Source organism: Petromyzon marinus, unplaced genomic scaffold, assembly GCF_048934315.1.
Source record: "Petromyzon marinus isolate PM22_M1 ecotype Great Lakes invasive population unplaced genomic scaffold, UKy_Petmar_22M1.pri1.0 PM_Scaffold_108, whole genome shotgun sequence".
Lineage (NCBI taxonomy): Eukaryota > Metazoa > Chordata > Hyperoartia > Petromyzontiformes > Petromyzontidae > Petromyzon > Petromyzon marinus.
Genome location: NW_027423067.1, coordinates 15,263 through 76,210, shown reverse-complemented (window position 1 = coordinate 76,210; position 60,948 = coordinate 15,263). Strand labels below are relative to the sequence as shown.

The 60,948-nt window shown below is 45.1% G+C and overlaps 2 protein-coding genes and 2 long non-coding RNA genes across 6 annotated transcripts; 1 reads left to right on the top strand and 3 right to left on the bottom strand.

Annotated features, from left to right (window-relative positions):
• Positions 1-228: 228 nt before the first annotated feature.
• Positions 229-6,515, bottom strand: LOC116953378 (nuclear RNA export factor 1-like). 2 transcript variants are annotated; one of them, XM_076063383.1, is made up of 9 exons: positions 4,747-6,515; positions 3,784-3,873; positions 3,389-3,438; positions 3,067-3,170; positions 2,542-2,584; positions 2,253-2,322; positions 1,258-1,440; positions 583-643; positions 229-377 (listed from the first exon to the last, which is right to left on the bottom strand). In XM_076063383.1, exons 1-9 carry the CDS (start codon positions 5,448-5,450, stop codon positions 342-344), a joined length of 1,341 nt encoding a protein of 446 aa, XP_075919498.1. In that variant the 5' UTR covers positions 5,451-6,515; the 3' UTR covers positions 229-341. The 2 variants fall into 2 exon arrangements, with proteins under 2 accessions (XP_075919498.1, XP_075919499.1); XM_076063384.1 differs by lacking the exon at positions 4,747-6,515 and having other exon boundaries at positions 3,784-4,023.
• A 74-nt stretch (positions 6,516-6,589) lies between these two features.
• On the bottom strand, positions 6,590-15,237 carry LOC142922578 (uncharacterized). Of its 2 annotated transcripts, XM_076063386.1 has the most exons (5): positions 15,082-15,237; positions 10,422-10,550; positions 9,367-9,604; positions 8,376-8,553; positions 6,590-7,453 (listed from the first exon to the last, which is right to left on the bottom strand). In XM_076063386.1, exons 1-5 carry the CDS (start codon positions 15,134-15,136, stop codon positions 7,364-7,366), a joined length of 690 nt encoding a protein of 229 aa, XP_075919501.1. In that variant the 5' UTR covers positions 15,137-15,237; the 3' UTR covers positions 6,590-7,363. The 2 variants fall into 2 exon arrangements, with proteins under 2 accessions (XP_075919501.1, XP_075919500.1); XM_076063385.1 differs by lacking the exon at positions 6,590-7,453 and having other exon boundaries at positions 8,159-8,553.
• A 2,001-nt stretch (positions 15,238-17,238) lies between these two features.
• LOC116937002 (uncharacterized) lies at positions 17,239-21,482 on the bottom strand. The gene is made up of 3 exons (XR_012940170.1): positions 21,223-21,482; positions 19,072-20,327; positions 17,239-18,647 (listed from the first exon to the last, which is right to left on the bottom strand). It is a non-coding gene; the product is annotated as an uncharacterized LOC116937002 (long non-coding RNA).
• A 23,327-nt stretch (positions 21,483-44,809) lies between these two features.
• LOC142922577 (uncharacterized) lies at positions 44,810-57,574 on the top strand. The gene is made up of 4 exons (XR_012940169.1): positions 44,810-45,501; positions 47,902-47,985; positions 48,743-50,207; positions 51,266-57,574. It is a non-coding gene; the product is annotated as an uncharacterized LOC142922577 (long non-coding RNA).
• Positions 57,575-60,948: the final 3,374 nt, after the last annotated feature.

The window sequence follows — 60,948 nt, the reverse complement described above, 5'->3', positions numbered from 1 at the left end:
TACTGATGTAATAAATTCTTATAAAATGGTTACAATCTGTATTATCACTTTTACCAATACCCCAATGAAGCCCTCATACTTAAGAAAAAAGGGTGTTGGAAACTGATTCTTTAAGTGAGCGCTAAGCGAGCGGTCTGTACTGAGTACACCGCTATCCGGAGAGATACACAATTTAATTCAGTCACCAAACAAGAACGCTTTAAAAAAATGTCACAACTACAGCCAAAATGTATAATATAATGAATATGTATTTACAATCCAGAAAATCACGGTTTTGATACAAAAATAAATGTTGTGCTCAGGGTCCATTTGGTGGGGCGCTGGTTCTGGATGACGCCTGATCACCGAAACGCCTCCCCCGGAATCTTCCCTGCTTCCTGACGACGGGAACGACGATTGGCGACTGTGCAGGAGCCGCAGCCAAAACCGGAGCAGCGATTGCGATGAGGGAATGAGGAGAGGCGGGAACAGAGTGGAGAGGGAGACAAGCGGCATCATTAGCGACGGTCGCCAAAACGTGAACACGCCGGTGCAGTTGCGATTACGTGTGTCGATCAGGATTGTGGGCGGCACGGTACTCACGTAGAGGTGGATGAAGTCGTCAGCCGCTTTGGAGAAATTCCAATTGTTCCGCTCCAGGCATCTGTGGAGGCGAGCGCGGACAGGAGGCAAAGAGAACGTCATTGCCTTTTTTCCACAGTCCAGCTTGCAAGTCTAGTGCCTGGGCTGTGGACCAGATTCCTATGGCCACCTGAAACGGGTGCATGCCAGCTCCCGGTGAGAATCGATTGTGCAGCCCCATTACACAGTGCCGTTTGGCTCGCTTCTCAATGGGAGCCGCATGCTTGGAATAGCGCCGTCACGGGGTCAACGCAGCAGAGACGCACCGTCAAGTCGCTCCTCACTCGAGTCGACTTTATGGCCATGTGTTTGTACAAAATTTGTCGAAACGTACCAAAAATTATCGTTTAAACTCGGGACCGGAGTAAGCCACCTCAAGCATACATTGTCTCCTTAATAATCTTTACAAAATGACTGACGCTTTCCTCTGTCTGTGGACAAAAGGGGTAGGGGGGAATGAAGGGGCATGAAGGACGTAACAGTCCGAGTCCAAAGACCCTGGTGCCCCTATAAGGGTTTGGCAGAATAAATGGCTCCTGCTGGGCTGTGTCTGATTACTCTTGCAATGAAGCATGACATCATACGTGTGTGCACGTGTGTGTGGCTGTAAGACAGTTCCCACGTGCTCTCGCCCACCTTTGCGACCACTCCGGTGTCATGTGGGATTTTTCTGCGAACGAATTGACTGTCTCCTGCTGGGACGAGGTGAGTGCAGTAAGCGGGCAGCTGCTGGACGTCGCTGATGTTGAGGCGAATGCAGGGGGCATCTCACTTGCAAGAGCTTCGCGGATGAACATCCGCTCACTCGCGACAGATGGCCTGCCGGGTGTCAACACAAGCAGGTCAATAAAAATAATAAGACATTACTTAGTTAAACAGCAAGCTAATGGAGCACCTGAAGGAAACACACATGGGCAAGGGGTCAACACTCTATCCCATACAGAAGACAAGATGGAGATTAGTCCACACTTGCTGTACTGCCTTCTGGAAAATCAAGAGTATGCAACTTCGTTAAGGAAGAAGCAAAGGAATGGGAGAGGGAGCAGAGGAAAGGAAAGCGCGTATTGTCTGTGTGCGAAAACATGGTGTGTGTTTGTGGCTGTGTGTATATGATGTGTCATGTAGCCCGTATGCCCAGCCACCGCATGCCTAAACAGCTTTTGTTCGGCTGGATAAAGGGGGCTAAACGGGCGCGGAATGGGCTAGAGAAGAGATGGAGTGATGTGGTACAAGAGGATGTGGTCCTGAGTGGACTTGCCGATGACTGGTACCCGCCGTGTTAAAATCGGCCTCTGTGGAGGAGGCTCGTTAAGAATGCTACTGGGTAGTTGGAGGCAGTCGCCCTCCAACAACAATGGGGCAGAGGAGTGACGCTCAAAACAACGAGCGGAGCGCTGGGTGGCCAAAGCACAGCAAGTTGTCATAGTAGGGGGCACAGGTGGTGCATTGACCAGCCATCTCAGTCGACCCGTAGCACCTGGGTCTGCCCCGTGACCTGCCAGCGGGCGTTCCACACTTCAAGTGGCCTCAATGTGCACATAGGCTGGCACAAGCGCCGTGGTGACATCACTGCCACTTAGTGGCGAACGGCAGTTGTTATGATGTGTTGGGTCATGGTGCAAGTGACTCACCTGCCGTCCATGGTTGGCACCAATTGCACCACCCGCCAAAACATCTTCACAGACTCTTGGCAATTCTTGACTGAGGATCGACACACACGACAAAGGTGCACGGGCGTCAAGAGAGAGCCACGCCATTAACATAAACCGCATGGCAGGATCAATTAGAATGGTGAGGTGGTGCTTATGGCATGCAGTGCAGAATGCACCTGGTGTAGTTAAATGCAATGTCAGTGATGCTGTTGATGATGCTACTGCTGATGACGAAGCTGATGGTGAATGTGACTATGCAAATACTCACTCTCTTTGAAGAAGCCATGGACGGTGAAGTTGACCTGGGTATCCTGTAAAGTGAGAGTCACAAGTAAACATGACCGCCCATCATTTTTAAGCAACCCAAGAGGTGGAGACTGCAGGGTTGGAGTCTCGGCCAGGGTTAGTGCTGTGGCTAGAGTAAGTGTGAGTCTTGACTTGTGTTAGTGTCAAGGTTTGAGAGAGAGAGATGTTGCTAGTGATTATAATGGGATCGAGTGTCAAGTCTAGGGATAATGTATATTTAAGGCCAAGAAGATGGCTTTAATCTCTCTTAAGAGTTACGTTTCACGTGATAATTCATGTTTAATCTTGGAAAGGTGGACATATTTACGTAGACATAAGGGTATCAAAGAATAAGTCAAAATAATTATAGTAAAAATTCTAAGCATAAATTGAGGGCTTGTGCACAGGAAAGGTTTGTAACTCAGGCCGCATAAGCTCAGCAATTTGTGTTTAAGCAGAGCCAGCGGCTATGTCAATGAGGGCGTTTTGGTGCAAGGCCACGGCTCACCGTGCCACGGCTGACAGTGGTGGTGAAGGAGGACATATCGTGATGCTTGTGCGTCAGCTCTTTGATGAAGTCCTCCGCCGTCAGCCGCTCGCACTTGAGCTGTGCTGTGGGATGAGGGGGCAGGAGGGCAACAAAACTGTGGTGATACGAGTGGCGACAGATATGCGCATGTTAAACTTATTTTGCACTCTACGTAGTCAACTGTTGCATTGGAGGAGCGGAGCAAGGAGAAAAAAACTGCATGGCGCACGGTGACAGAATGACATGAGCGGTGACACAGTGACGCGCGGATCTGCAAACATCACTCGTGACCAACACTCACGTGAATCTTCTGGGGTCGGCTTGTCTGAACCCTCCTCTCCCAGGCTGCTCCTGGAGGTAGAAACGAGATCCGGATTGTTAGGAAACGGAGTGGCTACACTCACATCCACAAGTGTGCTTTAATTTCTGTGTTTTCGCAAAGCATTTCTTTCTTCTCGTATCGTTGCGGATACTGATGATTTAATTCTATTGTTTTATATTTTTATTATTTTATTGTTTCCCTTCTACGTGATTTTACCGAAAGAACCAAGAATATGAATCCCTGCAGTCACGAAAGCTTTAAATCAAAATTCACTGTAACATGGTCTCTCGAGAGTGGTCTGTGGCAAATACCAATTCATCCTTTCATGTGACAGCCTTGCTGGCCAGTTTGTGAGTGTGTGTTTGTCAGCTCACTCTGAGGGGGTGTAGATGGTGATGAGGGCATCCTTTTCATACTTCTTGAGCAGACCCTCGCGGTCTGCGGTATCATAAAGACCGTAGTACCTGCCAATGCACACGCAACGCACTTTAATCACCGACTGCGTAGCCAACCATCGATTCATAATGTCAACTCAATTATTTTGTTCACGATGCAAGTATACAGTCGTGCTTGTGATGATAAAAGAGTCGCAATGAATTGTTGCATAAATAATTGGATGATGCAGTGGTGTAACAGTTATTACGCTGGACTTGCAAATCAGAGGTTGCCAGTGTAATGTTCTGTAAGCGAACGTTGAAGCAAAGGTGCAAAGTGATTGAATCCCCCCACCTCTGTCCAGCCAGCTGTCCACCACAGTTAGTTCAATTGGCAGTGTTGGGGTCAAGTGTGGGTACTCCCCACCCTTCCAAGATGTCCGGCCATTGTGGAAGACTAGGCCAAATACACGATAGAGTGTTCTCTACAGCTCTCCCTTTAGTGGAGTAGAATGCGCAAGGAATTACAGGGCTGCACTTTGATATACAATGATAAATTCATGATAGAATTAAGATAATGGGACTTATCTGTAGAAGGAAGGCAATACATCCGGAAAACGGTAATAACGAGAGACACGTGGCTTAAACAAAATATGCAGCGTAAAGAAACCATTCTAACTGATAAGAAAAGTAAGTGGGTTTGAGCAGAACACACTGGCAGAAGGAATAATGGCCATTAGTCTAGACTAAGTACTGGGTGATCCAGGAGTTGGAGCGTATAAATGAGCTTGTCTATCGATTGTAGGTAGGTTATTCCATTGCAGGGCAGTTGTATAGTGATGGCTTGGGGAAGCATTTACCTAGCAGTGCATTGAGCATTCCTGATGATGAAATATTACATAAAAGCAAAGGCTGGGATACCCTCGTGTCTGAGTGAGTGCAGGGAATTGGAAGGCTCCTTACTCCTTGAGGAAGTTCGCGATGAGGCCTTGAATGTCGGCTGAGGTGGGCGGCAGAGCGATGGGAGGCTGAGCTGTGGGTGGCAGAGGTGTGGGTGGCAGAGATGTGGGTGGCAGAGGTGTGGGTGGCAGAGGTGTGGGTGGCAGAGCGGTGGGAGGCTGAGGTGTGGTTGGCAGAGGTGTGGTTGGCAGAGGTGTGGGTGGCAGAGGTGTGGGTGGCAGAGGTGTGGGTGGCAGAGGTGTGGGTGGCAGAGGTGTGGGTGGCAGAGGTGTGGGTGGCAGAGGTGTGGGTGGCAGAGCGGTGGGAGGTTGAGGTGTGGTTGGCAGAGGTGTGGTTGGCAGAGGTGTGGGTGGCAGAGGTGTGGGTGGCAGAGGTGTGGGTGGCAGAGGTGTGGGTGGCAGAGGTGTGGGTGGCAGAGGTGTGGGTGGCAGAGCGGTGGGAGGTTGAGGTGTGGTTGGCAGAGGTGTGGGTGGCAGAGGTGTGGGTGGCAGAGGTGTGGGTGGCAGAGGTGTGGGTGGCTGAGGTGTGGTTGGCAGAGGTGTGGGTGGCAGAGCTGTGCGTGGCAGAGCCATGGGAGCCCGATCTTCGCGAGGCTGAGCCTTGCGAGGTCGAGCCGTGGCTGGGAGAGCTGTGGGTCGCTCAGCTGCGGGAAGCACAGTCGGAGGCTGAGCAGAGGGTGCCATGACTTTGGGCACCATCATGGACATGGATGCGGGTGGCTGTGGCAGATCAGCTTCTTCCTGTTGGTAACAAACAATGATGGTAATGAAGGTAATTACGATGATGTGAGTGGTGGTGATGAAGTTGATGTCAATGGTGAGTATGATGGTGTTGAGAGTAATGATAGATGTGATAACTTCTGATGTGCTAACACGTACAATCTGGTGTACCAACACATTCTGATGTATCAACACAGACACATTCTAATGTACCAACACGTAAAGAATCTGATATACCAACATACAATCTGATGTACCAACACGTACACACAGAACGAAGGTGAGAGCAGAGCAGCCGCGTGCCGGCTGTACGCATGGCCTCCTCACCTCGATCAGCCGCTGGTCGTCCTTCGTTAGGTCCGCAGCGAGCGGAGACGGTGGGCCTAGGACTGGGCGCATCAAGACGATGGCCTGCAACACGGACAAAGCGGCGACACCGATCAGCTGGCCGCGGGCACGTTGGCACCCCTCCCTTACCTCGTTAGCCCGACAGGGATGCGACGATGCTCCCATTCGCTCGCGAAAGTTGCATCAATTTATGCGTGGGCATGTCTGTGTGTATGTGTCACAATTCTAATGCATGTTGTGCAACCAGGTGTGAGAGAACTCAAGAAACCAGGATATGCTTAATTTTCCACAGTGAGCCCTGGTCACCAATCACGTGTAAAGTATTCGATTTGCATTCAGTTCTTTGCTGTTCATTTTTGTACATAGGGGGAAAGATGGCAGCAAGATGGCAGCAATTTGGCAAATGGATCAAAGAAAATGGTAAAAATGAGATGGGAATAATGGGAAGCAGTAAAAACGAAATGATTAAAATGACATGAAAAAGTAAATTGATTCTTGAAATGAATCCCGGCTTCCACCAACAATTCAATGAGTTTGATGATTTGACTATTTTTTTATGATTTCGATTGCTGTAATCTTTATAGCTGTGGGTGGTCACACATAGTATATGAGCTATTCAACCCAAAATCAAATGATTCTTACACGTGTGACTAAACGCATGCATTATGTGTGCTGAAATGCATTTAACCCATGCATAATTGCACACCTATTGGCCTAGCCCTCCAGTCCACTTCGGCTGTCTTTTCCAGCCATCCCAGGGGATTTCAATGGAACAACCAAGTAACCTCTTGGGGCCACTATGAAAGGCTACATGAGGATAATAATGATGCCCTCTCATTATCCAGGAGAGTCTTGCTCAGACTCAAGACTTGTTCACGAGGATCCTGTATTAGGATTGTTCGGCAAATTCCCTGAATGAGCATTGAGGTTGGAGGCAGAAGCTGCACTGTCCGGGGGAAAAACACGTACGCATTCAAGTCAAGTACGCTCAAAGCTCTGGACAGATGTATTAAACAATCTATTGATATGCTGTGATCTCCAGCTATAAACAGCTGATGTAACATTTACATCTCATAGCGGTCGGCCTATCACCTCCTGCCTCCCCGACGCACTCACCCTATAGTTGTCGGGAAAGACAATTTTCCGTGACAGCGCCTTGAGGTTCAAGGCCACCATGTAGTTCACCACATAGAATGTTGCCATGTCTCCCTCAAAGTGGAACTGAGAAGAACACACATACAGACACAATATTGGAGAGAGGCACAGTGTTGTCATCAATGGTGTAGCGTGGTGGGCATGGTCCCATTGATGGATGAGATTTCTCATGCACAGCCCCTACCGTTTGGAATACCCTCCCACTCCACATCTAACAAATCGACACCATCACTTTGTTATTCAAATACAAGATCAAAGCCTTTTCATTAATCTGGGCATACAGTGATGAATAGAAAATCACCGTTTGGACATTTGACCAATAGTTTAAACACAGAATAGTTAAACCCAGGATGGATTGTAGGCAGTCCAGCTTGAACACATCGCTTAATCTCTCGCGCTCATACCTGCAACGGAGTGAAGGGCGTGCAGCAGCCCTGCTGCAGGAACTGCAGAAGCCCCTCCTTGCCGTACTTCCTCCCAAAAGGAATCTGGGGACACAAGAAGCAGTGGCCAGGAGTGAACAATAAGGTATATTTCCTTTTATATAGCATCATTCATGCTAAAAGCATCCCACAATGGACATTAATAATTTTTCGGACCAAATCCCACATACAGCCACTGCCAAAGCAAATGAAAACCCTACGAGCAAGCAAAATCAAGAATCAACAAACAAGTTAAGAAATGGCACCAAAACAAAAGGCACAAACAAGAAAAACGTTATCCCAACAAAGGAATTAGTCCATGAGGTCATATCCCAGACCCACAATCCCAAATTTCCAACCAAGCCAGCAAGACCCCAAGCAATTTGTAAGCCTGCACGTGTACGTGTGTCTGCGGGGAGTGCTGGCTCAGTGGTTTGCACACTGCCCTACAAACCCTGGCCACCCAAGTTCAATTCCCGCTCATGGCCAAATAAAGTGGTTGTTGGCCTCACTTAGGTCGACTCAGCTTTAAATGAGTACCTGGTGTCGTGTGTAAACATGAGCACTGAGGTAACAACCACACTATACCCTGAGGTGCTATGCTGGCCTTAAAAGGTGCCCACGAACAGCACCTGCTCCAACAGTTTGCGAAAGGCTTTCCGAAGGATTGTCCTTGTTACCCCCCTTTGGATCTGCCCCTGTATTATTACAATGCGTTTTTATTCAGGAGAGCTTCACTGAGTCTAAATACTCTTTTTGTGGAGGGTCCTTCCATGTTTTTTGCAGTGGGGGAGAGGGCAACATTGCTGTGTCATCCCAATTGTGTAATTTGAATTCATTTTTTTTTTATTCCGACCATCACGCCAGCATATGACATCACTGGATAATTAAGGTCCACTGTAAAGCAGATAGCACATAGTATGTTTACCAATAATACCACGGAGATAACCACCGACTGTGTCCACGTGTGTGCGGCCACTGCATTTACCGTGATCTGGTACAAAGTGGATGGTTCCTGGCTGACGTTGCGCGCCGGAGCACGGTACTCCGCCGGCTCGGCCCGCGTCGTCACAGGTGGGACAACGCTCAGCCGCTGCCACCGATGGCCCTCGGGACCGGAGGTGGTGTGCGACGGCACACCAATTGGACCCAGCCTGCTCCACACTCTGATTGGAACACAACGAGAGGGCGCGGCGGTGAACGAGGAGCCGAAGGCAGCCACGCGAGCTAAGCATGCGGTTCACTTAAACGGAGACCGTGTCAAGTTTGATTCATGTTAATGTTGGTAGTGAAGAGTCCTAAGCCACCGGCGAGGAGATTCATTGAACAGAATGTAACCCATACATCGGCGAGTGTAAACAATATCTTGTAAATTTGACGACCTCGTTGGGTGGTAGAGGGTTAACGTCAAGCATTGGCACCACGTGGCCGAACACCAAAAACAAACGCGGATTCATTGTCCTGGCTATGCCAAGCTACGCTTTAAGTTAGGCTGTGTCAAGGCTACACCCAGGGCTTTAACTTCTTTCTTACAAGTCGCTGGTAGACTACATCCCACCGACGTGTGGGATAGAGAAGAAACTCGTCAGTCAATAACACTGTGGCCTTAAAATAAGAAATGTATAATAGGCGACGTTTTGGGCAATGGCCCTACGAAGAAGGCTGTTGGGGCAAAGTATTGTCAGCGAGATATTAAAATATAAACATTGCACAATGACAAGCACTACATCTGGCTGTCTTTGGCTGCTAATGCTTACATACATTACCAGGTGATATCTTTTTTAAGCTGAGTCGACCTAGGAGAGACTCGGGACCGGTTCAATTATTGCTGGTCACTGATGTTAGCCATGGCTGGTAATAAACTCGGGTCAACCTGGTGTTGTTGTAGAGCAATGGGTCCCACTGCTCCACCACCCTGCACCCTGCTCGGCATGTACACATGCACACACACGCTCGTGTGCACTCGCAGCTCTACTCACGATGGCCGCTTGGAACTCGGCCCATCGTGGTTCTCATCCACCGGATGGGAGCGGCAGAGTGGGGAACGTGGGGAACGTTGTCGGCGTGGTCCACCTCTTCCTTGCTCCCCACCACCAATGCTGACAGTGCACATGCGGGACCCAATCGACTCCCCATCCACGGAGCATCGCACTCTCAGGGGGCTCCGGGATCTGTGTCGTGGGGCCGCAGGCTTGGTCGCTGTCCGCTTGTCACGGTCTGCACACACAAGGGGGGGATGTGGGGGTGCGGGGCACAAGAGTCTCAGTTTGGAGGTAAGAATGCGTGAATCAGAGGCACCCCGGTGGCTCGATGTTAACTACCTCGCCAGTGATAGAGGATATCGTGGGTTTGATCCCAACCCTGATGCCTGCATATTTGAAGTTTGCACGTTCTCCCCGTGGCCACGTGAATTGTTCTCCGGGTCCTCCGATTTTTCCCTCCACATGTAGAATCAATTTGCGTTTCGATTATTTGGCTGCTATACATTACCACACGCCGATAAGCCAATTCTTTGAGCTATAATTTGTGGCCAGGTCAACAAAGAGCTTTATTGCTCAGTGGGCTTCAGTTTAGAATTTACACGAAGGAATTCATGGTGGCGCAGAGATGCAATTAACTGTGTGTGGGGGGGGGGGGGGGCGAGAGAAGGGCTCGTGAAGATGGAAGGCGGCAGGATTGCAGCTGGGCAGGAGGAGGCGGGGAATTGGCTGAGGACTGGAGGGGAGAGATTTTGCAGGAAAGGAGGAACCGTTTGGAAGGTTTGAGAAAGATAATATATCAAGGGGGTGGTGCAGATGCGACCTCAGGTACGGGTACAGACCGCCTCGCCTCATATCTCTACTCCACATACTCTCCGAACTTTCCCGTCTCATCTCACTCTACTCCACAATCTCCTACCTCACCAAATTTCTATTCCATTCCACTCTCCTAACTCTCCCGTCTCTACTCCACACACTCTCCAAACTCTCCCATCTCATCTATCTCCTCCACACACTCTCTGAACTTTCCTGTTTCACCTCTCTACTCCACTCACCTCCAAAAACCACCGTCCGCATGCACAGACTGTGCTTGTGGTCCATCTCCATGGACCGCTGTCGCTTGGCAGCGCTCTCCTCCTCCTCCTCCTCCGGGTCACGACCTCCTCGCTTGCGGTGCCGACCCCCTGCGCAGCAGCACCCAGAGATGTACCACCACTGCGTCTCACTCTACCTATCACTTAGAGGTACCATCGCATCTCCCTCTCTATCCATCACTTAGAGGTTCCACCACCGCCTCTTCCTATACCCATCAGTGAGAGGTACCACCACGTCTTCCTCTCCCCATCACTGAGAGGAGCCACCACCGCGTCTCCCTCTACCAATCACTGAGAGGTACCACCAAGTCTTCCTCTACCCATCACTGTGCCCCCCACACAGCTACCCCCCCCCCCCCCGTTCTCTCGCTTGTGCTATGGGGCCGTCCATAAATGACGTCAAGCGATTTTGGACGATTTTAGACCCCCCCCCCCCTCGTCACAAAAAGTCAGACCTCCCCTCAAATATGATGTAACAAAACTCTGCCCCGTCCCCCACAAATTATATTTCCATTTTGAAAATAAAACATGCTTTAATCGCTTTAAACTATTGTCATTGTAGTGCATATTTAATGTGGCGCTGCACTCAGATGTTATAGGAGAAAACACGTATATAAAACTGAGGCTTTGAAAAGCTTAAATTTAGCATAAAATTCACTTGAAAATATTCAACGTCTAACTAAAACTGCAGATGTTCAGAATATATTGAAATTATCTTATAATCATAAAATATAAAAAGTAATTATAACTATTAAAAAAATTACTTTAAACTTTGTGATATAACAAAGCAAAATGTAGAGTACAATTATAACAATCACATATTCATTCCACAGAATGAAAAACCCTGGTATAATCATTAGAATCAAAATGTTTCATAACAATCATTAAAACAAATTTAAAATGTAAGCTTCTCCATTCTCCCATGGAAAAGCAAAATGCTCCTTCATGGAATAAATAAAAGGAGACCTTAGTAAATTTAAATAATCAAATAGTTAATAATAAAAATTCGTGTTATAACAATTCGATATTTATTTAAAGTGGCGCATTTTTATGTGACGTCACATTTCTCAAACCCACCCCACCCCCCCGTCACACATCATCATAGTTTCATAGTTTATTTATTTGGTATAGCCCTGTGAGCCATTCGGCTCTTGAATCGGGTGCAACCTCAACAAACAAAAAACATGAACAAGAAAACATCTTAAAGTGATTATGTGACTGTGCAAACAGAAAATCCAGGAAAAAAACTATAAAAATATTCCTGAAATAGCACCGTACACCAACGCTGTGTGCAAAAATCCCAGTGGGATGCAAGTCAAATAACAACAATAACAACAATGGATGTTGGTGGGAATTCGGTTTCAGATAAGCATCCGTATGGGTAGCTTTCCTGTAGACAGAGTGGCTCATTGAACCATCAGGTCTCTTTTTAATTAGGACATCCAAAAAAGGTATCTTGCCATCTATTTCGACTTCCATGGTAAATCTGATGGCTGGGTGTATGGAATTGATGTGGTCGAAGAATTGGTCTAGAGCAGGCCGGCCATGTGGCCAGATGACAAAAGTGTCATCCACGTACCTCTTCCATAAGGTTGGGCGCAGAGTGGCAGTCTGGATGGCGTCAGTCTCAAATTTCTCCATGAAAATGTTAGCTATAACTGGTTCAATGAGCCACTCTGTCTACAGGAAAGCTACCCATACGGATGCTTATCTGAAACCGGATTCCCACCACCATCCATCACAGAAGAATTCTCTCATCAAGACTCTGTATCATAGAGCCCAATGCATATCCGACCAGGAACACATAAGCAGTGAAATCAAGCACGTACACCAAGCTCTTAGGGCTAATGGTTACTCCGACTATACAATCCGCAAAGCTATCACTCAAACCATGAAGAAGAACCCTCTTGAGGAGCCTTTCAAAACCATCACTTTACCCTACATTGCTGGGATCACAAAAAAGATCTCCAAAATCTTGAATAAACACAAGATCCAGGTCCGTTTCAACACATTACATAAAATCCGTGATCTGGTTCCGTCTGTAAAAGATGTGATTCCGGACATACAATACCCTGGTGTCTACAAACTAAGTTGCCTCTGTGGTAGTAGTTACATTGGAGAAACCAAACGCCATGTCTCGGACCGCATTCGTGAACATAAAGCAGACCTTAAACACGGTAGGACCAACACCTCGGCCGTAGCAGATCATTGTTCTAATTCAGTAGGCTCACATGCCATTGACTTTTCCAAGACGGAGGTTCTTTGTAAGCCATCTGGCTTCCATGAGAGATTCGTTCATGAGGCTATCCACATATACAAGCACAGAGACAATTTCAACCGAGAAGATGGATTCTATCTTAGCAATCATTGGAAAGATTTGATAAACCATTTCAGTTCTTAATTGATTGTTCACGCTTACAGTGGCTTTCAGACAGCATACATTATAAAAATTTCGTCTCCCCCCTCCTCTTTTCAAAAAAAATAGATGGACTAGTCCTGGGCAAACTGCCAAATCGCTGCGCGTGACGCCAAAGTTTTTTTATAATTAAATAAATGCGCCGTTTTAAAGTAAATTTATGCAAACCAACACACCTGAAGATGACCGTTTGAGTTATGGTCGAAACGTCGTGAGAATTTTTTTATTGTTTTATATATTTTTATTATTTTGTTGTTTCTCTTCAACGTGACTTTACCGAAAAAACTAAGAATATGAATTACTGCAGTCACGAAAGCTTTAAATCAAAATTCTATATTTATTTAAAGTGGCGCATTTTGATGTGACGTCACATTTCTCAAACCCACCCCACCCCCCCGTCACACATCATCATAGTTTCATAGTTTATTTATTTGGTATAGCCCTGTGAGCCATTCGGATCTTGAATCGGGTGCAACCTCAACAAACAAAAAACATGAACAAGAAAACATCTTAAAGTGATTATGTGACTGTGCAAACAGAAAATCCAGGAAAAAAACTATAAAAATATTCCTGAAATAGCACCGTACACCAACGCTGTGTGCAAAAATCCCAGTGGGATGCAAGTCAAATAACAACAACAACCACAAGACAACTAAGATTAAGGCCATCAGTCTAACTCCGTACTACAATAAACAAAAACATGGCCAAAAACAAAAAAAACGTTTTCGAAATCACCAAAATAAAAGCCATAAATGCAATGTAACAGTGATCATAGGGACTGTGACCGAATTTTAACAATAAACTACATAAATAAATTATAACACCAAAATCTAGAGCCATATTTTAGGCCACTGAATAGCAGTGGCAGCTAGGGGTGTACAACTCCTCTAGAGCAGTTTTGAGTGAAGATCTCATAGGTAGTGATTCAAGTTGAAGTTTATTGGCAATAGCATTCCAGACCCACATGCACATGTACAGTGCTGTCAATCCACTGCTCAATGAGGGGTGCCTCATGCCAGTTGGGTCCTGGGGCTTATCTGACCATACATCACCACTGTCTTCATTTCGGGTTGGTGAAGCTAGTGCGCAGAACTGATTCAGATACCACTCCCCACTGAGGTTAGCCACGGCTGGGAATAAAACTCAGGTCGACAGCTTGTTAGCAGTGTGCACCGGCTAAGCAGTGAACACCAGTCAACTGGACAAAGTTCACCTCGTGAGTATCATGCGTTATTCCGATCAGACACTTGCTACATAGTTTCATAATATTAGACAAGCAACTCCCATGACTGACAAGAGTGTAGTGGATTGACAACGAGCTAAATGAAAAACAGCTACTACTTAGGTTTTAGCAGTTCTGTACAGCTCTCTGACATGTTTTGTGTTATACTGCATATTGTTTGGCATGTCTTGACGTTTCGCTCCACGTGCTTGGGATGTTCACATGGTAAAACCTGAAAACGCAGTGTAAAGCTATGAAATAGCCAACCTAGAGTTGATGCACGAATTAATATGCACGTGTGTAAGGGTGTCTCTGTGTCTGCACATGTGTACCTCCCTCCACAATTCTCCAGATAGTTCAGCAATTGGTGGGCCCAGCGTCGGGCCAAGCTAAGGCCTGAGGCTGTCTACACGCGCTGGGAGCAAGACATGGATCGTCACAAATGTCTGACCCCCCCCCCCCCCCACTAGGTGCTAGACGTCATTTATGGACGGCCCGTGTTTATTTTACACGAGTGATGAGTTAGCCGTGTGTGGTGTGTAATAAAGTTTATCGTGTACATATTTTACTGAACATGTTAAACAAGAGCTTCATAAAATAATAAATTGATAAAATAAAATAACACAATAATATTCTCACGACGTTTCGGCCACAACACAAGCGGCCTTCATCAGGTGAAGGGACGAGACTGTCTGGAGGACAGCACTCCAGACAGTCTCGTCCCTTCACCTGATGAAGGCCGCTTGTGTTGTGGCCGAAACGTCGTGAGAATATTATTGTGTTATTTTATTTTATCAATTTATTATTTTGTTCTCATTCTACGTGAGTTTACCGAAAGAACCAAAGAAGATGAATCCTTGCAGTCACGAAAGCTTTAAATCGAAATTTAAGAGCTTCATAGCTCATCGGATTTTTCCAGGCTAAAAAAACTGATTCTGATTTATTGGTGAGCGCTACGGCAGGTTGACCACACACACACAAACCTTGTGAGTTGGTCTTCATCGTAGCGCTGTTGATGTCCTTCATGAAGATGTACATCTTTATAAAGAAATAAATCCCTACAAGACGCGATGTAGAAGCAGATTGAGCTCCGCCTCTTCGGAACCAGCGGCTTCTGTGGGGACGGTGGACTGCTGAGATTGACGTCACGTCCAACGTCTTCGCGTGACGTCACTACCGGTCACGTGGGAGGCGCGCGTCTGTCACATGACCACGAGCTGCCTGGCCGGGATATCCAGGCTGGTGGTCTCTAAACACGAACGCGTTCGTCAATCACTCTGCGGACTTAAATGGAAAATACATTACACATATAAGAGGCGAAGTTATCTTGCAGTAGGCCCTTATTTGATGAGTTATTTATTATTTATGTGGCATCACCAGGTAATATGTAGCGATATTTCTGGTGAACTCAGCCTCAAATGGGTGCCTAGTGCGGTGTCTAAACATCGCCATTGGGGAGACAAAGGCGGTCGGGCGTGGTGCTGGCCCCTTTGTACGTGCAGCCTTTTAATAGGTGCTCGCAAACAGCACTTGCCCCAAATGTAAAGGCTTTGTGTGTGTGGGGATCGGTAGTGTAGAAGGACAGGGAGAGATACAGAGTGTGTGAAAGTGCGAGAGATGGACAGGGAGAGATGCAGAGAGAGTTAGTTTTAGAGAGACAGTAAGTGATGTAGCAGAGAGTGTGGTTGACAGAATGCGTGTGTGGGAAAAAGAGAGGGACAGAGAGTGTGCAATGTGATGGAGAGTGTCTGTTCTTGAGACAGAGCGTGAGACGGAGTGAATCATTGAGAGAGAATGAGAGAGGGACAGAGAGTGTGTGTTTGCGTGAGAGGGAGTGACACAGACACAGAGAAAAAGCGTGTGTGAGAGTTTGTGAGAGAAACAAATATGGGGAGCGGTAGTGTAGCGGTTAACGCGCTGCGCTACCTGGCGACCCAAGTTCTGATTCCCGCTCACGGACAACACCAGTGACGATAATCTGAACCGGTCCAGGACTTGCCCTAGGGCGACTCAGCCTAAAACGAGTACCTGGTGCGGTGTAAACATCGCCACTAGGGAGACAAAGGCGGCCGGGCGTAGTGCTGGCCACCCACTCCTTCGTGTGGCGTGTCGGCCTTCATGGGTGCTCACTAACAGCACTTCTCCCATTAATCTGTTAAGGGTATGCGGGGGATCTATGTTTGTTGTTGAGAGAAACATGAATAGTGGGGAGCGATGGGGTGCAATGGTTAGTCCGCAGCGCTATAAACCCAGCAACACGAGTTCGATTCCCGCTAACACCAGTGACGATTATCTGAACCGATCTTGGGCCTCCCCAAGGTCGACTCAGCCTCAAATGAGTACCTGGTGTGGTAAGGATCGCAACTGCGGAGACAAAGGCGGTTTGCCATGGTGCTGGCCATCCAACACCTTGTGAACTCTTCCGGCCTTCATAGGTGCTTGCTACGAATAGATGATGCCTTACCATCAGCCCCACAACACAAAGCACCTGCCTGGGTATTTTATGTAATAAAATGCTCCATACCTGGGTAGTGTGATTATGACTAGCTCCTGTTTTGGGAGCCCATGCCTCAATACGAATCACTCGAGCAGCAGTATATTTTCATTATCTGCGTAACGCTGTGTGGAAGGAACTTGGTCTATCACTTCAAAGCTCTGGGTTTTCTCCACCACAGTTGTCACTTCTCTAAGCTTGCGAAATGTGGAGCCCTCGAATGGAACATCTGTGCCGGTTTTAAACATTCAGGCTAGCCTGCCTACAATCTATCCTGGGTTTAACCAGACGATTGTGTGAGCTCACAGATCCTTCAAAGATCTGGATGCATTCCCATCATCAGAGCCCCTCTGTCAAACGAGGGCTGAGTTGTCTGGGTCATATATCCTGCATGTACATCTACGGCATGCCGAATCAGCTTCTGTTTGACTAGTTGGGTCTACACAGGTGTGGCACAGGCTCGAAAAGAGATGGACTGATGTGGCACAAGACGATTTGGAACTGATTTGACTTGTTGATGACTTGTGCCAGCAGTGTCAAGATCGGCCCCTGCGGCGGAGGTTTTGATAGAAAGTCGCGGAACTTTTTATAAGATCCCTAATCTAAAGATTTGACCAAAAGTCACCCAGGCACACACATGTTATACTTTACACATTTAAAATCTTTATTCACCAGATTACTATTAAGCATACATCGATTTCCAAATGCTTTAGATATATTACGGATTGTTGTGGCAAATAGCATGTCGCTTCGTGTGAATCAGTTTTTAAAAAGAAGTTTAAATTTCATAAGAGCAGCTTTCAGTCTTTCACATTATGAAGGATCATTGCCATTTGCTACCCCAACTAGTAAACCATCTTACCCAATCAAATATGCCATGATTTTTGGAATACCACAAAAACAGTTAAAATGTTATATTTTTTAAATATATTTCCATAAAGTATTTTCTTCATTACATTTTCCCATAGTTTTCTTACGCACACTATGACAATGGTTTTTATATCAGGCCATTTACACAGAGGCGTCTTAAGTAACTTTAATGTGACAAGCGAATTGCATCACAAACTTGTTTTTTTTTGCAGCCTCCTTGTGCAAAACCAGTCTCTTTTTTATGTAGTTATTAAACCAAAACACACAAACTCATGGGCTGTGTTGACCAGGGAAGGTGAAGGTAAATCACCGATAACCTTGCCACGGACACACTCTTAGACAACCTCCATGAAGGACGTTTTCCCTGTGGAACGCATCATCTCGTCTGGATGCGCCGATCATTGCAGTGGTCCCCTAGAAGATCTATAGATCGCCTCTGAGTACCCCTACTGCTCCACAGCCATTGCAATTAATGTATGAGAGACGCGAGTTGATGGCACAGGTCAAAATATAACAAATAAATGTATCGTATATAGTTTAGACAGCAATTAATTTTGCTGTCATGTATAATCAGGTTGGGTCAAATATATTAGACAGTCTATCAATTGTCCATTGTGTCAATGTTGAAAGAATTAAGCAACATTGAAAAATAGAAAGTTCTGTATTCATCTCCTGCCAATGTCATCAATCACCCTTCCACCTTGGTCCAGTGGTTTTTACATCATAGGCATTTTTGCTCTGCCAGGCCCCATTACAGGTGTTGCAAAACCAAAATACCGTGTAAAAAACAATCAGAGTTGTCTGATTTGACCCAAAACCTTTGTTCATCAATTGACTTGCAAACCTTATTACATTCTGGTGCCGTTAAAATATAGTATTCAGCGATATAAATGAACATTTTAACAAAAAATTACAATGCGTTTATTTTTACATATTGATTGCCTGCATTAATTATTTTCATTTACAGTTCCCATCATTAATATCCATGATCTATAGTGTTATGTCGGTGCAGGATGGTATAATAGACTACTGCATGTTCTGGTGAATCCAGTCCAAGAATTTGGTGACTCTGCTGTAAACACCTGGCTGGTAAGCCCGTGCACAGCCATAGCCCCAGCTGGTGATTCCAGAGAGGTACCAGCGGCCGTTTGAGTCCTGGCAAACCAAGGGACCCCCAGAGTCTCCCTGCAACAGACACACACGACACCAATGTTAGAAGATGACTGACGAACAAGGAGGCCTGATGGAGCGATGATTACAGTGATCCAGTATAAGCAATGACATGTCATGATACCAAAGAGGGGATGTCAGAAGGCCCGATAATTAGGTTTAAATGTTCAGTGCAAAGAGCAGTACAACTGAGGCCAGCTTGAAATGTTCAATGGGACTGGGATCTTGAATGAGGACATTTTTGTTGAAGGTCCAGTTGATGTTGGCCCACCCATGCTCCTTCCAGTCAATTGGCACCAAAATGTGTTCATGAATTGACTGGAGAAGTTTGCTTTCCAAGATCCCCCTGGTGGAACATAATTGGGCCCAGAGTCGTTATGTGCTCCAGATGGTTTTAAGGCAAGAGAGTTGCATCTTGTTGGTTGTTATCGCAGCTCACCTGTCAGGTGTCCACCCCTCCTTCGAGGTACCCTGCACACAGCATCCTGTTGGTGATTAGAGATGGGCTATAGGCCTACGGCCCTGGGGTGACGCACGTCTTCAAGATCTCTACTGAAGCCTCCTGAAGCTGGTCGGGTGTGTAGCCTGTTCAGTACAACAATTCGTGTTGGAAACCGTGTTTCAGTTTCAGTTATTTATTTATTTTGGTATAGCCCTGTGAGCCATTCGACTCTTGAATCGGGTGCAACCACAACAAAAAAAAACACGAACAAGAAAACATCTTAAAGTGAAGTACTATATTTCATCAAGACTTAGATCGTGGTACATTTAAATGTTAACAACATATCACCTGCATATCAGCTTAATGCCTGTTACATATATTCCTCGAGCACCAGAGAGCTCTGCTACCCGACTGCCATCATTATTCCAATGGATTTTTACAAAAAAAGTTTCTTAACAAAGATTTGGGCCTCCATTAAATCAAAGGATTTGTTCAGTAGAAGATATGTGTATATTATATTTATTTTCATTATACAAACATTCACCCGAAATAACATGAATGTTCAACTATCAATTATGTTTAACTTGTGCTGTCGGAAAATAACATTGCACCGATTTATACATTAAAATCACGATACATGCCTTGAATCGTGGGTATATCAATGGATTTTTTGAATATTTGTATATGTTGTACATTAGAGGTGCTACATTTAACCCAACGTAAACAACTCAAGGGCTGTAATCCTGAGTTTAAACAGAAGGGAACTGATTTCTATGAGAAGATCGATTTTATTAGAATATTAATCGGGTCGTGTGGAGGCTCAAAACATGACAATACTGTGGTTGCTTTTTTCTTACACCATAGACACTGAGATATGGATACTAAATAATCTCTCAAACTATGCTCTATTTAGTGGTCAAAGTATCTTCTGAAATCACGTGTTTTCCCAAGTTTGGAATATTTCACCTATGGAATTACCACCTTCAAAAAGTTTTCCCCAACCAGAAATGAAGCATGATTTCCCTGGGTAGGGAAACTTCTGAAAGCGAGGTGGGAGGCAAACTGGCTGTATGTAATCGATGAAGGAAACAAGTTCTGACAGCTCCATAAGAGCAATGTCATAGTCATGGCTGCTTCCGTTGTAGCGCTCGTGGATGAGGATTCTGTTGACGCTTCTGGCCACGACAGTTGAAGCGCTGAGATTGTTCTGAGAGTGCAGGCCCAGGTATACCGTCCAGGTGTTTGGGTTGTTACTAGGGGGGTAAATACACAGCCACCACAGTCAGCATAAAATAATACAGGGCATTATGTTTTTTTTTTTTACCAAGGTAAGCCTCATTGAGTCTCAGGACTTTTTCAGGAGGGTCCTGCCAAGTTATTTCGGTAGGGGTGATGACTGCTGCTCTGTATAATCTCAACTGAGTAATTCGTGTGGGTCAGTTTTACAAGTAAGCAAATTTGGACTGTGGCGCCGGCACGCATCACGGTGGTTCATTGGTTAGCACACTGCACTTACGAAACTGTTGGCCCACGTTTTAATTCCCCAAGCTTGATTCCCAACCACAGATACAGTTATTCCTGACCAGTGTGGTGAGGTATGGTCGAACAACACCCCATGACCAACACGGTGTGCGAAGGCCTTCATCCCAAAAGCGGTCTGACAAAGGGCTGCAAGTTGTGATTATCAAACTTGTCTGCTGTGTGTGTAACATTTAACACAATGCATCCTTTTAAAGTATGACAAATACAAATAGGGTTTACCCTTTCTGGCAATAAAACAGGTGTTAAGATATTCTTGGTGCTTTCTACGTGACTTTACCGAAAGAACCAAGAATATGAATCCTTGCAGTCACGAAAGCTTTAAATTAAAATTTAAGGTGTTAAGATGTTCAAACACGTTTAGCAAGGAATCAAGTTTGTATTAACCACACGTACTTGTGGTGAACATGCAAATAAACTTGCTCTGATAATATATGCATTGTCTTTGGCCTACACCAGAGACAGCCTTCTTTAGCACTTAGTTTCACCAGTGACAGACCAGAGAACGTCAAAAGGCGAACAAGTACCAGGACAATGCACGTATCAGAGCATGTATAGCTCGGAGTAAAGTGTTCACAAGACATGTGAAGCAACAGAAACGCTCACCACCTCTGGAAGCAATGAGCAGCACTCACAACCCAGCGGTCACTGAGGAGGGAGCCCCCACAGGTCAGTCTGTTCAAGTTGTGCAGGCTCTCTTGCCAGGGCCATTCTCAGAGCCTTGCTTCGTAGCCTCCCACGATCCGGCTGTTCACTCTGCGTTCTGCTACGGGGATCCAGCCACATTCTGAAAAACGACAAAACACAATTACTTCTATAATACAGTTTTTTTTGGGTTAGATCGCGTAAATATAGAAATGTCTAGTCAAACCCGCCATCATTAGTAAGAGTTGTCACGTAAACAGAACATGCCGATTCATCACTAGTACAGCACACCGGTGTGTTGGAGAGACAAGCCACAACATTTACAATCTGAGTACGACGTTTTGCAAGTAAATCTTGACTTAAAGCTTTCGTGACTGCAGGAATTCATATTCTTTGGGTCTTTAGGTAAAGTCACGTAGATGGTTATTTTCTTTGAACCATCTACGTGACTTTACCGATAGACCAAAGAATAAGTTTTGCTAGTAATCACATCTAGCTTCATCAGGCGACAGCCAGATTTGTGGAGAAGTCCACCTGTTTCGTTCCTTATATAGAGGCGTAGATGTGATGACAACACTTGTGCACTCTTCTTGTCCAAGGTGGGGGGGGGGGGATTAATGAATCAACGTACATTATGCGTGTGCATTATGCGAGCCCATTGATCTTGTACTTCCTGTCCATTGCTTGTACTAAAATAGCCGTACCAGAGACAGCCTTCTTTAGGGCCTAGTCTCACCAGTGTCAGACCAGAGAACGTCATCATAATTGTTTTCCATCTTCATAGATTCATCTATCATTGTAATATTTATCAACCATGGTCTATTAATTGCTAGATGAAGATGTCTCTAATACACAAGGATTTACGCTAGGCACTATATTTGGCAAAACAATTGTAGTTCATGAAATCACGTTTTGAACTTACAACTACTGTCATAAAATAATAATTTACCCATTTTTGTATTACTCACGGAATTTGTACAAGAAGCGCATGAACCAAAGGATGGTCAGTTCATAAACTGGCTTTCAGACAGCATACATTATAAAAAAATTCGTCTCCCCCCTCCTCTTTTCAGAATATAGATGGACAGTCCTGGGCAAAATGCCAAATCGTTGCGCGTGGCGCTAACGGTTTTTTTTAATAAATAAATAAATGCGCCGTTTAAAAATACATTTATGCGAACCAACACACCTGAAGACGACCGTTTGAGTTATGGTCGAAACGTCGTGAGAATTTTTTATTGTTTTATATATATTTTATTATTTTGTTGTTTCTCTTCAACGTGACTTTACCGAAAAAACTAAGAATATGAATTACTGCAGTCACGAAAGCTTTAAATCAAAAGTACAAAAACAGTTATAACCGAGTTTAACACGGAGGCTTTTGCGACCAATATCCATAAGAGGTTTTTTGGGTTAGATCGCGTAACTAAATAAATGTGTCGTTAAAACCCGCCACCACCCAACACAGCCAACTAGTAAGGGTTGTCACGTAAACAGAACATGCCAAAGGGAGGTTAGCAACTATCTGAAAAATCTCCAGATTGCCAAAGGACAATTCACAAACAAACCTATTTGATGTAACACAACCGCCCGGGGTCACCAAAAGGGAAGGGGGAATTCCAGGCTTCAGGGACCCCCCCCCCCCCCTCCGTCAGCCCGCTAAGTTGTGATGCCACGCACACAAGCAAGTTTAAACAATTGTCCTCTTCATTGCTATTAAAACAACGGTTAAAGTTCTGAACTCAACTACAAGGATAAGCTAACATTATCAATCCTCACACTCACTCCAATTAAAAACCAGGCCACAATCTACATCAGTGAATCATTACCCATTTATTAATTCGATACTAAATGACCGAAGCCTCAAGAATAGTTCTGGCAGTCAGAGTTATTTCTAAGTCAAAACGAATTCTCTAACCTCAGGACATCAGGAATAAAATAAAATAGATAACTCATACATAATAGCCCAGACCCTCGGATACAGGCAAGGAGCAAAAGTTAATACAATGTTAAATCACAAATCTTGGGGACAGAAACAGATAATAACGATGCAATGTTACATCAAGGGTTATCGAGATGGAATGAGGCGGAATGGGACGGGCTTACACAGCCAAGATAGACTGTGTTCCATTAGGAAGGAGCCTCCCGGCCGCCTTTGTCTTCCCAGAGCGCGAGAGAGCAGGAATTTAACACCAGAGCGAGGGAAATTTATTATCGCGGGGGCCATCTGTACACACTGCGCTGGACTTAATGATACACAACGCAGAGTGGGCATCTGTTTTTTTTTCTCTCTTGCAAGAGACGCGGAGAGAGGAGAGAGAATTTCACATTTAAGCTCGGCAAGGGACAGCGAGACGGCAGATCGGAAGAGGACATCAAGCCAGCTCCGAGGCATGGCCTCGAGACATTAGCAGTGGGTGCTGTGTCCCGCAGAGAAGAGGGGCGAGGTGATGTTAGGTGCTGAGTTCGGCATGGACCGATAGAGTATCGCTGAAAGTTATTCTACATTCATCCTGATGTTGTGAGTCGCTTGCAGAATCAAGGATTGCGATAAGCTGTATCGTACTAAGCTATCAGAGGTGTGTAAGAGGTATGCAAATACCATTTTCAAGTTTTGAGAGTGAGCGACAATAGCTCTCGACAGTTCAACAAGGCACAGCTCGGCGAGCGCCAGAAGAGGCCGGCGAGCGGCCGGCTCCAAGGGGCCCCGCGATCAACTGAGGATGGCGAGGCTCGCCGAGTAGCGATGTATCAACGAGCCTGTGTTCAGAGCTGAAAGACGAAGTATCGCTCGAAGACTTTTATTTCTACATCGAATGCCAGCTCCCAGCTGCAGCGCAACCAGCCGCCCGTGAGCAAGAGTGCCAGCGAACCAGCGGCGAGCGTGATCGTGCGCATCTCCACGGAGAGAGCGCGTGCGGCGCAGCTCATCATCCAGCGGCGGAAAGAGCCCGACCAGCCGCCCGTGAGCAAAAGAGTCAGCGACCAGCGGATCAGCTCAGCATCGGCCAGCGGAAGAAGACGGCGACCAACCTGAAGACCAGCCAACCAACGACGCAGAAGAAGACTCTACAACTCGCCCAGAATGGCGAGACTCGCTGTTAGCGACATGCTACGCCGTGCGAATGCAGCACCATCAGAAGAAGTATCGCTCGAAAAGCATTCCACTCTGAACCTCGACCCTCAAGGGTCACTGCAGTGATAGCTAAGCTGACGAGAATCCCAGCATCAGCCACCAGAGGGTGATCATCGCCAGAGATAGCGCCACCAAGCGACGCCAACGGCGAGCACCTTCGCCAACAGCAACAGACGAGCTGCGGGCGCCATCTGCCGACGGATCATCGCGCCTACAGCGCACCGTGTCAGCTCGTCCACCTGCTGCGGGGCCGAACTCTGGCCGACCGCGTGAAAGAAGAAAACCCCGCTGTTCGTATGATATGCACTCTGCCCCACACTGCCACGACACCACCTGGCGTCTTCTTGACGCAAAGAATTGATTCCGAACACTGGTCCACTCAACCCAATTCATATCACTCAACACACACACGAACCATTAAGAAGCCTAATCGTCAAGTACGTGAACCATCAGTGGCCGCGAAGGCGTCGCGGCTCACCGAGTGATGAGAATACGTCGTTTTAAGTACATTAATTTTTTTGTAATTTGTACTTCCAATCGCATAAATTACCAATAGATTCATCAATATAAATTAAGCGTTTGAAACCTTCGCCACGAAACTCTACGCTCACGGGGAAATGAGCGTGTAAACCGGTTTCCTTATCAGACAATCTTGTCCACAAATTAATTAAAGTTCGGCCCAAGGTAATGATCTCGTGGGAGAGCACGCACACCTCGCACGCCCTTACTCCAAGCCATTTCTATAATTATATAATCTTGCCGATGAATCTATTGACGTATATTTGTGCCTTAGAGAATAATTGTTTTGACTGCATTTTCGCATGAATATGGTCGGATGAACTTTTAAGGACTTTTTATTCGTATTTTCCGTATGCTCGTGGTACTCGTGGTAATCGATTGTTCTGTTACCCAATTAACGTGATTATTGAGGGTTGAAAAGATGGATCAATGAATGAACATCGCCTGTAGTACTGTGCTGACAATTTCAAGTACAAGAATTTGCATATTAGAGTGTTAAGGTTTTTGTTTAGAATAGAGCACATGCATGTTTTAACGACTCTCTCTATCACTAATTAAGCTCGCGTTACGCGGTGGAATTAATCATATGTGCAGTTGCCAAAGTGAAACAACGCAATCGTTGATGATTACTGTGTTGATGCTGTGTTGAAAATTCCAAGCTCGAGAGTTCGCATGTAAAGTTAAGGTTTCGTTTAGAATAAAATTGATTAACACAGAAGTGGTTGCGTGTTTCTTTCCTGATTTCATGCGTAACAATCTTATTAATAAGAACTGTATTCTGCGTTGCGATCTGAATTTGGAGACCTGAGTTAAACACACTAATACATACTCAGTAAATGTTAAAGCGAGAATAATTGTATTACGAACCTACAGTGAGGGAAAAAAGCATTTGATCCCCTGCTGATTTGTACGTTTGCCAACTGACAAAGAAATGATCAGTCTATCATTTTAATGGTAGGTTTATTTGAACAGCGAGAGACAGAAAACAACAACAAAATCCAGAAAAACGCATGTCAAAAATGTTATAAATTGATTTGCATTTAAAGGAGGGAAATAAGTATTTGACCCCTCTGCAAAACATGACTTAGTACTTAGTAGCAAAACCCTTGTTGGCAATCACAGAGGTCAGACGTTTCTTGTAGGTGGCCACCAGGAGGGATTTTGTCCCACTCCTCCTTGCAGATCTCCAAGTCATTAAGGTTTCGAGGCTGACGTTTGGCAACTCGAACCTTCAGCTCCCTCCACAGATTTTCTATGGGATTAAGGTCTGGAGACTGGCTAGGCCACTCCAGGACCTTAATGTGCTTCTTCTTGAGCCACTCCTTTGTTGCCTTGGCTGTGTGTTTTGGATCATTGTCATGCTGGAATACCCATCCACAACCCATTTTCAATGCCCTGGCTGAGGGAAGGAGGTTCTTACCCAAGATTTGACGGTGCATGGCCCCGTCCATCATCCCTTTGATGCGGTGAAGTTGTCCTGTCCCCTTAGCAGAAAAATGCCCCCAAAGCATGTTTCCACCTCCATGTTTGACGGTGGGGATGGTGTTCTTGAGGTCATAGGCAGCATTCCTCCTCCTCCAAACACGACGAGTTAAGTTGATGCCAAAGAGCTCCATTTTGGTCTCATCTGACCACAACACTTTCACCCAGTTGTCCTCTGAATCATTTAGATGTTCAATGGCAAACTTCAGACGGGCATGTATGTGCTTTCTTGAGCAGGGGGACCTTGCAGGTGCTGCAGGATTTCAGTCCTTCACGGTGTAGTGTGTTACCAATTGTTTTCTTGGTGACTATGGTCCCAGCTGCCTTGAGATCATTGACAAGATCCTCCCGTGTAGTTCTGGGCTGATTCCTCATCGTTCTCATGATCATTACAACTTCACGAGGTAAGATCTTGCATGGAGCCCCAGGCCGAGGGAGATTGACAGATCTTTCGTGTTTCTTCCATTTGCAAATAATCGCACCAACTGTTGTCACCTTCTCATCAAACCAAACTGCTTGGCAATGGTCTTGTAGCCCATTCCAGCCTTGTGTACAATCTTGTCCCTGACATCCTTGGAGAGCTCTTTGGTCTTGGCCATGGTGGAGAGTTTGGAATCTGATTGATTGATTGCTTCTGTGGACAGGAGTCTTTTATACAGGTAACAAGATGAGATTAGGAGCACTCCCTTTAAAAGTGTGCTCCTATTCTCAGCTCGTTACCTGTATAAAAGACACCTGGGAGCCAGAAATCTTTCTGATTGAGAGGGGGTCAAATACTTATTTGTCATTAAAATGCAAATCAATTTATAACATTTTTGACATGCGTTTTTCTGGATTTTCTTGTTGTTATTCTGTCTCTCACTGTTCAAATAAACCTACCATTAAAATTATAGACAGATCATTTCTTTGTCAGTGGGCAAACATACAAAATCAGCAGGGGATCAAATACTTTTTTCCCTCACTATAGACAACGAGCGAGTTACTCTGGCATGCTTGCATCACACTGGCATAACCTCATACGACTAATTGTATGATCCCGATTGATAATCCGACCCTCGTCAGCGAGGCGGGGCCTGATTATCATAACGGCTCACATTAGCATAATCACACCCACTCGCAGAAAAGCAATACATTTATATCGCGAATTAGCATAATTTATGCACATAATTACAATTAACATGAAATCAGATAATTCAAATTTCATTTAATTTTTATTATTTTCATCAAAATGTTCATACCCGACATATACAACACAGTGCAAAATGAGATCAGGCAGGTTAGGGTTAGGATAAGCTCGTGTGAGAAGAAGCTCAAAAACATAATGAGAACGCAATGACATTTTCCAGTTTATGAAGGTAATACGCAATAATTATTCAATATGATTGCTCCAGTATGGGTTAAAAGAGATGCCCCCTTACCAATGTGAGCGTCTGCCATCAACACGCAGCAAACGTTTCTGCAAACTCTCCTTTGACCCGGCGCCTCCCATCAGCAATGGCCGGCTGCGAAAGAAGTGCAGCGTGCGTACGTATGCACGTACACAAACGCGTACAAAACAAGGGTACCTTGCATGAAGTTGTCCGAGACTTGAAACACGAGCGTCACGTTGTTGGAGAGGGAGCGCACGCCCGGCGGCAGAGCTTGGCCGCAGAATCTGCCCAGCGAATGTCCCCGCTGCTGGGCGCCGCCGTCGTACACGGCCAGGGAGCTGTTGCCACACAGCTCGCTCCCCGGTAGCCTTCATTGGGGTGAGAGGTAAGAGACAAACCGTGTACACAACGTCTTTTGTCGTCACCAACGGTTCATCATAAAATACATACAATGGCGAGTGCCGTAACTTTGGGCCTGTACAAAAGTTTTGACGCAACGTGGGAGTGCTCCCCATCCGTGTGTATGGGGAACGGAAGCGTAGTGGTTAGTGTGCTGAACCCGTCCTGGGGCTCCCCTAGGTCGACTCAGCCTCAAATGAGCACCTCGTGCCATTTGTAAACATGACCACTGGGGAGACAAAGGGGGCCGGAGGTGTGGTGTTGACCACCCACCACCTCGTGTGCTGTGCTGGCCTTCATAGGTGCTCACTAACAGCACTTGTCCCAACAGTCTGTTCAGGCTATTAGGGGGGATGTTTGTAATTTTCTTTGGGGTGATTTCGGGGGGTGTGTGTAAAGTGACGTGGTGTTTCCTTGCTCAAACAAGCGGTTGGAGGGGAATGTTCAACGCTGTGGGTGGAATTTAGGCCGGGGTTGAAATTAACTTGTGTCTACTGCGAGCGCCAATCTATGGCAGACAATGTAAATCATGATCGAACGTGAACATAATTTTGACGGTGGTGATGGAAAATTGTCATAATAATGATGATGATGCCGAATTAATTGGATTATGATAAATGGGTACTGATGATGATTAAAGAGTGCTACTGTTGCATATTATGATGATGACCATATTGCTGATCCTGATGCTAATTTTGGTTCCGCTGCTTATGAAGACGATGAGGAAGATGAGGAAATGCAGAACGGGAAGTGTTCCTGAGAAAGCCACACTTACTCCTAAGACTTATTTTGAAGCGTGTTTCATATATGGGAAGACACTTTTTTGTTAAATATTTTTGTTTTACCACATAAGGCCCACTGAGATATATAGCGCTTTCTCAGAAGCAATGTGGCCATAAATGATAGCCCAATGAAGTGGCTTATGTGGAAATTTATAGCGGCCAAATCCTCTTAAACGCATGTCTCTCAATGTGCAGGGAAAAACTGGATGTGGAGAAAAATCCACGCGGCCACAGGGAGAATGTGCAAACTCCAAATATACAGCAGGCATCAGGGTTGAGATGGAACCCATGTGCTTCTGTATACCAGGTGAGGTAGTTCACATCTCGCCACTGTGGTGCCCCAGTGCCCACAGGCAACACTTTGAGCAAATTACACTCAAATGTCCACACAGATTCAAGAACCCATTTCTCTACCGTCTTCTCCTGGCCATCTCAGCACACTCACCTGTGCTGTTGCCAGGAATCATGAATACGTAGCAGGGTTCAGAGTGCGATGCACGAAGCACTGTGCCATCACTCCCCACATTAAACTTAAATAAAATTATTTTACCAAGTAAGGCCCACTAAGCTATATCACTCTTTTTAAGAAACGACCTGGCCACACGTTAAAGCTCAAAGAAGTGGCTTGTGATGTGGAAATGTATACCAGCCAAATACTGGGGCATTACGGTGGCGAAATGTTAACTTCCTTTAACTCCCTCGCCTGGTATTCAGGAGGACGTGGGTTCGATCCCAACTCTCACACTTGTATATCTCGAGTTTGCATGTTCTTGCCGTGGTCGTGTGGATTTTTCTCCGGGTCCTCCAGTTTTTCCCTCCACATTTTACAATCAATGTGTTCAGAGAATTTAGCTGCTCTCAATTTCCACGTGAAAAGCCATTTCGTTGAGCTATAATTTGTGGCCCGGTCGCTTCTGAAAGAGACCAATATAGATCTGTGGGTGTTATTTAGTAAACTAAAAAAAAATGTTCGTAGTTTTATACTCTAAACCCATGTTTCTAAATGTGGAGGGAAAAACCGGGGGACCCGGAGAAAATTCCCACGCGAGCACGGGGAGAACACGCATACTCCAAATATGTGTAACACTAGACCCAGCAGACCCATGTGATGGAGCTCGATTGGTCAGTGTGTCCACCGAGGGAACGAGCGTGCTGCTGATAACGCACGCACCTCCATTCTGCTTCAAAAGCCCCTGGATGTTAATGGAGTGTGCAGTGTTTTTTGCTGTTGTTCGTAGGATAGGGCTTCACCCATTCTGAATGGTGGGAATCGAGCCAAAATAAAACTGTCACGGTGAATCGGGCAGAATTTATTTTGTGCAACTTGTTGCGCGCAACAATTTCTCGAACGTGCGGAATGTAACTCTACAGGAATCAGGCCTTTCAAAAAAATCAAATTTTCATAGTAAAATGGTGTGGTACTCACTTTAAGTAGTTGAATTGCAGCTTGACAAAAGAACCAATGGGAACTGTAATGTCCACAATGCAGAACATATTTGTTGCGTAGCCCAGGTCATAAAAGCTGTTCATTCTGCCAGTCACCCTGCAAACTCAATGCCTGTCAAAATGATTACAGTACACAGAGATGACTTTGAGACATCAGTCCTTGAATGCAAACATCGATGTACAATACATCTTTGTTAAATGTTCAGTATATACTGAACTTGACTGCCTATATAATGACAGTATGGAATACGGTACGCACATGAATACAATATATTTTCATTATATTATTTTTCCCCCAATTATATCCTGATTGTGCGATCAGCGTTACCTTCTAGAGATGAAGAATCCATTCTTAAAGTCCTCAATATTCAAAAACAGTCTGCAAAAGCAACTATCAAAGAACTACATCTGTGACACACATTAATTTTCCAAACTATAGGGGTGGGGGGGAAGTATTTTCCCACCTGCCCTGCTAATTTAAAATTCTCAAAGCCAAACCCGAGTGCGAAGTCAAATTTAATGTGATGGTTTTTGTTTGGTCATAGGCGACTGGGCTGAGACCACCAACTCACTACACCTGGGAACGCGGCTCCATCATGGCCGGCCGCCTGGATTCCCACCAAGGATCTCATCAGTGTCAGCTCAGCGCTCTAACTTCTAAGCCATGTGGTGGGCACTTTTAATGACCAGGCGTTTTTTTATATACCCGGGCAGTTCGCAATGGCAGTTATTTTACCAACTTAAATTTTTGAGCGATATGCATTCATAATGATTATACGGACTGTTCTAAAATGATGTAGTAGTTGCGTTCCTGAAGAACAGCGCATTATGGAGTTAAGCACAGTCCGCAATACCACGTGAGATGTGTATGCAGGCTGAACAAAGACTAAGGCGCGTGGGTAGCATCTAAAAGCATCCAGCAGTATCCCACCTTGTGTGATGCTACATCGAGGCAGCCGTACGACCGCTTATTCCTACTCGCACGACGCATTTATGTTCACTCAATCGCGTTATACCCAATTCGCGTTAAGAAAACACGTGCGTTTTAGAAGAACTGACTACTCTACGTCTCTCTCCCATGTCTTTCATAGCACCCTTCTGAAAGGATGCGATCTATTTCTTTTACACGTCTTCTAAAACGTAAATATAAGCTCTCATCTTACTCGACCTGTCTTATTTTATATTGATCGGGAGCTCTCCCTCAAGGTGCTTAACATAGTTTAAAAATGGTGACAAAATATAATTATTCAGATGGCAGGGGCATGCTAGGGTTGAGTATTGAGTGACCGTGATAGAGGGTGCTTAGGGGTCACAAAAGGGTAGTAGGTGACATCGATATCTCTTATCTGTGTATTTTGCTAATCTGAATACTTTGCTAAAGCTTACCTCTCTTCTATCATCTTAAATATATCTAATTGTTTTCTTTCATTTCACTACATCTCGTTCCTTTGTCCACGTCTACTCCGTTATCTCTACTGGCTATCTGTCTTCACTTATCTCACTGCATTCATAGCACATTTCTCTGAATTCTCAAAAACCCATTGATTCACTTACACGTCTCAAATCAACGTCCTCGGTGACCAGTTGTGTACGTGTAAAAATGTTAAACAGGTGAACGACACGAGGACGTACGGCCACTGAAACACTGAAGTTGCACTTAGTCTCATAATATGCACTGAACCCTGTGAATACGACGCTGCCGTCAGACGTGAATGTGACGTACAAGTCGCTTCTAGTTGAAGTCAGGGCTTGGGGCATAGTGAAGCCAATAAATCTACCCAATTGGGGGTAATCTCATTAAGGTCCATTGTACACCGTCACGTAGTCATAATTTCGTTCAGTTCTGGGAAAGAAACAGGTTAACATACGTGTTATTATTAATATAAATGTGTCACAAATCTGGCTGTCGCCTGATGCTGCTAGTTGTAATTACTGGCGAAACGTCGTACTTGAATTGTAAATGCGGTGGATTTACTCTCCAACAAACTGGTGCTGTACTAGTAAGGAACTGGCATGTTTGTTTACGTGACAAACCTTAATAATTGACTGTGTCAGTGGTGCCGGGTTTAACTAAACATTTATATTTACGTGATCCAACCCCAAAAACCTGTTATGGATGCTGTATACAGTCGTGTGTACGAGCATTTTTGCCCATATTCACTGCTTTGAAAGTGTTAACAGCAGTGGTGGCCAATATGTGAATCACTATTCATGAGTGGATCGAAGGACAAAGAACAAGCCTTAACTTATGCATATAATAGTTGCATGTGATGTATGTGTGTTGAACTTCTTTTGCACTGTATGTAGCCATCCGTGCTAATCGGAGGTGTAATGTATTTATGTTTAACTTCTTCTGCACTGTACGTAGCCAACCTTGCTAATCAGTTTCAATTATCTTAAAAGAGCAAAACAGCTGAAGAGACCTAAAACAAAATGCTAATATACAGCCCAGAGTAAGCTCTCTGACTGTAATTTTCTTTTAGATTTTTTTTTTATTCTGGCATCTTAAGATTATTTTGCTTTTCATTATATTTTCCCTTTGCATACATGTTTTTATTGTCATATGAATGTTTTCCCATTTTCCTCTCTCAATCCAACGCATCAATAATTTTATTTCCGACCTCTCGCGCTTCCCCTCCCATCCCAACCATCTCCTTCCCTCCTCTCACTCACACTCCTGCTTCCTCTGTCCTCCACCTAAGTGTCACCATCGACTCCTTCCTCACTTTCTCTACCCACATCTCCGCTACTACTTAGCAACCTACCGCTTTAGTCTGTTCAACAACAGGATAATCTGCCCTCTCACCCTGCGGCCGAACTTCTGGTTCCTCCTCTGATCTTCAACCATCGGGACTCCTGCAGTTCTCTGCTTCTTGGTCTCCCTACCTCTGCCCTCACTCCCCTCCTACCAATTCAAAATGCTTCTGCATTAAGTTATTTTCACTGCCCTTTAATTCTCAGCACTTCGCTTCTCTTCCTCCAATTATGCTGACTTCACGTCCACTACACCGCTGTCTTTTCAAATAACTCACGCCATGTCGTTACATGTCTCCATTGCCTTGCTCAGCCTCATCTCGCCTTTCTCATCTCCTTCTGCGTCCCGTCTCATCCTCTTAATTCCAAATCTTCTCTCCGTCTCTTTCTGTTCCTCCTTCTCCCTGTGCCCAATTCCCATCTTCGGTCCTTCTCCCTCCCTGCATCCCTCCGCTGGAATAAAGTGCCCCTGTACGTTGAGCAGTACTGCCCATAGACTCCAAACTGTCTATGGACTCAACACTGCACCATAGATTCAACACTGCACCATAGACTCAACATTGCCCGTAGACTCGATGCTGCCCATGGACTCGACACTGCCCATGGACTCGACACTGCCCATGGACACGACACTGCCCCTGTACATTAAGGAGTCCCCCTCCGTAACATCCTTCCATTCCTCTCTTAAAGCCTCACTTCTTCTCTGTTGTCCATTCTCTTCCCTCGCCTCTCCACTCCTTTCCATCCCTCCCGTACCCTTCCGTGAACCATAAGTATCCCTCCATCACTGTCACTCATTCCTCAATCCTTGTAGCACGCCCCTGCCAACTGGAGGGACTCCTCTACTTACAAACGAGTTAGGTTCCAGGTCTGCTCGAAGTCGATTTGTTCGTAAGTCCAACTTTACTTCTATCGATTCCAAACATGTTGTACGGCGTGTACAATAAACACATGGAATGGCTATAAGAGTTGTATAATCTCCTGTAGATGCCACTGGTTCATGTTCTGCAGATGTAGATGCCAACACTGCAATCTACTGCGTGCGGTGGTTGAACTTACGACTCTCGAATAGGCAACTGGACATACGGACAGGTTTGTTCGTATCTCTGAAAGTTCCTAAGTCGAATGTTTGTAAATAGAGGAGTCCCTATACTTCATTTCAAGTTATGTAAAGCCCATGGAGCGAAAGCGCTCTTTAAATATTTATTAGATTGGAATGTGTCAAGTTCCTTGAAGAAAGCGGTATGAAATTCACTATAAATAATGATTATTATTTCCTACCAATTATGTGTCAGTTATAAAATCAGTGTCATATCATCAAACGAACACATTGCTGTTGAACATCTCGCAGTGAGCATTACACCATTCTTGTGTCAAAGAAAGGTCCTAGAAAATATCATCACAGAACTACTTCTGCAGTTACTGAAATATGCCTCTTCAGCCACAATAAGGTCACAACTCAAACATGGTTGGAATTAGCACTGGATTATGACAACACATAACATACAGGGGTTGTATTCTTAGTTTTTTTGGTAAAGTCACGTTGAAGAGAAACAACAAAATAATAAAATATATATAAAACAATAAAAAAATTCTCACGACGTTTCGACCATAACTCAAACGGTCATCTTCAGGTGTGTTGGTTTGAATAAATTTATTTTTAAACGGCGCATTTATTTATTTATAAAAAACGTTAGCGCCACGCGCAGCGATTTGGCAGTTTACCCAGGACTCGTCCATCTATATTCTGAAAAGAGGAGGGGGGAGACGAAATTTTTTTTTATAATGTATGCTGTCTGAAAGCCACTGTAAGCGTGAACAATCAATTAAGAACTGAAATGGTTTATCAAATCTTTCCAATGATTGCTGAGATAGAATCCATCTTCTCGGTTGAAATTGTCTCTGTGCTTGTATATGTGGATAGCCTCATGAACGAATCTCTCATGGAAGCCAGATGGCTTACAAAGAACCTCTGTCTTGGAAAAGTCAATGGCATGTGAGCCTACTGAATTAGAACAATGATCTGCTACGGCCGAGGTGTTGGTCCTACCGTGTTTAAGGTCTGCTTTGTGTTCACGAATGCAGTCCGAGACATGGCGTTTGGTTTCTCCAATGTAACTACTACCACAGAGGCAACTTAGTTTGTAGACACCAGGGTATTGTATGTCCGGAATCACATCTTTTACAGACGGAACCAGATCACGGATTTTATGTAATGTGTTGAAACGGACCTGGATCTTGTGTTTATTCAAGATTTTGGAGATCTTTTTTGTGATCCCAGCAATGTATGGTAAAGTGATGGTTTTGAAAGGCTCCTCAGGAGGGTTCTTCTTCATGGTTTGAGTAATAGCTTTGCGGATTGTATAGTCGGAGTAACCATTAGCCCTAAGAGCTTGGTGTACGTGCTTGAGTTCACTGCTTATGTGTTCCTGGTCGGATATGCATTGGGCTCTATGATACAGAGTCTTGATGAGAGAATTCTTCTGTGATGGATGGTGGTGGGAATCCGGTTTCAGATAAGCATCCGTATGGGTAGCTTTCCTGTAGACAGAGTGGCTCATTGAACCATCAGGTCTTTTTTTAATTAGGACATCCAAAAAAGGTATCTTGCCATCTATTTCGACTTCCATGGTAAATCTGATGGCTGGGTGTATGGAATTGATGTGGTCGAAGAATTGGTCTAGAGCAGGCCGGCCATGTGGCCAGATGACAAAAGTGTCATCCACGTACCTCTTCCATAAGGTTGGGCGCAGAGTGGCAGTCTGGATGGCGTCAGTCTCAAATTTCTCCATGAAAATGTTAGCTATAACTGGAGAAAGGGGGGAGCCCATTGGGGTGCCCTCAAGTGAGGGCACCCCAATGGGCTCCCCCCCCTCCTCTTTTCAGAATATAGATGGACGAGTCCTGGGTAAACTGCCAAATCGCTGCGCGTGGCGCTAACGTTTTTTATAAATAAATAAATGCGCCATTTAAAAATAAATTTATTCAAACCAACACACCTGAAGATGACCGTTTGAGTTATGGTCGAAACGTCGTGAGAATTTTTAATTGTTTTATATATATTTTATTATTTTGTTGTTTCTCTTCAACGTGACTTTACCGAAAAAACTAAGAATATGAATTACTGCAGTCACGAAAGCTTTAAATCAAAATTTAAGTCCAGCCCTGTTTGGCCAATTGGGGGCGAGGTTCCAACAACCACAGCAACAAACACCAGGTAACAACAACAACGACCAGACAGCCACACCAATACCGAATAAAAACACTGAAACACCACAACTGTAACACTCAAACATTAATAATGCCACAGCAACAACACGCAACACCGTGACACTGCAAGCACAACGGAGACCAAACAGCAACATTCGTTCAGTCTTGACCTTTAAAAGAGAGTATCACTCAATGACACATTTAGGAACCACCTCTACGTTAATTATGCAGAAACACAATCATCATACATCTGCTCAATGCGATTCACCCGCAATAACAAGAGGGTACCAGGCACTGACCCATGCAATCGGCGAAGATGCAACATGCGTACCTTCACTTCAACCGATACACAGATCAAAACGTCCATCTTACGTGACGCACCATATGTACATATGTTGAACTTCTTTCGCACCGTACGTAGCCAACAGTGCTAATTGGAGGTATGGGGAAAGGACAACAAACTAAACAAAAAAACTATAGGTCTATATAAACATCCACAAATCTGGTTTATTGCAACTCTGGCTGTTGCCTCCACTACTTTGTGGAAAATGGGAAACACCTCGGCTCTAGATTTGTCTTTCATTTTTCTGTCAACTCTTCGGCGTAAGTGATGTACAATCAGTGGCTCGTCACCTCAAGAGCGTCGGCCATAGCCCAAGTGGATGTTTGTGAGCGGCCTTGGTCATATACTATGGAATGATGTGGGTCGAGAGCATACGGAGCTGAGTGGACTTGCCAATGATGACCGGTACCAGCGGTGTCAAGATCGGCCTCTGGGTATTAGCCTCATGGAGGATGCTCCTGGGCATTTGGAGGCAATCGCCCTCCAGCAACAATGGAAGGCAGAGGAGCGACACTCATAACAACGAGCAAAGGGCCTGTTCGGCTAAAAAACAGAAAGTTGGGACAGTAGGGGGTACATGTGCATTTGCCAGTCATCTCAGTCAACCCACGGAACCTGGGTATGTCCCGTGACCTCCTGCCAGCAAGCGTTCGATGCTTAACGTGGCCTTAAAGTGCACATAGCCCGGCACAAGCGCCGTGGTCATGTCACCACCACGTAGTGGCGAATTACGATTGTTGTTAATAATGTACGACTGGTGACAGGTGTGTAAACTTCTAACCGTGTGTGTTATGAAAAGCGTGCATGTAGCTTTCCATATGATGCGTGGGCAGATGTACGTTTGTTGAACTTATTTCGCACATAAATATAAGCATATGACAGTATGGGTGTATACGTGTGAAAGGGTACGTATATATCCATGTTTACTTGAATTTTTGGGTGTGCCGTGTGTATGGTGTGAATGTATGTATGATTGTCTTACTCTTTGGCTTTTTCGGTAAAGTCAAATAACGTGTGTATTTCGAGCATGCAAGTTTAGCTTGCGCGTTTCTAATTTTCCAGATATACAAATATAGACGTAACTTCAACCGAGATGATGGATTAGAATTGAGCAATCATTGGAAGGATGTAATTAACCAAGTTAAAACTTTATCTGCCGTGCAGTTTACTGCTCGACAGCCAGTTTAGATTTATTTTCATAACCATATCCATATTCCCATTCTGTTACCCCCAGCTTCACACACTACCATCACCATTACCACACGTGGTTTTTCAGCTTGCGCATTTCTAATTTACCCCCCCCCCCTGGCAGCATAACAAAAGGCTGCTTAATCTTAGCTCTCTTATCTACTTCCGCCCCCTGCATCACAAAGCTTCAGTTTGAACTCCATGCGTTTGCCTCCCAGCGCCCTCCACGTGCCTCACATCGTTGCCTCCCAGTCCACAGCCCCGCCCACACACTCACCATGGCCCCTCCCCTCCCTCCATCCCCCGCGACTATATAACTCCTCGTCACAGCCATCTCTTAGACACACTTCAGCGGTTGTGCTTTCGCTACGCTGTCCCCACCTGAAGAAGGACGCTTGTGTTGCGCCCAAAACGTCTTGATTTAATTTAGTTGTTTTCTTTTATTTAATTTAATTTTTTACCTACCAAAGAGTATGAATCCTTGCAGTCACGAAAGCTTCAAATCTAGAATATGATTGTCTTATTTTCTGTATGGTTGTGTATGTATCAGGTTATGTATATCGATATCGTATTCATGTAATTTCAAAGTTCAGTATACTCTTATATAAGCGCACGACTTGATCTCTCTGTGATCAATGCTGCACTTTCCGTCGTTTTCATGCAGGGGGCGCTGCAGACCTACGCTCCCCCTGCATGAACGACGGAGGCGCAGGGACAGACGTTCGATTACGTTGGAATCGTCTTCTTTGGTTCTTTCGGTAAAGTCACGTAGAATGAGAATAAAATAATAAATTGATAAAATAAAATAACACAATAATATTCTCACGACGTTTCGGCCACAACACAAGCGGCCTTCATCAGGTGAAGGGGCGAGACTGTCTGGTAGGACAGCGCTGGAGTGAAAGAGCCACGTTCAGATCACGGCCTTTAAGCTGTGTGAGAGGAACAAAGCGCCTTGACAAAGGAATTAGCATATAATTTAGCATTGAAATGGCTGAATGATTAGCTTGTGACTGGTCACAGAAATAGCTATGTTAAAAGTTAAAGCATACACATCCGCAGAGGCACCCATTGTTAAAGGAATTAGCATAGAATTTAGCATTGAAATAGCTAAGTTAAGGCATACACATCCGCAGAGGCACCCCTTGACAATGGAATTAGCATAGAATTTAGCATTGAAATAGCTGAGTGATTAGCTTGTAACTGCTACAGAAATAGCTACGTTAAAGTCAGAGCATACACATTCACCGAGGCACTTAGTACAAATCAAACAGGAGAATTTAGCATTGAAATAACTAGGCGAATTTAGCATTGAAATAACTGAGTGATTAGCTAGTGACTGGTCACAGAAATGACTACACATCTGAGCTATTCACAGTACTATATAGTGAACCAATAAAAACTAAAATATAAATTACCTTCATGTTATCAATAAACTCTATATTCTCCAATCAGCTAAGCTACCAACAATAAGTCGTTATATATCACAATGCTATATGGCGAAAAAAATGGGTGGATTCTTACCCTCAAATTTCAGCACCACGGATAGCTACGGGCCCCGTTCAGACGGACGAGTTCGTCCATGGTCGGAACAGAGGAGGGGGAGAGAGACAGCTGCGAGGCCCTAGTATACTCCATGTTGTAAAACTATACCATTAACCGTGGTGTGAGAGGTATTAAGAGGCAATGCTGGCGAAAGAGCTGCGGTCTGAAGGTCATCGTAAAAATACAATTAATTAAGAACAGAAATGATTTAAAACATCTTTCCAGTGGTTACTAAGCCTGAATCCATCTTCTCGGTTGAAATTGTCTCTGTGCTTGTATATGTGAATGGCCTCATGAACGAATCTCTCATGGTAGCCGGTTGGTTTGCAAAGAACCTCCGTCTTGGAGAAGTCAATGTCATGTGAGCCCACTGAATTATAACAGTGATCTGCCACGGCAGAGGAGTTCGTCCTACCGTGTTTCAAGTCTGCTTTATGTTCGCAGATGCGGTCCGAGATATGTCTTTTGGTTTCTCCAATGTAGCTACTACCACAGAGGCACTTTAGTTTGTAAACGCCCGGGTACTGTATGTCTGGAACAGCATCTTTTACAGATGGAACTAAATCACGGATTTTATGTACTGTGTTGAATCAGACCTGGATCTTGTGTTTATTCAGGATTTTGGAGATCTTTTTAGTGACCCCTGCAATCTAGGGTAAGGTGATGGTTTTGAGTGGCTCCACAAGAGGATCCTTCTTCATAACTGGAGTGATGGCTTTGCGGATTGTGTAGTCGGAGTAGCCATTAGCCCTGAGAGCCTGGTGTACGTGCTTGAGTTCACTGGTAATGTGTTCCTGGTCGGAAATGCATTGGGCTCTATGCATTGGCTCTATGGTATTGCTTAACCAACACATACTTCACCTGGAATGGAACTTTCTACAAACAAACTGAGGGCACCCCAATGGGCTCCCCCCTATCTCCGGTTGTAGCCAACGTATTCATGAAAAATTTGAAACTGACGCCATCCAGACTGCCACTCTACGCCCGACCTTATGGAAGAGGTACGTTGATGACACCTTTGTCATCTGGCCACATGGCCAGCCTGCTCTAGACCAATTCCGCGACCACATCAATTCCATACACCCAGCCATCAGATTTACCATGGAGGTCGAAAAAGATGGCAAACTACCCTTTTTGGATGTCTTAATTAAAAGGAGACATGATGGTTCAATGAGCCACTCTGTCTACAGGAAAGCTACCCATACAGATGCTTACTTGAAACCGGATTCCCACCACCATCCATCCCAGAAGAACTCCCTCATCAAGACTCTATACCATAGAGCCCAATGCATTTCCGACCAGGAACACATTACCAGTGAACTCAAGCACGTACACCAGGCTCTCAGGGCTAATGGCTACTCCGACTACACAATCCGCAAAGCCATCACTCCAGTTATGAAGAAGGATCCTCTTGTGGAGCCACTCAAAACCATCACCTTAGCCTACATTGCAGGGGTCACTAAAAAGATCTCCAAAATCCTGAAAAAACACAAGATCCAGGTCTGATTCAACACAGTACATAAAATCCGTGATTTAGTTCCATCTGTAAAAGATGCTGTTCCAGACATACAGTACCCAGGCGTTTACAAACTAAAGTGCCTCTGTGGAGTAGCTACATTGGAGAAACCAAAAGACATATCTCGGACCGCATCTGCGAACATAAAGCAGACTTGAAACACAGTAGGACGAACTCCTCTGCCGTGGCAGATCACTGTTATAATTCAGTGGGCTCACATGACATTGACTTCTCCAAGACGGAGGTTCTTTGCAAACCAACCGGCTACCATGAGAGATTCGTTCATGAGGCCATTCACATATACAAGCACAGAGACAATTTCAACCGAGAAGATGGATTCAGGCTTAGTAACCACTGGAAAGATGTTTTAAATCATTTCTGTTCTTAATTAATTGTATTTTTACGATGACCTTCAGACCGCAGCTCTTTCGCCAGCATTGCCTCTTAATACCTCTCACACCACGGTTAATGGTATAGTTTTACAACATGGAGTATACTAGGGCCTCGCAGCTGTCTCTCTCCCCCTCCTCTGTTCCGACCATGGACGAACTCGTCCGTCTGAATGGGGCCCGTAGCTATCCGTGGTGCTGAAATTTGAGGGTAAGAATCCACCCATTTTTTTCGCCATATAGCATTGTGATATATAACGACTTATTGTTGGTAGCTTAGCTGATTGGAGAATATAGAGTTTATTGATAACATGAAGGTAATTTATATTTTAGTTTTTATTGGTTCACTATATAGTACTGTGAATAGCTCAGATGTGTAGTCATTTCTGTGACCAGTCACTAGCTAATCACTCAGTTATTTCAATGCTAAATTCGCCTAGTTATTTCAATGCTAAATTCTCCTGTTTGATTTGTACTAAGTGCCTCGGTGAATGTGTATGCTGTGACTTTAACGTAGCTATTTCTGTAGCAGTTACAAGCTAATCACTCAGCTATTTCAATGCTAAATTCTATGCTAATTCCATTGTCAAGGGGTGCCTCTGCGGATGTGTATGCCTTAACTTAGCTATTTCAATGCTAAATTCTATGCTAATTCCTTTAACAATGGGTGCCTCTGCGGATGTGTATGCTTTAACTTTTAACATAGCTATTTCTGACCAGTCACAAGCTAATCATTCAGCCATTTCAATGCTAAATTATATTCTAATTCCTTTGTCAAGGCGCTTTGTTCCTCTCACACAGCTTAAAGGCCGTGATCTGAACGTGGCTCTTTCACTCCAGCGCTGTCCTTCCAGACAGTCTCGCCCCTTCACCTGATGAAGGCCGCTTGTGTTGTGGCCGAAACGTCGTGAGAATATTATTGTGTTATTTTATTTTATCAATTTATTATTTTATTCTCATTCTACGTGACTTTACCGAAAGAACCAAAGAAGATGAATCATTGCAGTCACGAAAGCTTTAAATCGAAATTTACGTTGGAATCGATCTGCAGACGGCGGTCTTCTCGCATGGCCAGCTCTATGTCGCCTTATCTCGATCCCGCAATCCCCAACAGGTGAAAGTTCGCATCGAACCGAACCCCCAGCAAGGCCATCTACTTATCGACGAGAGAAAATTCACACGAGATGTCGTTTTCAATTAAGTCTTCCAGATGTAAAATGATCTAAGCTTTTAATGAAGAAATACAATTATCTAGCTCAAAACATAGTACAATTCAAAGATGTTTAATTATAAAACTTCAAAACGGAGCATCGGGTGCTTGCGTGAATGCATCGTTCGTGTGCAGTTTTTTTGTGACTTTCCTGGCTGAAGGCCGTAAATGGTTCTGAGGGGCCCCATAGGCGCCCCTGAACAACCCCTATTTGTCATTATAAAGTATTATTATACACAATCATTTCTTGTAAGTACAAATGAGTAATCACTGTATAAACATTCTCAAAATATCTCAAAGAGTTCAAGGTTGTCCCCATAAAGTATGTAAGATTATAAAAAGATCCCAAAAATATTGAGCAAACAAATGTCAAAGGTTCTAAAATAATGCCAAAAGGTCTCACTAAGATTTTGTATTAGAGATACCATAGTTCCTAAAAGGTAATTTAAAATGTTAAAAAAATCCTACAAATATATACTTTAAAAATCTAAGAAGGATCTACAAATATCCTAAAATATAGCTAAAAGATCACGATACATATATGCAAAGATTTACAAAACATAACCGTGGATGTGCAAACGATACAAAAATATTTCCACAATATGTGACAGTCTAAGCAATTACCAAAGAGATATCAAATCGACATGAAGATGGTTGTATTGGTGATGTGTTGTCATGCTTGTATTGCTGCTGAGCAACTGTTTCATTTTCTTAGTTTTTTCGGTAAAGTCACGTTGAAGGGAAACAACAAAATAATAAAATATATATAAAACAATAAAAAATTCTCACGACGTTTCGACCATAACTCAAACGGTCGTCTTCAGGTGTGTTGGTTTGCATAAATTTATTTTTAAACGGCGCATTTATTTATTTATAAAAACGTTAGCGCCACGCGCAACGATTTGGCAGTTTATTTAGGACTAGTCCATCTATATTCTGAAAAGAGGAGGGGGGAGACGAATTTTTTTATAATGTATGCTGTCTGAAAGCCACTGTAAGCGTGAACAATCAATTAAGACCTGAAATGGTTTATCAAATCTTTCCAATGATTGCTAAGATAGAATCCATCTTCTCGGTTGAAATTGTCTCTGTGCTTGTATATGTGGATAGCCTCATGAACGAATCTCTCATGGAAGCCAGATGGCTTACAAAGAACCTCTGTCTTGGAAAAGTCAATGGCATGTGAGCCTACTGAATTAGAACAATGATCTGCCACAGACGAGGTGTTGGTCCTACCGTGTTTAAGGTCTGCTTTGTGTTCATGAATGCGGTCCGAGACATGGCGTTTGGTTTCTCCAATGTAACTACTACCACAGAGGCAACTTAGTTTGTAGACACCAGGGTATTGTATGTCCGGAATCACATCTTTTACAGACGGAACCAGATCACGGATTTTATGTAATGTGTTGAAACGGACCTGGATCTTGTGTTTATTCAAGATTTTGGAGATCTTTTTTGTGATCCCCGCAATATAGGGTAAAGTGATGGTTTTGAAAGGCTCCTCAAGAGGGTTCTTCTTCATGGTTTGAGTGATAGCTTTGCGGATTGTATAGTCGGAGTAACCATTAGCCCTAAGAGCTTGGTGTACGTGCTTGAGTTCACTGCTTATGTGTTCCTGGTCGGATATGCATTGGGCTCTATGATACCGAGTCTCGATGAGAGAATTCTTCTGTGATGGATGGTGGTGGGAATCCGGTTTCAGATAAGCATCCGTATGGGTAGCTTTCCTGTAGACAGAGTGGCTCATTGAACCATCAGGTCTCTTTTTAATTAGGACATCCAAAAAAGGTATCTTGCCATCTATTTCGACTTCCATGGTAAATCTGATGGCTGGGTGTATGGAATTGATGTGGTCGAAGAATTGGTCTAGAGCAGGCCGGCCATGTGGCCAGATGACAAAAGTGTCATCCACGTACCTCTTCCATAAGGTTGGGCGCAGAGTGGCAGTCTGGATGGCGTCAGTCTCAAATTTCTCCATGAAAATGTTAGCTATAACTGGAGAATAAATAAATGCGACGTTTAAAAATAAATTTATGCAAACCAACACACCTGAAGACGACCGTTTGAGTTATGGTCGAAACGTCGTGAGAATTTTTTTATTGTTTTATATATATTTTATTATTTTGTTGTTTCCCTTCAACGTGACTTTACCGAAAAAACTAAGAATATGAATTACTGCAGTCACGAAAGCTTTATATCAAAATTTAACTGTTTCATTGTTGATATTGTCCATTTGTTTTTGTGATTGCTATTCGATGGGTGCTCTTGAGGTTGTCTATGTGTAGTCGAATTATCGTTGCTTTGTTCTGGTTGTTGAGTGTTGTGGTTGCTGTTTGTCGGTTGTTTTAATAGTTTTGAGTACGTCTTCTTCTACTGCTTCTTTCGTGTGGATGCAGAGGAACAACTACAATTTCACATTCCGGTGGTCAGGCCAGATAACCGCGTCAGGAGTAGCTGAGTGTATATTGTATTTGCGCATTGGGGCATTGCATCGTTATATGTTGTACGGTGTGTTATGGATGACCACAGTCGAATACTACTGGAGAGTTTTTAATTTTTAATTAGTGCATCAGGTGACCGCATCTGTTGCTGTTGCAGTCATTGATCCGTTGAGTTCATGAGTTGCTTCAAAATCAGACTATTTACTTAAGACTGGAGGAATCCGATGAGCTATTAAGCTGTTTTCCACAGATGTCCAGTAGGGGGCGGGTCAGAAAGTAATAACAACAAACAATACAAACACCGATAGGAGTGCAAAATATAAGAAATGTGTGGAAATATGTATTGTTGTTATTGTTCATGTTCTTTTCATTTTGTTGTTGCCAGGTCCCGGCTCTTACCAGTTATCACCATCGCCAGGGACAAGCGTGGTTTCCATGGCGACAGCCTTCGGCTCCTTTGCCCCTCGACCAATGAGAGAGCAGTCACATGACTCTGGGCCAGCACACTATCACGTGACTAACCCCACCCCACACAGAAGATACTCACAGCTTGGGGCAGTCATTGCGTGCCCTGTAGAGGGTCTCAGTTTGGCCGCAAGGGACCAGCTGCCTTGTGATTTATAAAAATACTGGGCATCTGTGAAAAGAGCTTCATAGCTCATCGGATTCCTCCAGTATAAATTAATATTATGATTCTGAATAATGTATGTATGTTGAACTTCTTTCGCACTGTACATAGCGAACTGCGCTAATCAGAAGTGCATCAAACAGAAACTTCGGAGGCAGTCACAACGCGTTTCCCAAAATTCGGAGTATGCCAGAAAGGCACCCGAGGTAAATAGAGAAATGGAACGCAACAAATAAAACTACAACCGCAATTCGGTCTATGCTAAAGACGCTGCATCAGGTAGTGTGTGGTGTAGAGCTCTGCTAATCTTGTGTAACAATTTTAAATGCACGTATTTGGCTTAGGAATAGTAAGGGCACTAGAAGTGGTCCTTTATGTGAAACCTATTTTGTTCGTGTAAAACTCGTTATTGTTATATTTGTTGTAATGAAACTCGATGAAGATTTCCACTGCAGTTGAGCAACGGCGTTGGAGGCCTTCCATTGGCTAGCGACGATCACATGATGCAACAACAATTCTACCGTTAGACACAGCGGTGGAAGCCTCCCATTGGTCGAGGGCCAAATTTGTGACTGCTTAACGGCTTTACCGTTAGCCATCGTGCTGGAGGCATCCCATTGGTGTGTCACTGAGCACGTGGTATGACAGGCTCTAATTGACTGTACGGCGGTTGTCAATTGGCTGTTTGTAGAGTGGAGTTGATTTTATGGAAGAGTTGTGTAAACAAGAGTGGCGGCTGGTGTTGAGGTGCAGGTCCGCGGGACGTCTAGGACAACTCGGGGGCCTTGGGCCGCTGGCTTCAACTCGCTGCGGTGGTTCGTGTATTGGGTTAAGAAACATGTTCATAGCTCTACCCGGGTGCCGTAGAATTGTCTTTAATTGCATTTCGTGTGGTGGTAGTCATAGCCGTCCCTAGGGTGTACGGCGAATCAAGGCGACGGCCCCATGCTTTGGGCCCCTCCCCCCGCTTCGACGTCACAGTGTCAGGTGTAATACAGTCTGTTCTCCTGGTTCATGTATTTTCATAACCCAAATTGGATATAATGTGGTGTTCAGGAAACACATTTTTTTATAAGGGGGATGCGAATTGGCTATAACGCGATCGAGTGAACGGAACTACGTCGCGTGAGAAGGAATAAGCGGTTGTGCGGCTGCCTCGGCGTAGCATCACACAAGGCAGGATACAGCTGGATGCTTCTCGATGCTACCCATGCGCCTCAAGTCTTTGTTCAGCCTGCGTACACATCTCACTCATTATCGAGGACTGTGTTTTAACCTATTTATTATAACGTGATTTTCCCATAACGCGGTGTTTTTCAAGAATGCAACTACTACTGCGTTATTTGGAGGACAAACTGTGTAGTTCTGGTCTAGTTTGAAGGTGTTATGGGTGGCCCACATGGTGTGTGATTTTCCCCAGGCCCCGCACACCCCCGAAGGATGGCCCTGGTTGCAATTCTCAAGCTGTGTGCAGCACAAATCTGCGCTGCTTAGTTTTACAAACCCATGGGCCCTGTGCTTCGAAGCGTCCACGTGATCTGTCTCATCGCTGTCGGGCCCCCTTTAGTTTATTTCACATTTATCTTACCTTCGGTTTAGCACATAGGCTTTTGCGACCAATATTACTCTCCAACACATCGGTGTGTTGGGTAGTTACATTTGTAATTGTTTAGTTTATTGTTGTGTAACGTGTGACATGTTCATGAAGTGTGCGAGTTAATTATGGCTAAATATAATCACCTTATAGTAACAGATTGTACTTTAATAATAATATTTTTTGAAGGATTTGCGGAATTCCAGACATTCCTCATAACGAAAAAGGCTTTTCCAAATTAGTCAGGCACAGGAAGGTTTAATTTTTAATAAACCTTTCTCGAGAATATTACCGACCTCATGAATATGAATGCTCAAGCATAGAACCTCATCATGAGATGCATACTCTCTTTGTGGTTGACATGCTTTATTTAAAAAAACTCAATTAAAACTATTTTTTATTTGAGCAGGTGAGGTCCAATGAGCTACATAGTTCTTTTTCTGAAGTGACCTGGCCACAAAGGATAGCTCAACGAGAAGTAGCTTGTCATGTAGACATTTATTGCACCAAGATACTCTTAAACACATGTTTGTAAATGTGGAGCGAAAAACTGGAGAACCTAGAGAAAAATCCCAGTGGCATGTAACCAATCTAGAACAATATCTTGCAACTGATGTCCTATACCTAAGTCTAAACGGAATGTTTCATGTCTATTTCCTTGTCTCCCCCTCGTGTATCGGTGTCCGTGTAGGTGTCTGTACTTGACTCTGGAACTCAAAATGGCGCTTGGTCCATTTTTCTGTCCAAATCTCCACGACTTTTGACATTGAACCGGGTGAGTTGGGGTTAGAGTCATGGGGCTGGTGCTAGAGGAATGGCTAGTGTTAGGGGTAAGGGTAGTGATAGCATTATCGATTAAGATTTGTATTAATTTGTCCTTAAATACAAACAGTATCTCCTAGGACTTAGAAGGTAGGGGTTAAGCTAAAAATAAACTAAACTTGTTATTTTGCCAGGTAAGGCTCACTGAGATATACAGATCTTTTCCGATCTTTTTCAGAAGTGACCACAAATGATAGCTCAACGAAGTGGATTTTCACGTGGAAATTTATAGCAACCTAATACTTTTAAACGCATGTATCTAAATGTGGAGGGAAAACTGGAGGACCCCAAGAAAAATCCACATGACTATTGGGCAAACATGCGCAAACTCCAAATATACAGATGTACAGGTCTCCAGTGCCCAGACAGCAGGGCACTCCATGTGGGAATTCACTTACGAATCACCAACTCGTTTCACTCACACACCTGCACACTCACGCACTTGCTTGCTCACTAACCCATTTAATTACTAATTAAGTTACTGGCTCAACTCACTCCCTCGCTCAATCAGTCAATGGCTTGCTTACCCACCCACCCACTCCATAACCCACTTATCCACTCATAAACCCACTGAATAATAACTCATTGACACAAGCACTCAATCACATACTCAATACCCACTCATACACCGACTTACTATTTTTTCTCGTGAACTTTTAATGGTATATTTATTATCGCATGATATTGACTACCTCTGACCATTTACCCAGGCCCTGGCCATTATGAACCTAGGCCTCAGGCTTGCCCTCGCCTGACTGCTGGTGTCCCGTGAGAACAGCTTTCCTGAGCGATCAACCCCTGGCCCAGGACTTGGAGAATATGAGGTACAGACATTCGCACATCACCTGACTCTCAACTGTGTAATGTACACACACACAGATCTGACTGCATTCACCTACAGCATTGCTTTATTACGTGGTTATAAATAAAATATTCCCTTGCATCCATCTACCTCCCTGTGCCTCCATACCCCCCATGTCTCCCTCCTCCCCGTGTCTCCACTTGTCTGCCCTTTCATCCCCTGTCCTCCCTGTCTCTTTCTCTTCTCGCTGTGTCCTCTCATCACTGCGTCTCTTCATTCTCACCCCCTTGTCTCCCTCCTTCCCTGCCTCGAGTAATCCTTCTCCTCTCTCCCCGTGTCTCTGCCTGTCTCAGTATGTCCCCTTCCTCATTCTCAGCCTTTTAATGTGATTCTGGGAGCAAAGATTCCACTACAAATGAACACTCAGTGAGGAAAACTCATTCACATGCTCACCCTACTCACTCATTTTCCCATTCACTCAGCAGTTCACTGATTTGTTCCTTCACTCACGCACTCACTCATCCACTCTCTCAATTGCCCACTCATCCTACTCATCTAATCACCCAACTGCTTATCGACCAACTCACTAAATCACTCTTGTTTACTCCATCACCTCACTAATTAATTGAGCACATTGCTTGTCTCTTTCTTAACAAACTCATGCACAACACTCACTACCCACTCATTCAAACACTTCCGCACTCACCATACTCACTCAGTTATTTATTATTTCTCTCACTCACACCGTTCCATCAATCGCTCACTTATCCAAAAACCCATCCGCCTCACATGCATTAAATTACTGACCGACTCAATCACACAATCACCCAGTAACCTGACTTGACCACAAAGTCACTCAATTATGAAAAACTCCACAGTCGTCCATGACACTGTGGCCTAGAAAAATATGAGGCAACGTTTCAGGCAAGGACCCTTCTTCATAACACATAGAGAGACCATAATCAGAGTTGGAGGCTGCAGTTGTTTACACCATGGGACATGATGAGAATTAAATGTCGATGTTCTCCCTGATGAAGTTTTAATTTGGCATCTGAATAGTAACCTAATAATAGCTCCTGAGTAACAAATAAACCCTTTAATAATCACAAATGTATTCCTAAATAATCTCATTTATGTTAAAAAAGTAAATGTCAGGACTTGTGAGATTGTTGGTCCAATCCTTCCATCTAAAAATATTAAAACTAATCCATTACCAGGGGCAGATTTACCAGGGAACACACCTCCTCACGTGATAAACGTGGGTAATGGGTATGTAGTTACACATGTTCATTGTTCACAGATATGATGTCGCCCTCTGGCACAATGTCACCCACCTTACGTAATCGTCTGGTCAGCCAACTGAATGCGATTGGGTGAGTGTGTGCTCGCTAACAACACTTTCCCCAAAAGTCTGTTAAGGCTATACGTGGGATCTTTGTCTTTGTGAATGTGAGTGGATGATGACCTGAGTGGGGTCATGTAGCCTGCATGCCCAGCCACGGCATGCCCAAGCAGTTTCTTGTTAGTCAGATAGAGGGGACGACTAAATGGGTGTGTCACAGGCCAGATAAGAGATGGACTGAGGTGGATCAGAAGGATGTGGAGTAGATTGGACTTGCTGATGACCGGTATCAGCAGTGTCAAGACCAGCTTCTGTGGAGGAGGTTCGTGAAGGATGCTTCTGGGGAGTTGTAGGCAGTCAGCCTCCACCAATAACGTAGGGCAGATGAGCGATGCTTACAACCGCGAGCACAGTGCAGCAAGTTGGGACAGTAAGGGGCACAGGTGGTGCATTTGTCAGTCATCTCAGTTAGTCAAGCCATGGCACCTGGATCTGTTCCGTTACCTGCCAGGGAGCCTTCGACACTATACGTGGCCTCAAAGTACGGCTTTCATGGTGCAGGCGCTGTGGTGACTACCACCACTTAGTGGTGAGCAGTGGCTGCTGTTGTTTGGGAATAACTTCATGGGGACCGGTGGCACAGTGGTTAGCGCACTGTCCTGTGAACCTGGCAAACGGAATTCAATGCCCACTTAATACTAATAACAGTGGTGCATATTTTAACGGGTGTTGGGCCTTCACGAGGTAGACTCAGCCTTAAAATGAGGTACAGTACATTATACTGATGTTTCATAGATTCTTATAAATGGTTACAATCTGTATTATCACGTTTACCAATACCCCAATGAAGCCCTCATACTTAAGTAATAAGGGTGTTGGAAACGGTGATTCTTTAAGTGAGCGCTAAGCGGGGTCGGTCTGTACTGAGTACACCGCGATCTGGAGAGGTGCACAATTCAATTCAGTCACCAAACAAGAACGCATTTTTTAAAAAATGTCACAATTACAGCCAAAATGTATAATATAATTAATATGTATTTACAATATAGAAAATCACGGTTTTGATACAAAAATAAATGTTGTGGTCAGGGTCCATTTGGTGGGGCGCTCTGAATGACGCCTGGTCACAGAAACGCCTCCCCCGGAATCTTCCCTGCTTCCTGACGACGGGAACGACGATTGGCGACCGTGCAGGAGCCGCAGCCAAAACCGGAGCAGCGAATGCGATGAGGGAATGAGGAGAGGCGGGAGCAGAGTGGAGAGGGAGACAAGCGGCATCATTAGCGACGGTCGCCAAAACGTGAACACGCCGGTGCAGTTGCGATTACGTGTGTCGGTCAGGATTGTGGGCGGCACGGTACTCACGTAGAGGTGGATGAAGTCATCGGCCGCTTTGGAGAAATCCCAATTGTTCCGCTGCAGGCATCTGTGGAGGCGAGCGCGGACAGGAGGCAAACATAACGTCAATGCCTTTATTCCACAGTCCAGCTTGCAAGTCTAGTGCCTGGGCTTTGGACCAGATTCCTATGGCCACCTGAAACAGGTTCATGCCAGCTCCCGGTGAGAATCGACCGTGCAGCCCCATTACACAGTGCCGTTTGGCTCGCTTCTCAATGGGAGCCGCATGCTTGGAATAGCGCCGTCACGGGGTCAATGCAGCAGAGACGCACCGTCAAGTCGCCCCTCACTCGAGTCGACTTTATAGCCATGTGTTTGTAGAAAAATTGTCGAAACATACCAAAAATTATCGTTTAAACTCGGGACCGGAGTAAGCCACCTCAAGCATACATTGTCTCCTTAATAATCTTTACAAAATGACTGACGCTTTCCTCTGTCTGTGGACAAAAGGGGTAGGGGGGAATGAAGGGGCATGAAGGACATAACAGTCCGAGTCCAAAGACCCTGGTGCCCCTCTAAGGGTTTGGCAGAATAAATGGCTCCTGCTGGGCTGTGTCTCATTACTCTTGCAATGAAGCATGACATCATGCGTGTGTGCACGTGTGTGTGGCTGTAAGACAGTTCCCACGTGCTCTCGCCCACCTTTGCGACCACTCCGGTGTCATGTGGGATTTTTCTGAGAACGAATTGACTGTCTCCTGCTGGGACGAGGTGAGCGCAGTAAGCGGGCAGCTGCTGGACGTCGCTGATGTTGTTGAGGCGAATGCAGGGGGCATCTCACTTGCAAGAGCTTCGCGGATGAACATCCGCTCACTCGCGACAGATGGCCTGCCGGGTGTCAACACAAGCAGGTCAATAAAAATAATAACACATTACTTAGTTAAACAGCAAGCTAATGGAGCACCTGAAGGAAACACACATGGGCAAGGGGTCAACACTATCCCATACAGAAGACAAGATGGAGATGAGTTCACACTTGCTGTACTGCCTTCTGGAAAATCAAGAGTATGCAACCTCGTTAAGCAAGAAGCAAAAGAATGGGAGAGGGAGCAGAGGAAAGCGAAGCAGGAAAGTGCGTATTGTCTGTGTGCGAAAACATGGTGTGTGTTTGTGGCTATGTGTATATGATGTGTCATGTAGCCCGTATGCCCAGCCACCGCATGCCTAAACAGCTTTTGTTCGGCTGGATAGAGGGGGCTAAACGGGCGCGGAATGGGCTAGAGAAGAGATGGAGTGATGTGGTACAAGAGGATGTGGATCTGAGTGGACTTGCCGATGACTGGTACCAGCCGTGTTAAAATCGGCCTCTGTGGAGGAGGCTCGTTAAGAATGCTACTGGGTAGTTGGAAGCAGTCGCCCTCCAACAACAATGGGGCAGAGGAGTGACGCTCAAAACAACAAGCGGACCACTGGGTGGCCAAAGCACAGCAAGTTGGCATAGTAGGGGGCACAGGTGGTGCATTGGCCAGCCATCTCAGTCGACCCGTAGCACGTGGGTCTGCCCCGTGACCTCCTGCCAGTGGGCATTCGACACTTCGCGTGGCCTCAACATGCACATAGACTGGCACAAGCGCCGTGGTGACATCACTGCCACTTAATGGCGAACGGCGGTTGTTATGATGTGTTGGGTCATGGTGCAAGTGACTCACCTGCCGTCCATGGTTGGCACCAATTGCACCACACGCCAAAACATCTTCACAGACTCTTGGCAATTCTTGGCTGAGGATCGACACACACGACAAAGGTGCACGGGCGTCAAGAGAGAGCCACGCCATTAGCATAAACCGCATGGCAGGATCAATTAGAATGGTGAGGTGGTGCTTATGGCATGCAGTGCAGAATGCATCTGGTGTAATTAAATGCAATGTCAGTGATGCTGTTGATGATGCTACTGCTGATGACGAAGCTGATGGTGAATGTGACTATGCAAATACTCACTCTCTTTGAAGAAGCCATGGATGGTGAAGTTGACCTGGGTATCCTGTAAAGTGAGAGTCACAAGTAAACTCGACCGCCCATCATTTTTAAGGAACCCAAGAGGTGGAGACTGCAGGGTTGAAGTCTCGGCCAGGGTTATTGCTGTGGCTAGAGTAAGTGTGAGTCTTGGCTTTTGTTAGTGTCAAGGTTTGCGAGAGAGATATATATATGTTGCTAGGGATCAATGGGATCGAGTGTCAAGGCTAGGGATAATGTAAGGCGAAGAAGATGGCTTTAATTTCTTTTCAGAGTTACGTTTCACGTAATAATTCACGTTTAATATTGGAGCATGTGAAAGGTGGATATATTTACATAGACATAAGGGTATCAAAGAATAAGTCAAAATTTTTATAGTAAAAATTCTAAGCATAAATTGAGGGCTTGTGCACAGGAAAGGTTTGTAACTCAGGCCACATAAGCTCAGCAATTTGTGTTTAAGCAGAGCCAGCGGCTATGCCAATGAGGGTGTTTTGGTGCAAGTCCACGTCTCACCGTGCCACGGCTGACGGTGGTGGTGAAGGAGGACATATCGTGATGCTTGTGCGTCAGCTCTTTGATGAAGTCCTCCGCCGTCAGCCGCTCGCACTTGAGCTGTGCTGTGGGATGAGCGGGCAGGAGGGCAACAAAACTGGTGATGTGAGTGGCGACAGATATGCGCATGTTAAACTTCTTTTGCACTGTACGCAGTCAACTGCTATCGGAGGTGCGGAGCAAGGAGAAAAAAACTGCATGGCGCACAGTGACAGAATGACATCAGCAGTGACACAGTGACGCGCGGATCTGCAAACATCGCCCGTGACGAACACTCACGTGAATCTTCCGGGGTCGGCTTGTCTGTACCCTCCTCTCCCAGGCTGCTCCTGGAGGTAGAAACGAGATCCGGAGTGTTAGGAAACGGAGTGGCTACACTCACATCCACAAGTGTGCTTTAATTTCCGTGCTTTCGCAAAGCATTTCTTTCTTCTGGTATCGTTGCGGAAACTGACGATTTAATTCCAGTTTTGGAAGCCATATTTCATTTCGAAGGATTTAAAGCAAGCTTCTGATTGGCTGCTTGCGGCTATGTGAAAAAAAACCTCCACACGTTTCAGCGCACTTTAAATGGCCTGCTCTTTTGATGACGCTATAGAAGTTGTCATTGATGCTTATAACCGCCTGTACCTATGATAAACAATGTAACACGGTCTCCCGAGAGCGGTCTGTGGCAAATACCAATGCATCCTTTCATGTGACAGCCTTGCTGGCCAGTTTGTGAGTGTGTGTGGGTTTGTCAGCTCACTCTGAGGGGGTGTAGATGGTGATGAGGGCATCCTTATGATACTTCTTGAGCAGACCCTCGCGGTCTGCGGTATCATAAAGACCGTAGTACCTGCCAATGCACATGCAACACACTTTAATCACCGAGTGCGTAGCGATCCATCGATTCATATCAACTCAATTATTTTGTTCACGATGCAAGTATACGGTCGTGCTTGAGATCATAAAAGAGTCGCAATGAATTGTTGCATAAATAATGGGATGATGCAGTGGTGTAACGGTTATTACTCTGGGCTTCCAAATCAGAGGTTGCCAGTGTAATGTCCTGGAAGCGAACGTTGAAGCAAAGGTGCAAACTGATTGAATCCCCCCACCTATGTCCAGCCAGCTGTCTACCACAGTTCAATTGGAAATGTTGGGGTCAAGTGTCGGTACTCCCTACCCTTATGTCCGGCTATTGTGGAAGACTAGGCCAAATACACGATAGAGGGTTCTCTACAGCTCCCTCCAGTGGAGTAGAATGCACAAGGAATTTCAGGGCTGCACTTTTATATACAACTAGTTTTACTACCCGGCTTCACCCGAGACTTGGATTCTTGTCTTGGATTAATAAGCGGAGGGTTGGGGTGGGGATGTGTGACGTCAGCAGGCACACTGCGTAATGCTTCCGCATGCGGGTGACATCACAGATGTGATGTCACCGCTCACTTGCCGTGGAAAATATATCCATTATTGCGCCCCCCCCCCCCAAAAAAAATATGTACAAGAGTCTATTTGTTTTTACTTTCTGCATTATGTACAGTCTGGAAGTTACCCACATTCCAAATTTCAAGTTTGTTGCATGTTGGGAAGTATGCTAAACATTTCGAACAGACATATTTACAAATTTCCCTTTTATATATATAGATGATAAATTCATGATAGAATTAAGATAATGGGACTAATCTGTAGAAGGAAGGCAATCCAACTGGAAAACGGTAATAATGAGAGACACATGGATTAAACAAAATATGCAGCGTAAAGAAACCATTCTAACTGATAAGAAAAGTAAGTGGGTTTGAGCAGAACACACTGGCAGAAGGAATAATGGCCATTAGTCTAGACTAAGTACTGGGTGACATCCAAGGGAGGGAACGTGCCTAAGGGCAAGGGCATCCACGAGTTGGAGCGAATAAATGAGCTTGTCTATCGATTGTAGGTAGGTTATTCCATTGCAGGGCAGTTGTATAGTGATGGATTGGGGAAGCATTTACCCAGCAGTGCATTGATAATTCCTGGTGATGATGATGAAATATTACATAAAAGCATAGGCTGGGATACCCTAGTGTCTGTGTGAGTGAGTGCGGGGAATTGGAAGGCTCCTTACTCCTTGAGAAAGTTCGTGATGAGGCCTTGAATGTCGGCTGAGGTGGGCGGCAGAGGGGTGGGTGGCATAGCTGTGGGAGGCTGAGCCTTGGGTGGCAGAGGTGTGGTTGGCAGAGTGGTGGGAGGCTGAGCCTTTGGTGGCAGAGGTGTGAGTGGCAGAACGGTGGGAGGCTGAGCCTTTGGTGGCAGAGGTGTGGGTGGTCGAGTTGTGGGAGGCTGAGCTGTAGGTGGCAGAGTGGTGGGAGGCTGAGCCTTGGGTGGCAGAGTGGTGGGAGGCTGAGCAGTGGGTGGCAGAGTGGTGGGAGGCTGAGCTGTGGGTGGCAGAGGTGTGCGTGGCAGAGCCATGGGAGGCCGATCTTCGCTAGGCTGAACCTTCCGAGGTCGAGCCGTGGGTGGCAGAGCTGTGGGTCGCTCAGCTGTGGGAGGCATAGGCGTGGGTGGCAGAGGTGTGGGTGGCACAACTTTGAGAAGCTGAGCAGTGGCAAGCCGATCCTTGGATGGCAGAGTTGTGGGTGGCACAGCGGTGGGTGGCACAGCGATGAGAGGCTGAGCTTTGGGAGGCTGTGCAGTCGGAGGCTGAGAAGAGGGTGCCATGACTTTGGGCACCATCATGGACATGGATGTGGGCGGCTCTGGCAAATCAGCTTCTTCCTGTTGGTAACAAACAATTATGGTAATGAAGGTGATTATGATGTGAGTGGTGGTGCTGGTGGTAATGAAGTTGATGCCAATGGTGAGGATGATGGTGTTGAGAGTATTGATAGATGTGATGATAACTTCTGATGTCCTAACATGTACCATTTGGTGTACCAACACATTCTGATGTACCACTACAAACAATCTGATATGCTAACATACAATCTGATGTACCAAAACACACACAATTACAAATACCAACACATCCACACGGAACTGCGGTGAGAGCATAGCAGCCGCGTGCCGGCTGTACGCATGGCCTCCTCACCTCGATCAGCCGCCGGTCGTACTTCGCAGCGAGCGGAGATGGTGGGCCCAGGACTGGGCGCATCAAGACGATGGCCTGCAATACGGGCAAAGCGGCGGCACCGATCAGCTGTCTGCCGGCACGCCGGCCCCCTCCCATGTGGATCACCTTACCTCGTTATTGTGGTCATGTCTGCGTGTGTCATAATTCTAATGCATGTTGTGCAACCAGGTGAAAGAGAACTCAAGAGACCAGGATATGCTTAATTTTCCACAGTGACCCCGGTCACCAATCACATGTAAAGTATTGGATTTACATTCATTTCTATGCTGTTTCATTTTTGTTCCTCGGGGGAAAGATGGCAGCAAGATGGCAGCAATTTGGAAAATGGATCAAAGGAAATGGTAAAAATGAGACGGGAATAATGGGAAGCAATAAAAACGAAATGATGAAAATTACATGAAAAAGTTAATTGATTTTTTTAAATGAATCCCGGCTTCCACCGACAACTCAATGAGTTTGATGATTTATGACGATATTTTTATGATTTCGAGTGCTGTAATCTCTCATAGCTGCGGGTGGTCACACATGGTATATGAGCTATTCAACCCGAAATCAAATGATTCTTACGCGTGTGACTAAACGCATGCATTATGTGTGCTGAAATGCATTTAACCTATGCATAATTGCACACCTATTGGCCTAGCCCTCCAGTCCACTTGGGCTGTCTTTTCCAGCCATCCCAGGGGATTTCAATGAAAAAAACAAGTACCTCTTGGGGCCACTATGAAAGGCTACATGAGGATAATAATGATGCCCTCATTATCCAGGAGAGTCTTGCTCAGCCTCAAGACTGTTGTTCACGAGAATCCTGTATTAGGATTGTTCGGCAAATTCCCTGAATGAGCATTGAGGTTGGAGGCAGAAGCTGCACTGTCCGGGGGAAAAACACGTACGCATTCAAGTCAGGTACGCTCAAAGCTCTGGACAGATGCATGAAACAATCTATTGATATGCTGTGATCTCCAGCTATAAACAGCAGATCTAACATTTACATCTCATAGCGGTCGGCCTATCACCTCCTGCCTCCCCGAAGCACTCACCCTATAGTTGTCGGGAAAGACAATTTTCCGTGACAGCGCCTTGAGGTTCAAGGCAGCCATGTAGTTCACCACATAGAATGTTGCCATGTCTCCCTCAAAGTGGAACTGAGAAGAACACACACACAGACACAATATTGCAGAGAGGCACAGTGTTGTCATCAGTGGTGGGCATGGTCCCATTGATGGACGAGATTTCTCATGCACAGCCCCTACCGTTTGGAATACCCTCCCACTCCACATCTGACAAATCGACACCATCACTTTATTATTCAAATACAAGATCAAAGCCTTTTCATTAATCTGGACATACGGTGAAGAATAGGAAATCACTGTTGGACATTTGACCAATAGTTTAAACACAGGATAGTTAAACCCAGGATGGATTGTAAGCAGTCCAGCTTGAACACATCGCTTAATCCAGGGGTCGGGAACCTATGGCTCGCGAGCCAGATGTGGCTCTTTTGATGATTGCATATGGCTCGCAGATAAAACAAAATATTCTCACTTGTTTTAATCCATCCATCGATTTTTCACTGCGCATGTCCTGTTCAGGGCTGCAGGAGCAATTGTCCATTATTTTAATTGGATGATACTGGCCTACGTTTGCCGTTGCTGGGTAAAACAGGTAAACGCCCCCTTTTGAATCAGTCTGAGACTGCGTCTGCTCGGTCATTAGCTCAAAGCTAACCCTTCGACGAAGAAGATGGCGAAAAGAAAAAAAGACGACGAGTATCGTACATTTCAGGACGAATGGACCGAAGAATTCGCCTTTGTGGAGAGAGCGGGTTCTGCGGTGTGTCTAATTTGCAATGACAAAATTACATCGTTGAAACGGTCGAATGTAAAGCGGCACTTCGACATGCGCCACGCTACCTTTGCATCAAAATACCCTGCGGGAGACAGCAGAAAGAAAGCGTGCCAAGAGCTTCTGAGCAGGGTGCAAGCTAGCCAGCAGCAACTCCGCGTATGGACCCGGCAAGGTGACTATAATTCGGCTAGCTTTGCTGGTTCTTTAGCAATAGTGAGGAACGGAAAACCATTCACAGATGGCGAGTATGCTAAAACGTTCATGCTGGATGTAGCCAATGAACTTTTTGATGATCTTCCGAACAAAGACAAGATAATCAAACGGATACAAGACATGCCTCTGTCGGCAAGAACTGTTCATGATCGTACCATCGTGATGGCAAACAAAGTGGAGGAAACGCAAGTGAAGGACATAAATGCAGCGCCGTTCTTTTCTCTGGCTTTGGATGAGTCAACAGACGTGAGCCATTTGTCGCAGTTCAGCGTGATTGCAAGATATGCTGTTGGTGACACACTGCGCGAAGAAAGTCTTGCTGTTCTGCCATTAAAAGGGTCCACAAGAGGTGAGGATTTATTCAAGTCTTTCATGGAGTTTGCTCAAGAAAAAAGTCTACCTATGGATAAACTTCTCTCAGTGTGTACTGATGGTGCTCCGTGTATGGTGGGGAAAAACAAAGGATTTGTGGCGCTTCTCCGTGAACATGAAAATAGACCCATCCTAAGTTTCCATTGCATTATACACCAGGAGGCACTTTGTGCTCAGATGTGTGACAGGCAGTTTGGCGAAGTGATGTCGCTGGTCATTCGTGTGATCAACTTTATTGTTGCCCGAGCCTTAAATGATCGCCAGTTTAAAACACTGCTGGATGAAGTTGTAAATAACTATCCTGGTCTGCTTTTGCACAGCAATGTGCGTTGGTTGTCAAGAGGGAAGGTGCTTAGCCGTTTTGCGGCTTGCCTGAACGAAATCCGGACTTTCCTTGAAATGAAAGGCGTCGGGCATCCTGAGCTAGCCGACACCGAGTGGCTCCTCAAGTTTTACTATCTCGTAGATCTGACTGAACATCTGAACCAGCTCAACGTGAAAATGCAAGGCATTGGAAATACAGTGTTATCCCTTCAACAAGCTGTATTTGCTTTTGAAAACAAGCTGGAGCTTTTCATCACGGATCTTGAAACAGGTCGTTTACTACATTTTGAAAAACTGAGCCAATTTAAAGATGCATGCACAGCAAGTGAGCCCATTCAAAACCTTGATCTCCACCAGCTAGCTGGCTGCACATCCAGTCTCCTACAGTCCTTCAAAGCACGCTTTGGAGAATTTCGTGAGCACACTCGTCTTTTTAAGTTCATCACCCATCCAAACGAGTGTTCACTGAACACAGCCGACCTGAATTACATCCCTGGTGTCTCCGTCAGAGATTTTGAAGCAGAAGTGGCTGACCTGAAGGCCTCAGACATGTGGGTGAATAAGTTCAAGTCACTGAATGAAGATTTGGAAAGAATCACACGACAGAAAGCGGAGTTGGCGAGCAAGCACATGTGGACAGAAATGAAAAAACTCCAACCCGAAGACCAGCTGATTCTCAAAACTTGTAACGCGCTTCCTGTCACATACCACACACTGCAGCGTGTGAGTATTGCTGTATTGACCATGTTTGGATCTACGTATGCATGTGAGCAGTCATTCTCACATCTTAAAAACATCAAGTCCAACCTACGATCACGTTTAACGGATGAAAGCCTCAACGCTTGCATGAAGCTTAACCTCACCAAGTACCAACCCGACTACAAAGTACCAACCCGACTACAAAGACATCAGCAAATCCATGCAGCACCAGAAGTCGCATTAATGGTGAGTGTTATAACAACATTATTTAAAAGAATAAATTCAGAGGCTTATTATACTGACATTTAGTTGA

Excerpts from the sequence above, each read along its gene's own strand:
- LOC116953378 (XM_076063383.1), bottom strand. The coding sequence starts at position 5,450 with ATGTCCATGATGGTGCCCAAAGTCATGGCACCCTCTGCTCAGCCTCCG. Across the intron at positions 3,439-3,783 it reads ACCATCTACACCCCCTCAGA|GAGCAGCCTGGGAGAGGAGG; the intron begins GTGAGCTGACAA and ends TTCTACCTCCAG. Across the intron at positions 2,323-2,541 it reads CCATGGCTTCTTCAAAGAGA|TCAAGAATTGCCAAGAGTCT; the intron begins GTGAGTATTTGC and ends GTCGATCCTCAG.
- LOC142922578 (XM_076063385.1), bottom strand. The coding sequence starts at position 15,136 with ATGTACATCTTCATGAAGGACATCAACAGCGCTACGATGAAGACCAAC. Across the intron at positions 10,551-15,081 it reads GATGAAGACCAACTCACAAG|GGGGTCGGCACCGCAAGCGA; the intron begins GTTTGTGTGTGT and ends GCTGCTGCGCAG. Across the intron at positions 8,554-9,366 it reads CCGAGTTCCAAGCGGCCATC|AGTGTGGAGCAGGCTGGGTC; the intron begins GTGAGTAGAGCT and ends TGTTCCAATCAG.